The 72,089-nt window shown below is 37.4% G+C and overlaps 1 long non-coding RNA gene across 3 annotated transcripts; it reads right to left on the bottom strand.

The window, feature by feature from the left end:
• Positions 1-15,210: 15,210 nt before the first annotated feature.
• LOC147913485 (uncharacterized) lies at positions 15,211-70,581 on the bottom strand. 3 transcript variants are annotated; one of them, XR_015548758.1, is made up of 6 exons: positions 70,408-70,581; positions 63,214-63,319; positions 61,347-61,421; positions 49,890-49,985; positions 39,943-40,066; positions 30,747-36,171 (listed from the first exon to the last, which is right to left on the bottom strand). It is a non-coding gene; the product is annotated as an uncharacterized LOC147913485 (long non-coding RNA). The 3 variants fall into 3 exon arrangements; XR_015548759.1 differs by lacking the exons at positions 30,747-36,171; positions 39,943-40,066 and adding an exon at positions 15,211-15,982; XR_015548757.1 differs by lacking the exon at positions 30,747-36,171 and having other exon boundaries at positions 38,929-40,066.
• Positions 70,582-72,089: the final 1,508 nt, after the last annotated feature.

Here is a 72,089-nt window from a genome sequence, read left to right as displayed (position 1 = left end):
AACCAATTTAATATTGAAATTATACCAAATATCTTTTCTAACCACAATGGAATGAAACTAGAAATCAATAGCAGAAGGAAAATAGGAAATTCATAAATAAGTGAAAATTAAACAACATACTCTTAAACAACCAAGGGGGTCAAAGAATAAATCACAAGGAAAATTAGAAGACATCTTGAAACAAATAAAATAAAAAACACAACATACCAAAATTTATGGGTTGCAGCTAAAACAGTACTAAGAGGCAAGTCTATAGTGATAAACACCTGCATTGAAAAAGAATAAAGATCCCAAAGAAACGACCTAATTTTATACATTAAGGAATTAGAAAAGAAAAACAAACTAAGCCCAAGTTAGCAGAAGGAAGGAACTAATAAAAAATAGAGCAGAAATAAATGACCTACAGAATAGAAAAACAGTAGAAAAAATCAACAAAAACTAAGAGTTGTTTTTTTGAAAAGATCAACACAGTTGACAAACTCTTAGCTAGATTAACTAAGAAAAAAAAGAGGAGACTCAGAAAATAAAAATTACAAATGAAAGAAGAAACTTTACAACTGATGCCACAGGAATAAAAAGGATTATAATTCACTGGAGAAACCACCTGGTCCTGGACTTTTGTTTTGGGGGAAGTTTTTGATTACTGTTTCAATCTGTTTACTTGTGATTGGCCTATTCAGATTCTCTACTTCTTCTCGATTCAGTTTTGGAAGGTCGTATGATTCTAAGAATTTATCCATTTCTTCTAGGTTATCCAATTTGTTGGTGTATAGCTTTTCATAGTATTCTCTTACAATCTTTCATATTTCTGTGGTATTTGTTGTAATTTCTCCTCTTTCATTTCTGATGTCGTTCATTTGAGCCTTCCCTCTTTTTTTCTTAGTGACTCTGGCTAAGGATTTGTCAATTTTCTTTATCTTTTCAAAGAACCAGCTCTTAGTTTCATTATTCCTTTCTCTTGTCTTTTTAGTCTCTATTTCATTTATTTCTGCTTTGATTTTTATTATTTCCTTCCTTCTATTGACTTTGGACTTCATTTATTCTTCTTTTTCTAGTTCTTTTAGGTATAGTGTTAGATTGTTTATTTGAGATTTTTCTTGTTTCTTGAGGTAGGCCTGTATTGCTATATAATTCCCTCTTAGTACTGCTTTTGCTGCATCCCACAAGTTTTGGTATCTGGTTTTTCCTTTTCACTTGTCACCAGATATTTTTTGATTTCTCCTTTGATTTCTTCATTGATCAAATAGTTTTTCAGTAGCATGTTGCTTAGTCTCCACATATTTATGACTTTTCCAGCTGTATTCTTGTAGTTGATTTCTAGTTTCATAGCACTGTGGTCAGAAAAGATGCTTGATATGATTTCAATCTTCTTAAATTTATTGAGGCTTGTTTTGTTTCCCAACATATGGTCTATCTTTGAGAATGTTCCATGAGCACTTGAGAAGAATGTGTATTCCACTGCTTTTGAATGGATGGAAGCTAGACTTTTGGTGGTGAACATGATGCAGTCTATACAGAAGTCAAAATATAATTATGTATAAGGTTACAAACCAATGAAACCTCAATAAAATAAATTTTTTAGAAAGGATTATAAAAGACTACTATGAACAATTTTACACCAACAAATTAGTTAACCTAGAAGAAATGGATAAATCCTAGAAAAATACAACCTACCCAAACGAAAACATAAAGAAATACAAAATCTGAATAGATCTGTAACTAGTACAGAGATTGAATCAGTAGTCAAAAACCTCCCAATAAAGAAAAGCCCAGGACCAGATGACTTCACTGGAGAAATCTACCAAACATTTAAAGAAGAATTAACACATGTCCTTCTCAAATTCTTCTCATAAATGAAGAGGAGGGAACACTTTCAAATTCATTATATGAGACCAGCATTACCCTGAAACCAAAACCAGACAAAAATATCACAAGAAAAGAAAACTACAGACCAATATTCCTGATGAATATTGATGCAAAAATCCTCAAAAAAAAAAAAAAAAACACTAGCAAACTGAATTCAACAGCACATTAAAAGGCTTATACATCATAACCAAGTGGGATTTATTCCTGGAATGCAAGGATATTTCAATATACAAAAATCAATCAATGTAATACACCAAATTAACAAAATGAAGGACCACATGTCATCTCAACTGATGCAGAAAAAGCACTTGACAAAATTTAGCATCCTTTCATGATAAAAAAAAAAAACAACTCAACAAACTAGGAATTGAAGGAAATTATCTCAACACAATAGAGGCTATATAGGAAAAGCCGACAGATAACATCATATTCAACAATGAAACACTGAAACCTTTTCCTCTAAGATCAGGAACAAAGCAAGGATACCCACTCTTGCCACTTCTATTAAACATAGTATTCAAAGTCCTAGCCAGAGCAATTTGGTAAGAAAAAGAAATAAAAGGCATGCAAATCAGAAGGGATGAAGTAAAATTATGTTTGTTTGCAGATGGCATGATCTTCTTGTGTAAAACCCTAAAGATTCCACAAAAAACTGTTAGAACTAATAAATAAATTCAGTCAAGTTGCAGATACAAAGTCAATACACAAAAATCCATTGAGTTTCTATACATTAATAATGAATACTATGAAAAGAAAATTAAGAAAACAACCTCATTTACAATAGCACCAAAAAGAATAAAATATTTAGGAATAAGCTTAACTAAGGAGGTGAAAAACTTGAACACTGAAAACTATAGAATGTTGCTAAAAGAAATTAAAGATATAAAAATAAGTGGAAAAACATCTCGTGTTCATGGATTAGAAGACTTAATATTGTTAAAATCTCCATACTACCCAAAGCAAAGATTCAATGCAATCCTCATCAAAATCCCAATGGCAATTTTTTCAGAAACATAAAAAATGCCTAAAATTCATATGGAATTTTAAAGATTTTAAATAGCCAAAAAAAAATCTTGAGAAGAGTAAACAAAGCTGGAGGCCTCACACTCCCTGATTTCAAAAGATATTACAAAGCTACAGTAATCAGAACAGTATGGTACTGGCATAAAGACACACATATAGATCATTGGAACAGAATAGAGAACCCAGAATAAGCCTTCCCATAGATGGTGAAAGGATCTTCAACAAGGGGTCCAAGACCACACAATGAGGAAAGGATAATCTCTTCCACAAATGCATTGGGGAAGCTAGATGTCCACAAGCAAAGAATGAAGGTAGAGCTCTACTTTTTACCATACACAAAAATTAACTCAAGATGGATTAAAGACCTAAATGTAAGACCTGCAGCTATATATCCTAGAAGAAAATGCAGGTGAAAAGCTTCATGACATTGGGTTTGGCAATGATTTCTTGATATGACAACAATAGCAGAGATAGTAAAACCAAAAATAGAAAAATGGGACTATATCAAACTTAAAAACTTCTATACAGCAGGAAACAATCAGCAGAGTGAAAAGGCAGCCTACAGAATGGCAGAAAATATTTGCAAACTATATATCTGATAAAGGCTTTATAACTAAAATATATTTCAGAAACTCCTACAACTCAATAGTAAAAATAAATAAATAACCTGATTTAAAACAAGCATTTCTCCAAAGAAGATACACACATGCCATGTTTACACACATGCCAAACAAGCAAATGCAAAGATGCTCAGTATGACTAATCATTATGTTTTTTAATAAAAAAAAAAGAAAGCCTAAAAAAGTATTGACGAGGATGTGAAGAAATTGGAACCCTTATGCACTGATGGTGAGAGTATGAAATGATGTAGCCACTGTGGAAAACAGTAAGGAGGTTCCTCTAAAAATTAAAAATAGAAGTACCATATGATCCTGCAACCTTACTTCTTGGTATTCATCCAAAAGAACTGAAAACAGGATCTTGAAGAGATATTTGCACTCTCATGTTGATTACAGGATTATTCACAATATCCAAGAGTTGGAACAATCTACATGTTAATGGATGAATTAATGGATAAAGAAAATGTGGTATATACATACAATGGAACATTATTCAGCCTTAAAAAGAAAGAAATCCTGTCATATGCTACAGCATGGATGAATCGTAAGGATATTATGCTGAGTGAAACGAGCCAGTCACAAAAAGGCAAATACTACATGACTCCACTTACATGATATATCTTAAGTAGTTAAACTCTTAGAAACAGAGAGTAGAATGGTGGTTGCTAGAAGTGGAAAAAGAGTTGTTTAATGGGTACAGAGTTTCAGTTTTGCAAGATGAAAAAGTTCTAGTGATCCGTTGCACAACAGTATGCACTGTACTGTGCAGTTAAAAATGGCTAACATGGTAAATTTTATGTTACATGTTTTTAACCCACAATAAAAGAAATCAAAATTTCAAAAAGTAATTTTAGTCCTAGTAATATTAAATATAATGTCTACAAAGTTATTTAGAAAGCATCATTTTTTGGTGAGGTCAGTCCTTTGATTTCAGTTAAAATAGAAAAGCAGACTGATAGAGTAGAAAGAAATAAAAGATTTGGAATGAGTTAAAATCTCTAGAAAGTAAGCATAGTTTTGCCATTTATAAGTTCTAGGACACGGCCAAATTATATTGTCACTCCAAGTTGATTTTCTTATTTGTATTAAGAAAATAATGTTACCTACCACATAGCATGCTATAAAGATTAAATGAGATAATGTTCCTGAATTATCTAGCCGAGTTCCTGAACATGGTAGATAATGAAATTTCTCATTCCCTTCCCTTTTCCTTTCAATTCACTAAATATTGATTGGGAGTCCACTGATGCATAATACTGGGAAACCATTCCAAAAATAAAGGTGAAGGATTTTTTACTTACATAAATTATTTAAGAAAATATTAATTTTAACATAAAAAGTAATGATTATTGTTATTACAATGTGCCAAGCACTTTATATGCATTATTGACAACAAATATGAGGAGGGCACTATTATTATTCCCACTTTACCAATGAGGAACCTAAGGTTTAGAGAATCTAAGTAAGCTATCCAGTGCTCCAGCGAGTAAGAATGGTGCCTGACACCAACTCCAGATCTGATTCTAAATTCAAGCTCCCAGCTGTACTATACTGTACAGTACATGGAGGTTGAGCTCAAATGTGCACACAGGCTTGCACAGAAATAAAGAGCAATCAAAATGTGAACAGTCTTGATCTGCGTGTGAGGACGAGGGAAGAGGGAGACAGCTGGCAAAGTTTCCTCCCTTCTTTTATACTTCTAAATTTCCACCTCTTTCCAGACCCCAAGTAAAATGAATTTTATAGTTTCCTCAGTTTCTCTCTCAGTTTTATTATCTTGGTAAGTAAGGCTTTCTAAAATGCTTTACAAATGGGAAACAGCATAAACTCAGACAATCAATACTAGTTCTAATGGAGTAGGGAGCATGAGCTCGCCTTGAGAAATGGGTTAAGTTTGAATAGACTGAGAAAATAGGAGAAGGCTCAGAGGTAGGAGTTAACAGGACTGTTTTTGTGAACAATAGTAAGATGAGATGTTCTAGAGCAGAAGTTTTGCTTTGAAAAGATTAAGCTGAAACATGCATGGAGCTCAGTGTAGAACTTCAGACCATCCATGATCCAGATCACTGGTTATCAAATCACCTTGAAGAAGAGGAAATATTGCTTAAGACTCTGGGAACACTCCCAGGTGGCGCCTGGTAGACCCATTAAGTAACTGCTAAATTGTTTGACTCGTGTGCAAGGTCGAGTTGAATCAGAAATGTTGACAAGTGTGATTTCCAGCAGGACTGACAGAACAGAAGAGGATTTTTGCCCTTCTCAGCTGAATCAGACTCTTTTGTTCACAGTTTTGTTTCATCTAGAAGTGTAGGGTGAGGCAGAGGTAGTATCTTTTTAAGCATGCTCATTGTGTCTCTCAGTAGAAATGAGACATTGTGCCTTCAGATCTAATCTTTTATATTGATCTTGCTCTTTACATACACACACACAAATGCACACACACACACACACACAGATTTTTTTTATTATTATTAACGGACAGGAGTGGAGAGAAAAATAAAAATAAGGAAAATACTTATAGGCTGGTTCCATCCATTACATAAAAGTTATTTGTTGCTAGTTGGTTTATATCTTGCCCTAGGTCTTTGCTTGAACTTGAGTCTTCCCAAAAGTTTATTGTACACTGCCATATTGTAGTTGAGAAAGCAATATTTAGTTTGTACTGTGTTTGAAACACAGTAAGAAGTCTGTTATTCTTTTCATCTTTCAGTAGAAATATGTAATTAATACCCCCAAAAAACCTGTTACATTTATATGGATATAGATATAAATATTTTTAAGTTGAAAATGGAAAATGGATTTTGATCTGTGCTGTTTAAGTGTGCAAGAAGTAACGATATAGAGTCATTTTTTTGATCTTTGAAATCATATATGATATGAATCTGTTCTTGGTAACCTATAGATTTCAACCAAGTAGTTGCTTTTGTGTGTGTGTGTGTGTGTGAGGAAGGTCAGCCCTGAGCTAACATCCATGCCAATCCTCCTCTTTTTGCTGAGGAAGACCAGCTCTGAGCTAACATCTATTGTCAATCTTCCTCCTTTTTTTCCCTTTTTCTCCCCAAAGCCCCAGTAGATAGCTGTATGTCATAGTTGCACATCCTTCTAGTTGCTGTATATGGGACGGTGCCTCAGCATGGCCGGAGAAGCGGTGCATCAGCGTGCGCCCGGGGTCCGAACCCGGGCTGCCAGTAGTGGAGCGTGCATTTAACCACTAAGCCAGGGGGCCGGTCCCCAAAGTAGTTGCTTTTTTTAAATTTAAAAGTATGCTGGAAGTAAAAAATGGTGATATTAGCTACAGTCTAGTTGGAAATGTGATGTATATCCTTAATTACTGTTAAACACAACTGAAATCTTATGTATCACAATAAACATCTTTGAAAATTCTTGATTAAAATATTCACCTTGAAAGCTATAATATATTTAACCATATTTTCACTTCCTATTTTTACTTATACAATATAATTCTTAATACTGATATATATCAAGATACTAAATGTCACTAACATTTTTTTATTTCACTGGGTCTTAATCCATAACTTTATGAGATACCTTATAAGTGAAACCACTTTATTTTAATGTCAAGTTGGTAGTTCATTAGCCAGCCACCACCCCCAACACACAAACCACACACACACACATACACACACACACACACACACACACATCGCCTTGGATGGCATCTTTCATTAAATTTTTCTGTAATAGTGTCATAACATTCTAGTATATGTAGAATTGTTCATTAAAGAAAAAGATGACAATTTCTTAAGATTCCTAAAATTTCAGTTAAAGAAATGGATTTCTCGCAATTTAATTCTAATATATTGTAAAGTATTATCAATATTTCCATAAAATGAATTATTCATTTTTTGTAGAACTTAACCAATACGTTTATCTGTAAGTAGAATTTAGATACACAAGATTCATTTAGCCTCTATACTTACTTACAACATCAGCTTGTCTTATTTCTCATACTATTAATAATACAGAAATTTTAATAGTAGCATGTTTTTCTGTTATCTAAAATAAATAAATTTAAAACATATAGAACTTAAGGAATTTCTTTTCCAATGATTCTAATATACCCCCTTCTATTTAAAAGAGACATACAATTTAACATTTAAAAAGTATTTTTAATATAAGATGAAAATCTGGGTATAGTCTGAGAGTTAAAGCCTGATAAAATTAATTTCACTGTCTGTCTTTCGAATGATTCCTATCCCAATTCAAGAAATATCAATAGATTTGCAATCTTAATCATAAAATCACTTCATTCAAAGCAAATATGTATTCTGTAACCTATTTATATATACTCAACACTATCAAAAGCCACATAAAATATACTTTCACTCTTAGATGTAAAAGTGGCTGACAGAAACATAAATTATACTCAAGATAAATAGTGGTGCTCACATACAGGAATTTTGCTTCGAGAATGGCGGAAGAGTAAGGTTCTTAACAGACTCACACTCCTGCATATAACAACTATAAATTCTAGACCAAAAAAGGAAACAACAAAACAAAACCAACAAGCTGAAAGCTCTGGAGTGGGAGCAAAGACACGCGGGCCTTTGCGGGAGAGCTAAAATCGGGAAGTAGATTCCAGCATGGTTTGAATTTCTCACCGTTGTAGATCTGGCCCAAGAGCAGGCCACAGTCATGCAAAGAGCCAAGAAGAGTGACCCATTTCCAAGTAGTAAGCAGCCAACGGACGCCAGTTTCAAGATGTAACAGATGCTAGAATCATCAGAAAAGGACGTATAAATCATAATTACATTGAATAAGAAGAGGAAAATGCTCTCATATTGAAAACCAAGATAGAAAATCTCAGCATAAATATGGAAAATATTTTTAAAACCCAAATAGAAATTTTAGAATTGAAAAATAAAATACCTTAAATTAAAAATTTTCTAGATATCCATAAGGATAATGGAGAAGACAGAAAAAACAATCAGTGCATTTGAGAGATAGATCAATAGATATCCAGTCTAAAGAAGAGAGGGGAAAAAAAAGATAAAAAAAACACATAAAAAGATTTTCAAGAACTTGAGGGGAAAAACAATTAAAAGAATTAATTAATGTGTAGTTGAGGTCCCAGAGGCAAGGAGAGGGAGAATGAAGTAGAAAAATTATATGAAGAAATCATGATGGATAATCTCCTGAGTTTGGTAAAGGACATAAATTTACAAATCCTCAAAGCTCAGCAGATACCAGGAAATATGAATATAAAGAAAATTATGGCTAGTAACATTATACTCAAACTCCTGAAAACAAAGATAGAAAGAAAGTCTTGGAAGCAACCAGAGTAAACATTTTACACATAGGGAAATAATGATTCAAATACTATGGATTTCTTATTGGAAACTATGAAGGCCAAAGACAGTGGGGGGGAAAAGTTTTTTAAGGGCTAAAAATAAAAAAATTTTAAAAATCCAGTTAACCCACCATTCTAGTTCCAGTGAAAACATTCTTCAAGTACAGAAGCAAAAAATAAAAAATTTACATAAAAGGATTTGTTGCCAGCAAACCTACACTACTAGAAATGCCAAGGAAGTTTTCTGAAGGGAAATGTTTTTCAAGAAGAAATGAACAGCGCTGGAAATGATAAATATCTGGATAAAATAAAAGGATATTTTTTCTTCTTAATTTTTAAAAAATACATATAACCGGGCCGGCCCTGTGGCTTAGCGGTTGAGTGCGGGCGCTCTGCTGCTGGCGGCCTGGGGTTCAGATCCCGGTCGTGCACCCACGCACCGCTTCTCCGGCCATGCTGAGGCCGCATCCCACATACAGCAACTAGAGGGATGTGCAGCTATGACATACAACTATCTACTGGGGCTTTGGGGGAAAATAAATAAAAATTAAAAAAAAAAATACATATACCATTTGAGGCAAAAATTATAACATTGCATTTTGAGATTTACAATACAGAGGTAACATGTATAACAATTATAACTACTCAATCCTTGGTTGATGGATGAACGCATTTTAAAAATGCCAAGACGGTAGGCCTAAATTCACATCAATAACTATATTAACGGTCTAAACAGTCTGATTAAAAAGTGAATATTTTCATAATAGATATGAAAGCAATACCCAACTATATTCTGTTTACAAGAGATGTACTTTAAATATAAAACAAAGATAGTTGAAAGCAAATAGAGAAAAAAGATCTATCATGAGCATAAAAAGGCTGGAAATATGATATTAATATCAGATAAAATAGGCTCCATGACAAAGATTACTACCTGAGGTCAAGGACATTTCATCATGATAAAAAAAGATCAATTCATCAGAAATACATATCAATCATCAAAGTATACAATAATAAGAGAGCGTCAGATTACATGAAACAAAGACTGACATAAATAAAGAAGGAAATAGTTCTACAATCTTTGTAGGAGATTTTAACACTTCTTTCAGCACTTACTAGACTGACTAGACAAAAATAGCAGTTACGACACAGATGATCTGAACAATACTGTCAATGACCTTGATATCATTGATATTTATAGATTATTATACACAACAACTATAGAACATACACATCTCATTCACAAAGATACACCGTGTGATGGAAAATACAAGTCTCATTATATTTAAATAGACTGAATGCATGCAGAGTATGTGCTATGACTGTAACAGAATTAAATGACTCAGTCATCACTGGGCAAAAGATTGGAGAAGACATTTTGCAAGAGAAGATGATTGACCAATTGGCACATGAAAAGATTCTCAACATCATTAGCATTAAGGAAATGCAGTTTAAATCCACAAGGAGATAATACCATGCACTTATTCGGATGGCTAAAATTAACAGGCTGACAATACGGCGTGCTGGAGAGCACGTACAGCAACTAGAACGCTGCTGCTGAGGATGTAAAATGGTACAATCACTTTGGAAAATTGTTTCACAGTTTCTTAAAATATTAAAAATACATCTACTGTACTACCTAACCATTCTACCTTTAGGTATTTAATCCAAAATAATGAAAACACAGTCTTGTACATGAATGTTCATAGCTGCTTTATTCACAGTAGCCAAAAACTGGAAACAATTTAAATGTCCATCAATCAGTCAATGGATACACAAGATGTGGTGTCCATACAACAGTAAAAGGAGAGACTGCTAATACAGTCAACAGCATGGATGAATCTCAGGATCACTGTGCTGTGCGTATGGAGCCAGGCACAAGAAAGTACACATTGAATGATTCCATTTATATAAAATTCTAAGAAATGCAAACTAATCTATAGTGACAAAAACAGAGATAGGTGGTTGCCTGGGCCCAGGACAGAGGGAATAAGGATGCAAAGGGGCCGAGGAGGCACGGGGCAGTGATGGGAAAGCTCCGTGTCTTGATCGCGCTGTGGTTTTCAGGTGTATATGTCTGTCTAAATGTATCCAGTTATATATACTTTAAGGGAATACAGCTTATTGTACAGAGATTACACTTCAATAAAATTGATTCTTTTAAAAAAATACACTTTTCACCAAAATTAGTCAACTCTTTGAAAGACATCATCAACAAAAAGACAAACAGAACACATCAAAAATTTAAGTTGAATAAAGAAAAACTCATTTTCTTCTGATAAATAGTGTTTATTGGAAATGTGATAAGAGTTAAAGTGTTGATTTTAGGAATGTTACGTGGATTACTTCATTTGTAGGAATAAATACTTTTCAAAAAATATTTCTCCAATTTATTCATTGGTACCTAAAATTAAAATCTGCAACTAACTCTTTTTTTTTTTTTAATTTTATTTATTTTTCCCCCAAAGCCCCAGTAGATAGTTGTATGTCATAGCTGCACTTCCTTCTAGTTGCTGTATGTGGGACGTGGCCTCAGCGTGGCTGGAGAAGCCGTGCGTCCGTGCGCGCCCGGGATCCGAACCCGGGCAGCCAGAAGCGGAGCACACGCACTCAACGGCTTAGCCACGGGCCGGCCCTGCAACTAACTCTTAAAATGGTTCAGCCAAAAACGTGTGTGTGCGCATATTTATATATACATGCCTTGACGAGTATCTCCGCATATGTGTGGGGAGAGAGAGACTGACAGAGAGAGAAAGCAAATGTATCAAAATGTTAACAATCGGTAAACGTAGGTTAGCTTGTATGGGTTCTAATTTTACTATTCTTTCAATGTTCCTCTAGTTTTGAAATTTTCAAAGTAAACAATTGAAGTAATAATCAGAGACTTATCAAATTTACTTTAACGAGTCTGCCCAGTGGAATTTTAATAAGCCAGGGAAAGGCACACTGTGGCTTGAGTGCATATCTTGTAAAGTACTGGAGTAGAAGCGTGAAACGACAAAATGCATTGAGGATGAGGAAGACACTGTGAGACAAAGACTATGGGCTTCATGGACTGTCAGAAAAATCCACCTAGTGTGGCCGCCAGTGGCGCAGCGGTTAGGTGCGCACACTCCGCTTTGGTAGCCAGGGGTTCGCAGGCCCGGATCCTGGGTGCACATCTATGCACTGCTTGTCCCATATAAAGTAAAGGAAGATGGGTCTGATGTTAGCCCAGGGCCAATCTTCCTCAGCAAAAAGAGGAGGATTGGCATCGATTTTTAGCTCAGGGCTAATCTTCCTCACCAAAAAAAAAAAAAAAAGAAAGAAAAAGAAAATCTACCTAGTCTCACAAATTTCATATCAGGAACTCTGATTATTTAATTATTTTAGGAGTATAAAATAATTAATGGCGATGAGCATAGGCTTTGTCATCTATTCCTTCTTGATCCCTTACTATTTAACTTTAAAACTCAGTGTCCTTGTGTAAAATGGGAGAATAAAGTACTAACCTCAAGCACGTTGTAAAGATTAAATGAAATAATGAGCCTGAAGTGTTTAGCACAGCTCTTAGTGCTAAAGAGAATAAGCACTCAAGGAATGTTAGCATCTATAATTACTATTATTTTAGAAGGAACTGAAGGGGATATATTCATAAAATTGTGAATGACTAAATTTATAATACAAAAAACATGTATATTTTCCCTCCTACCACCTGCCATTCCCTAATTATAACAGAAGACTATTTCATTTTTAAATTTTGGGTTGTTTCAAGAAGACTTTGACGTTTCTAAAACACAAAAGATCTAATTTTATCAGTTTAAGTCTAGAGAACATCTTTTTTTCCTCCAATTTAGGACAAGTTTCCTGACTGAAGATTAGGAGGTGAAAAAAAATCTCATATATCTAGGTTTGAGATGCTACAAGGAAAATGTTAGAAGGTCCTTTAAAAACAAGGTTGTCCTGTCTGATGATCCAGACCACAGCAAAATAGATTGTTTTCTTGTTTCCTTTAAGTGAGCCCATGTTTGATCATTTGACATTTAGTATTTGATTATTTAATAACTGGAAACCTACTTCGCTCAGTAATTGCTGGTCTGCTGAGTCTGACAAGTGAAATTCTGATGTGAAAATGAGATTAATAATTTAACTGTGATTTAGACGTGAGAGCCTTTGAACTCAGAACACAAGTCTTACAACAGGGATCTCTGCTGAAAATAGAATTTGGATTTCACTGAAGTAATACAAATATTTCAAATTTTAATTAAAATATTGTATAAATTTTTTCCTGGTATCAAATTCTCAAAAGACAACTATAACAAAGGTGCTCTTAGGATTTCAATGGGAAGTTTGGAATCCTGTGTTATGCACATGTGGTTCTTACCTTATATGTACCTTATATCCTGAACTGCCCAGCACAGACCCAGATAAAGAATATAGTCACAGATAACACCTATGCACTGTGCTCCTTTTAAAAAGTTGGTGTCAGGGGTCGCCTGGTGGCATAGTGGTTAAGTTCGGCACGCCCTGCTCTGGCGGCCCAGGGTTCGCATGTTCAGATCCTGGGCACAGACCTATACCACTCATCAAACCATGCTGTGGCAGTGACCCACACACAAAATAGAGAAAGATCAGCACAGATGTTAGCTCAGGGCCAATCTTCCTCAAGCAAAAAGAGGAAGACTGGCAACAGATGTTAGCTCAGGGCCAATCTTCCTCACCAAAAAAAAAAAAAAGTTGGTGTCATCTAATCGATAATCCAAAATCTGCCTTTTGTTGCTGAAGAGTTTGCTTGCTCTTTGTGGCATCTCAAGGAAGCAAAAATAATTCAAGATGATATTCAATACACTAACACACACAGATAAAATTTACTCCTATTTTTAAATATATGCTTTAAAACTTAACCTCAAAAATATATCTGAGGGAATATAATTGCTTAAACCTTTGCAGTTTTCATAAAACTTGATATCTACTTGTATCTATTACGGGTCCTCTTAGCAATCCATTAAGGAACAAAGGACAGGTAATTTTAGAGACTGCAATTTTCGAGAGGTTAATAAATATTTGGGAGACACAAGACAAATCTTCCTTACGGAAGGATTCCATATAATATGTGTAGATAGCTCCCCCTCCAGGAGGTGAAGCTTAGCTCCCAGTCCCTTCCTTTGGTTGTGGGCTGGACTTCGACTTGAGTATTGAAAGGGAAAAACAGTCACTTTACAGTGGAGAAAGCTGGCTAAACTCCCTTAACTAAGTGGTCAAGACTGACATCACCAGTAACGTCCCGTGGATGTCGTGTGCCCTCTGATACGATGGGATGAGAAGGGCACTTCTCATTATTCAAGATTATTCCAAAATGAAGTTTAATTTTTTAAGAAAGTACTTAACATCTCGATGCCAATGCTAGGACTAAAGTGAGTTCCTGCTGAAGGCGTCCCCACTCCACCCAAATCAATGATTTCTTAACGTCCAGGAAAAAAATCTGTGCAGATATACAAAAAAGAATGCTTACAGTGCTGCATATTTTAATTTGCATTCAGTTTATTAAAATTACAATTTAATTCTTCTCAAAGAGAAATTTCATCTAATAAATGCACATATAAATCTAGTATTTTTGTTAAAATAAAAAACATGCAGAGGCCAGCCTGGTGGTGTGGTGGTTCAGTTTGCACACTTCACTTTGGGGGCCCAGGGTTCATGGGTATGGATCCCAGGGGCAGACCTACACCACTCATCAAGCCATGCTGTGGCGGTGTCCCACATACAAAAGAGAGGAAGATGGGCATGGATGTTAGCTCAGGGACAATCTTCCTCACCAAACAAACAAACAAAAAAAAGACAGAAAAAAAAAACATGCAGTTCTCCCTTGTCCTTTGATCAATGCTCAATTAACTTATAAGTCTGACAGATTAATTTCCCCTAAACATTTGGCACCATTTACAAACCTGATTAATTCAATTTCCTTAGACATTTTAAGTTACAATTACAAATTTTAACACATCCAAATCTCTCAAACACCTAACAAGAACAACTTACAAATCTAATAAACAAGTCTCTTAAACACTTAACCAATATTTATAAACCTAAAATGTTTAAATTTCTAGAGTATTAAAGTATCAAATATTTAATCAAATATTGTATATAGTTTCTCTTTTCTTAGTTTTCAATTTAAAATCGTAAGTACAGAATGTGCATCTCAATTGTTTCATCCTAAAATCAAAATTCTAACGTCAAATAAATAATCCTGAAAAATCCAAACTAAAAACCGTAAGTTTAATGTCAATCACATTTCTTAAACATTTAAGTTAAATGACAAATCTAACATGATTCTCTAACGTCAAATTATCTTCGACATTTACAAACAATGAACAAAGCACACACAAGTTATCATGAGAATTATAAAACCTATTCCTGAACTTAACATAAATGTATTATGTCTTGCTTCCACATTTTCTCTATACAAATATATAAACGTTCCCGTTGTTGTGAATGACTTGGGGAGATACTTGGTGACCTCAGGGGGAAGAATGCCAGTGAGGCCAGGTGTAGGGTGTTGGGAAGCAAAGCCACCAGCATCTGGGAATCCGGGTTCATCTTTCAGGATGATGTAGCCAGCATCTTTTTTATAAGGCTCCTTTCTTATAAAAACGGAACATTCCAAGCACTCTCCTTTTCTTACAAAAGCTTACACAACTTTTAATTATCTGAATAGAATTGAAATTTGGTATCCTTACACACATTGCAAGTAATCCACTTACTACCTGGTTGGTTTCTGGACCCTCTTTAAGTTTTACTTTCTTATCGGTCAGACTCATCATCACTTAAGGTCATTTTATGGATACATTGCTGCTTCTCAATATATGTCACCCATTTAGCTCTTCATGGAGGAATGCCCATGAAATTACCTATTCCAGTCTCCAATTAGTCATTATGCCATATTTCTCAAATTCTTTGTTCTGTTCATTAAGACATTTTGGGGAATTTTTCAACTCATTTACCAACTCCACAATTACCATGATTTGTAATTAATCTCTCTGTCTACTGTACAGTGCCAGTTGGGGGCGGGCGGAGGGGAACACAGACCATTTAAGTTAAGTGCACATTCCTGTTGAACTGCCAACTCAACACATATTTTCACTCTCCCATGCAATATCTTCTCTTCCTCTCCAGATCTTGTACAAACCTAAAGGGGAAGAATCGTTAAATTCACATGAGTGTTTCAACCCCGTCTGTGATGTCAGCATCCTTGTTTGCTGTCAGAGCCCATCAATAGCTCTGTGACTTCAATTCTGATGACTGGGGATGAGTCATCTCACTGATAAAATTTTATTTGCCTTAGATGATAAGCCAAGGATTTGTAATCTGGGGGATGTTGTTATGCTACTTGAAAGGCATTGACAAAAAGTATTGAAAATATAAAAGGAAATATACTGCAAAATAGCCAAAGTTAGTTTAATTCTGTTATTGGCATTTTCCCTAGAAGATTTAAGTGCCTAGATATCTTTCATTTAACATTTCTATTTCCAGTGATCATTAGGATTTTCCATTTTAAGATCCAGATGCACTGTAATGTTTCGTTGCTTTATGATTACCACAAAGGTGGCAGGAAAGACGTGGTGGAGAAAACTTGAGCTACAAATTCACAGACCTGAGTTCAAATTCCAGCTCTTTTTACTTAACTTTTCTGATCATCAGCTTTCTCATCTTGAACAAGGGAGTAAAATCTGGCTTGAAATGAGATGACATCTGTAACGCCACCCAGTCCAGCTGTGGCACACAGTAGGTGTTCCAGAAATATTAGTATTTTTTTATGGTATTGCTTTTCAACTTAGATTCACTTATGGTATTAATTATATATTTGAATACATAATTTTTGAATATGCAACATTTGAATATGCAACATTTTTAAATAAAGGAAAATTATACTATTGTGCACTGTTTTTTAGCTTTCTTTTATTCTCATTTATACTGCAAGGAACAGCAGTTAGTTTGCATCTGGATCTCTAAGGCAGAGTTGCAAATATTTTTGTGATGGAGATACTATAACAATTGTTTAATAAGGAATGGTATGCTACCATCACTAGTCAGCATAATCTTTGTCCAAGATTTTGGGAATAATTGATTAAATCTCTAAAAAGGAGAGGACTCTAAAAAAAAAAAAAAAGACAGGGTTATCATTGCCTTTATTGCAGAACTGTTAGAGATGATCAGATTCTAGGTATTTGACATCTGAAAAAGCCTCTTCCAATTTACAGATTTCACTAAAGAGGAAGCCAGAAATAAGAGATATGGCACAATTCTCAGTTTGTATGGCAAATTAGTGACTGACCTCAGATCTCCTGCCTCCCATTTGGCTGGCTGTGCATTAAGCCATGCAGCCTTGATAAGATGCTTTCCTCATCCATAGTTTCCTCAACCGGAATTTTTCTGAGCAATGGTTAACTAGTCATTCGTCTAACTCCAGTTCTGATTAAACCCAGATTTTGTCTTTCCAATGTCCATTTACTGAAATAGATGACTCAAGCCCCAAATGTAATTTCAGATTTAACTTTATTGGTTTGGTAGTGAGAACATTTAACTCTGACTTATTCAAAAGGATTGTGAAACAGAGACACAAATGCAAAGTGCTAACTGACTGAGTTGAAATAGCCATCTTATTTCCTCATTTTTCTTAACAAAATGTTTCAGGAGGCGTTCTTTTGCTATGAGCAGTGAATGGTACGTAGGCACCATTTGGTCTGAATATCGTGGCACCAGCTCTGCGCTACAGTGACCACATAAATCAGTCTACTGTCCTGTCCGAGCTCCCTTCTCAGACTGCCCCCACAGCCCACCTGAGGGGCTGAGGGACTTCAGGACGTCAGGGCCCTGGACCTGGGACCCAGCATAACTAGCCAACCAGATTCCTTCTTCTCTGTATGTGAATCGGGAACACAAAATTATAGTTAGAATGTATGTGACCTGGGAGGGTGAGGAGGCATAAGGGCTAGGATAGCAATATTTATATTCATGTAGAGAAGAGGAAGACGGTCAATGGAGAGAAAACAAAGCAGATGTGCTGACAGAAACAGTATCAAGAAGCCATGCTGTTCTGAGAGAGACGTGAAGAGCTGGCTTGTGTCCTGTGGCTCTTCAGCTGCTGGTTCTCCTATATATTCTGACTTGCATTTCTTCCCTGAATGCCACGCGATTTTCCTTGATGTCCCCAACATATTTCTTTTATTGTTCCAATTCATTCTCTTTTATGCTTACTCTTTTAGGCTTAAGTGGGTTTTTGTTTTTTGAAATTAAATGATTGCTGGAACAAGCAATAACTTGCTATTTATCGCTTTGGAAAAGTTATCCTCTCTCACCCTTAATTTCCAAGCCTACTTCAATGAAAAATAGCAGGTTTTTGTGTAAATATGTTATGGTGATTTCACTATAAATTATTAAATTTCTATAATATACACACTTGACTGAAATGTAATTTTGATGAATAAAGTTTGCATTCAAACAACACAGCGTTTAAAACCTTGTTACCCAAAGTGCAGTTCAGGCGCCAGCAGCAGCAGCACCACTTGGAGCTTCTTAAACATGGAGACTCTCAGGCTCCACCGAATCCAAGTGCACAGCGTAACAAGACCTTCAGGCGGTTCGCACACGCCTGCAAGTTTGAAAACACTGTTTTGGAGACTATCCAAAGTACTGACTGTGAGCACGTGTGTGTGCACACACTCGTGTATAATATATGTGTAATCACATGGTATAGTAACCAATAATTCTGCCAAGGACTTGATCCATCCTGATTTACTTTAATTAATCATTGATTATTGGCCTATTAACTATTTATAAGGAAATAGAATTCTGATAAAAGAGTTGTAAAATTTTTTGAAGTAGTTTAGTTTTTTACTTGGATGTATAGATACATAGTTTTATTGACATCTTGCTTCCACCATTAATGGCTTATGAATACCTTTTGCAGCCTGGCTATTTTCTAAATCATTATGAACTTGGGACTAAAGTTACATTGCCTAAATAATAATCTAATTTTCAGTTGATCAATGTCAATAATAAGAAGGTTTTATGGCATAGGGCTAAACATTAAAAACATTTTCAGTCTTGGAATTGCATATTTGAATAAATTTATCTAAATCTCTTTTGTGTAACTTAAAATCTTCAGTATGAGTCATTAAATGAGCAAGAATAAACTGAGTAGGTTAACTAAATTTATCTAAAAACCATCATTAGTACTTGGTAGGCAAAGCCAAACATCCAGGAGCATTGCTGAACTTGGAAATTCTTGACCATATTAAGTTAAATATGATTGATTATAAATATCGAAGAATGTTCTACAGTGTAGATTAAAAGTATTTGTAATACAGTTGATACATTTTCTTAATTGGTAAGAGACAATTAGGCAAAAATATAAAAGGTTTTGATCCAGATGCTCTGTTATTTCTAGTCCAAGAACCGTGCACCTGCGGAGTGGGTGATGTATACATGGGCATTAGTAAAGTTTTTTACCTGGAAGTCACGTATTTGTAACCCCCAACCTATCAAGCATAATTAAAAGAAATAATACAATCTCCGAACAGTCAAAATTGTTGGTACCAAACCTAAGCATTAATTCTAGTACATGCATGTGTCTGTTCACATTCTTCGTCATTTCCCAAAAAAGATTCCAGATACAGTAATGTCCTCAATTCACAATGCATAAATTTGAGCAATTCATTAATTCCTTTGAAGAAAAAAAAATCCTCATAGAATCCTAATACATCCTTAGACTCCAGAGTTTCGCAGATTCTTATCTGAGAAACACCACCCAATTGACTCATCTTTTTGACACTTCACTCCAATACCAGATTAGAAGACTGCTGGATTCAGATGCAGTGTCGACAGCAGCAAGCTAAAACATCTGACCACAAGGAGGAAGTTTTTAAGTACAGTGGTCGGACTTTTTAGCCTGTTGGTACAGATTTGTACATGAGTACAAAAATCTGACCCATGCCAATGGCCCTTTAGGGCACCACTGCTCTGCAATGCATGACAGTAACCAGCGCTCTTTCTTGAGACTCATCCTGAGTCACCACAGAAAGTTATGCTTTGCATTCTTCCTCTGAAAAGACAAGGAATATATTCATCCAAAATGATTATGAGCTGTGTCATTAATTTTGTTACAATGTTGCAGTGTAGTTCCTTGAGATTGGTCCTTTGTCTGCACACGTTATCTTATAGGCCTTCCTTGGCCACTTATCCCTGAATCATCTTCCTTAAGTTGTTGAACGTTTCTGAGTTGTTTGCTCTTCAAAAGAAAAAAAGTAAAGAGCAAAGACTCTGGAGCCAGACTACCTGGATGTGAATCTCGTCTCTGCATTTGCCAGCTGGGTGACCTTTACCAAGATACTTAATCTCCTTGTGCCTCAGTTTCCTCAACTGTAAAATGGGGATAAAATAATCACCACCGCATTCGATGAAGTGAGTTAATATACGTCAAGTGCTGAAGACAGTCACTAGCACATTAGAAGGGCTACACAGATGTTTATTACTAACCACCTTTAATGGTTTTTGAAAGGATAGAATAGAATAGTGTGTATAGCACCAGTAGCATAGTGTCTGGCTCATGACTGAGGCCCAGTGAATGGCACTAATACTATTACCACTACTGTAGATCTAAAGTGGTGAATTAGGCATTAGTCCTAAAGGATTAAAGGGAGTTAAACAGTTTCCAAATTCAAAACCTATTTTAAAGATTGTCTACTCAGAAGCAGCCATGGTGAAAAGGGCACAGCCTTGATGTCCCACTGATGTGGGTTTGCTTGTACTAGTTGGATAACACTGACTTCTCTAGAGAGAACAGGAAGTTAAAAATACCTATCCTGTGAGAGTCTTGTGAAAATTAAATGAGATAATATATATGAAATATCAGCAGAGAATAAGTACTCCATCAATGTTATTTCCCAGCCTTTCCCTTCAAAAATTTTGTTTGTTGGGACTGATTTCCCAAGAATACAAAATATCTCTTTGGATTTTACCAAATTAATAGCAAGTTCAGTTTACAGGAGGAAGGAACCTAAGTTCAGCTAAGTGATTCTTAGTCCTCATAGTCTTCAATTAACTATCATCTTTAAATTGCCTGTTATTTGCCTAAGTGGATGAATATATCATACTTGTAGACAAAAAGCTTTTCATTTAGTGAGCATTCATCATTTTAAAAAATTCATTAAAATGAAGTTAAGACTTTGATGAATTTTTGCGTCTTTCTAACAGTTCATAAAATTTGGTCCAGGTAAGAGATGGGTTAATAGCACTGGCACTAAAAAGGAGAGATGGAGGGAGAAAACACCAGCAGGTAGTGTGATGAGTAAGTAATTTGTAGTAGTAATGAATTGAAGCCCTTCCAAAAGATGTATTTACCAGAAGAGTGCTTTAAATGTCACCTATATTGCTAACTTATAAATACTTTAAAAAATAAAATGGGAAAGAGACTGCTGTGAATCATTGGTTTCCTCCACTTTGGGACAATGACATTGCTGGAGAACAGCAGATGGCCTACTGGGCTCCGGATGCTGCTTTCTCCCAGAGCTGCTCAGCTATGACCTCTCTGACTGTTTATCTGTCAGTCTACTTCACCTCAGAGCCTTTAGCTAAAAGGGGCCTTATCTGTTCAATGCCTACGCCACTGGTCACAGCAGCTCCTGGGCATTCTCCTGAAGCGTCGGAAGGGACCCAGAACCTAACCAGACTGCAGGGATGGGGCTTACAGTGCATCTACCATTTTGTCTGATTGCCTAATGTGTACCAGGCACTGTGCTAGACATTACTATATTATATTGCCCAAGATAGAGCATTCTGTGTCTTTATTTAAATTAATTAGCTGAAAGAACACTAAGTGATTTAAATTTAAAAGTAAGTTTACCTAACTTAAATTTTTGGACTCTGTAGACGACATAAAAAATATTCTTGGCATCAAAATTGTAATTTTAAAATCTGATCTGTTCTCCACTGTCTGTTACACATTTATTTTAGAATATTCTGTTGTAGAAATAGTGTGTTCGTCTGAAAGGGATCTTGAGAGTAATTTTGACTTGCTCATGAAATTAACAAGAGTTTTGTCTAAATTAGTTTGTGCTGGTTCATCATATCGGTGGATGTTTACTATGATCATTTTAATTAAGCGAAGGATTCGTGTCGTGCCTTTAGATTTCCAAATGCTTATTTCTACAGCAAATAATACTGAATGCTCTCTAAGGTGAATTTTAATTAAATTTGTTAAGTGCATAGCTCCATTACACAGAGGACTCGTGATTGCAACGCTGCTGAAATTGATGAAGGCTACAAAGGTTTCATCAAATAAGGAACATTTAACAAATTCTCTGAAATTTAATTAAGCTGAAGTTTCAGCTTTTCAAATACCGCATTGTGGTAATTAATATTTTTCCTCAAGCTTGTCCTCAAATCGAGAATAATTTAACTTTTTCTACTATTAAATCAATATAATGTTGTTGATATAGAAATATGAATACTATAGGGATCTATAAGAATGCAAAAGTTCCCTGTAATCCTCCCCTAGAGATGTAACCATTGTGAACCAATCTTTTCACCCCAATACTCAGGTTGATTATTTTTATTAGTTAAATCCCTCAGCTTAGTATGTGAACTATGTGTGGATCATTTTTTATAATTCCCCCATTTTAAATAACTTCAGTTAGCAGACCACATAATCAGTTCAACATTATCAGACAAGAGGGCCTATTCAGTTTTGTTTTAAAGTAAAAACAAAAAGCCATTTTTAATTTCTTAAAGGATACCGCGATCCCATGAAAATAGTTTTTTGAGCTTATTAGCTCATCTCTGTCTTACAAAGATTTTACCTTAACTCAATAGTACCCAGTACGGCATATACAACCCTTTGTGATCTGATGGCACCAATCTTTTCAGCCTCAATTCCTATTCCTTCCCTCTTTCCTGCCTCCCCCAAACACACACATATGGACTCTCACAGACGCAACAAATTTGCTTCACCCATGCTTCGTGTTCGTTCACACCCCTGCACGTGTCACTTCTTCTCTTCCATTCTATTTTCCCACACCACCCTGAAACTGTTATTCATACCTCTTATTGGACATTTCCCTATCTATCCCCAACCAACTTTGTGACGCATATAATTTTATACAACTTGTTTATTATACTTATCTCAGTATGTTATAATGGATGAAATTTATGTCTCTCCAACACCATAAGCCTGGCACAGATTAAGTGCTTAATAATTAGTTGAAGAGTGAGTGTGTGGATGGACAGATCAGTAGACGGATGATGGGTGCCTGGTTGCATGAACGAATAGATGGATGAAAAAATAGATGAAGGTATAACTAGATGCATAGTTGGATGGGTGTAAGCAAGGCAGAATGGAACTCCCAGAGACAAAGGGACCTCATTTAATTTGAAGTAAGATCCAAGATTCTGCTCTCTAAATGAGAGGCAACGTGTAGAAGTATGCATGATAATCAAATATTTAATAATATAAGAAAAAAAGGTCAATATTGATACTGATTTTATACCCTGGAAAAATTTCTTTAAAAGAGGAAAAAAATGATTCTAATTATAGTCATTTATATGAACTGCTTACACTTGTATCTATCACTCAAGAAAAAATGATTATATGCATCATTAAATATGTGTCAGATTGTGTTTTCTATATTAGCATTAAAACAACATGATTGTGTCAGTACTTATAACTTCCATTGTGTTATCACTATATTTTATATTATATTACATTATTATCATCTGTGAATATTACCCATGCCTCATATCCTAAATGGGGCGCCTGGGTTTCTAGAATTAGTAATTACCAATGACTAATCCAGAGACTTCAACATATCAGGAGCTGCATTTATCATACTTTCACTGTTACTCTGCACATGGCAGTGTTGAAATCTGCCCTAAAATACCTAGCAAAAGGAAATTTTCTAATGGCATCTCCTATACTTAAGGCAACAAAACAAAATAACTAAACTAAAAAACATAAAACCAAGCATAAAGAATTTAAGAGAGTGGCCAACACACCCTGCTGCTGACTAACACCTCTCACGCACCAGCTGAGGGGTCGAGCGCTGCAGGCACCCACATAGCAGACATGGTCCTTACCTTCCGGGTGCTCACCGTCTCAAGGAGAATTTAGACCAAATAAGCTGCTTTAAACTCTAACCAGGAAACAAGATGGGCTAAAAATAAAATAAGTGAAAGAGCCCAGATTACAATTCAGTGTGATAGGAGCTCCGACAGGGATGAATGCAAATCCGTTTCAGGTGGCTTCGCTGTGTAGTCCTGGATCGGCGGAATGGTAGAGCTCGGGATTCATCCGAGGTCTTCTAGCCCTAGCCTCTTTTTTATGACGCAGCAAAGGAGGCCCAGAAACATTAGATGGCTTGAGGGCTTGGGCCAGTCACTTGGCCTATATAAGTTTCAGCTTATGTTGTTGTTTTTCCTACAGGCAGGGGAAGAATGGGTAGGAATAAACTGGCATGTCATAAAGCTAAATCGTTAAGTCGTGTCTGAGAAGGTTAACTGTTAGTAAGACCAAGGTAAAATATTATTGCAATATGATTAAGTTCTCTAACATTCTAGTTTCTACTAGAAAAAATTAATTCGATATGGAAGATGAACTCATTTTTTCATTTAAAAATGTGACATCAGTACCTACCACGTGCTAGACTGGCTGATATAACTGTGGAGATATGGTAGCTGACCGCTGCCTTTGTTTCTTGAGGCCTATTTCATTTTATGTGGTTTTTAATGCTTTTGATTTACATAAATATCATATTTTTAATTCATTCTTATGAGTTATAATTATTTGCCCACTGAAATTATTCTTATAAGAAATGTTGCTTATTAATAACTCAGAGAAATTCAAATTATATTTTAAAATAGATGTTTGGGTATTTGAAGGCCTGATTTAGCAGTTATTTCTGAGGCAAAACATTTGTTTACTGTGTATGTTTTCCCTTCCTGAGAAATACTGTCAACCCTTTACAAGGGAACTATTTCCCTTTTTGTTGTAAAATGGTGACAAGATTTTGCTGTGAGAAACAAAACATGGAATATGTATACTTAATGTGCTGCAGGAAGTAAGTGCTGATGTTAAATTTTCTATGACAGAATACTTTTATCTTCTATGTCCCTCTTTTAGCCTCATGAATTTTTCATTTCTCAAAATTAGTATAAATAACACAAGTAAGCATTGCCCTCTGACAATGCTAGCCAAGCCAAATAATGTATTATGAAAACCAAAGTAACAACAAAAGACCCCGAATAGCAAAAGCAATCCTGAGGAAGAAGAACAAAGCTGGAGGCATAACACTCCCTGATTTCAAAATATATTACAAAGCTATAGTAATCAAAACAGCATGGTGCTGGCAGGAAAACGGACACACAGATCAATGGAACAGAATCGAGAGCCCAGAAATAAACCCACACATCTATGGACAGCTAATTTTCAACAAAGGAGCCAAGAATATACAATGGAGAAAGGAAAGTCTTTTCAAAAAATAGTGTTGGGAAAACTGGACAGCCACATACAAAAAAATGAAAGTAGACCATTATCTTACACCATACACAAAAATTAACTCAAAATGTATTAAAGACTTGAATGTAAGACCTGAAACCATAAAACTTCCAGAGAAAATATAGGCAGTACACTCTTTGACATTGGTCTTAGCAATATCTTTTTGAATATCGTGTCTACTTGGGCAAGGGAAACCAAAGAAAAAATAAACAAATGGGACTACATCAGACTAAAAAGCTTCTGCACAGCAAAAGAAACCATCAACAAAACAAAAAGATAACCTAACAATTGAAAGGAGACTTTTGCAAACCGTATATCTGGTAAGGGGTTAATATCCAAAATACATATACAACTCAACAACAAAAAAATGAACAACTCGATCAGACAATGGGGAGAGGATCTGAACAGACATTTTTCCAAAGAAAATATGCAGATGGCCAACAGGCACATGAAAAGATGTTCAACATCACTAATTATCGGGGAAATGCAAATCAAAACTACAATGTGGTATTACCTCACACCCATCAAAACATCTGTTATTAAAAAGACAGGAAATAACAAGTATTGGAAAGGATGTGGAGAAAAAGGAACCCTCGTACACTGCTAGTGAGAATGTATATTGGTGCAGCCACTGTGGAAAACAGTATGGAGATTCCCAAAAAAATTTAAAATAGAAATATCAGATGATCCAGCTATTCCACTTCTGGGTATTTATCCAAAGATCACAGAAACACTAATTCAAAGAGCTCTATGCACCACCATGTTCATTGCAGCATTATTCACGATAGCCAAGGCTTGGAGGCAACCTAAGTGCCCATCAACGGATGAATGAATTAAAAAGATGTGATATGTCTACATATACGATAGAATACTACTCAGCCGTAAAAAAAGACAAAATCTTGCCATTTACGACAACATGGATGGACCTTGAGGGTATTATGCTAAGTGAAATGTCAGATGGAGAATGTCGAATACTGTATGATCTCATTCATAAATAGAAGATAAAAGCAACAACAGCAAACACATAGATGCAGAGATTAGATTGGTGGTTACCAGAGCAGAAGGGGGCGAGGGAAGGTGAAAGGGGTAAAGGGGCACATGTGTATGGTGACAGAAGAAAACTAGACTTTTGGTGGTGAACACAATGCAATCTATACAGAAGCTGAAATATAATGATGTACACCAGAAATTTATATAATGCTATAAAACAATGTGACCTAAGGAAAGAAGGAGAGAAGGTGGGAAGGCAGGAAGTCAGGAAAGAAAGAAAGAGAAATGAAAGAAGGAAGGAAGGAAGGAAGGAAAGAAAGAAGGAAGGGGGAAGTAAGAAAAGTTTATATTCTCAGTCTCAGACACAATGGAGAAAATGCACTATGTATTTTTTTGTTATTGGGGTAACATTGGTTGATAATATTATGTAAATTTCAGGTGTACGTCATTACATTTCATTTTCTGTGTAGACTACATCATGTTCACCACCCAAAGACTAATTACCATCCATCACCGTGCACGTGTGCCCCTTTACCCCTTTCATTCTCCCCCTGCCCCCTTCCCTTCTGGTAACGACCAATCTAGTCTCTATGTCTATGTGTTTGTTTGTTATAATTACTGTAGTCTTTATCTTCCTGAAAAGGTGCTCAACATCACTAATCATCATGGAAATGCAAATAAAAACCACAATGAGATATCATCTCACACTTGTCAGAATGGCTATTATCAAAAAAAGCAACAAATAGCAAGTGTTGGTGAGGATGCGGAGAAAAGGGATCCCTCATAATTCGCTGGTGGGAAGGTAAACTGGTGCAAGCAGTGTGAAAAACACTATGGAGTTTCCTCAAAAAATTAAAAATAGAACCACCATACTAGTGGTAGTTCCACAGAACCGTAGAAGTGGATTCAGCAATACCACTTCTGAGTATTTATCTAAAGAAAATGAAAACACTAATTCAAAAATATATGTGCACCCCTATGTTCATTGCACCGCTATTTACAATAGCCAAGACATGGAAGCAACCTAAGTGTCCATCTGTAGATGGAAGGATAAAGAAGATGTGGTATATATAATGTAATGGAATACTAGTCAGCCATAAAAAAGAATTAAATCTTCCCATTTGCACCAACATGGATGGATCTAGAGGGTATCTTGCTAAGTGAAATAATTCAGACGGAGAAAGAAGAATATTGTATGATTTCACTTATATGTGGAATCTAAACAAAAACAAAAGAAATGAGCAAACAAAACAAAACAGAAACAGGCTCATAGATACAGAGAACAAACTGGTGGTCGCCGGAGGGAGGGGGTGGAGGGAAGGTGAAACAGATGAAGGGGATAAGAGGTACAAACTTCCAGTCATAAAATAAATGTCATGAGGATATAATGTACAGCATAGGGAATACAGTCAATAATATTGTAATAACTCTGTATGATAACAGATGGTTATTACTCTTATCAGGGTGATCATTTTGTAAAGTAAATAAATGTCATATCACTATGTTGTACACCTGAAAGTAGCACAATGTTGTATGTCAACTGTACTTCAATACAAAGAAAAAAGCAAAAAACAGATGGCAGGATGGATTTGGCCTGCAGGTCATAGTTTGCAGAGCCCTGGTCTAAGCCATTGTTTTCTCATCCATTCATTCTTTCATTCGTCACTGTTCAATGATATGTGCTTATCACTGTACTTGGCATTAGGGATCAAAGACATGTTTTCATTTCTCAAGGAACCCAGATTCTCATGGAGGGGGCACACTTAAATGATTATTACCCAACAGAATAAATGCACATTGTAGTGTGCATCAAGTGATACAGTAGTGTAGGGAGAGGTGCAATTGGAGGAATGAGGAGGAGGATGATTACAGTGTGTATCAGTTACTATTACTGTCATCAAAAGCAACAGTAATAGCTAATAAGAGGGTTCAATATGAAAATCAAAATTACTTTGTAAAGGCTAAAGATCTATACAGATGTTAGTAACTATTACTGTCTAGCAATTTTCTCCAGAAATTCAAGAATTATTGAACGTTGGTTCTCTACAAATATAAAAGGAAAAACTGTAAAACAACACTGGCATAACACTATTTGTTATGGTGTATACATACACACACACACATACACACACACACGACATCTTACTATTCTAATGTAGAAATTCAATCACATATCACATGTAGTTTACTGATTAGAGGAATTCCAATTTCGGTTTTACATTCAAATGTATCATCTCTGTCCCAGAAATACAACCATTGAAATAAATTAGGAATGTGATTATCAGCTAATTTGCAACAGTTAGGATACTCATCCTACTAAGTAGTTTTTTGCCAAATGTAAAACAAAATATCCTCCTGAGGTAAGCAGCCAATCTACATATTTTTTGAAGGTAAAACAAAATAATTTTCCTTTAAAGTTAATCAGAATTTCACATGTAAGCCCTGATTCCTAAGCTACTTATTTAAAATACAAGTGATGCTTTTTTCAGAGTCAAAAGCTAAGAATGTGTTCAAGTCCAAGGTGTATAAATATATAAAGAGGATTTCTTTCAAGTGATTTAGAGGGTGTGGGGGTCATCTGGATTGCTTGTTGAAATACTGTTTCCCTGATCCGGCTGAGAGGTTCTGATCCAGTAGGTCAGGAATGAGGCCAAGAAATTCGCATTTTTTTGAAACAAGTAGATTAGGTTATTTTGATACAGCATGCTCAAGGGCAACACTTGGGAAATGGCTTTAAGAGGAAAACAGTTAAGGCTTTTATTTTTCCCTAGTTCTAGTTTGAGAACATTCCAGACACCCTAAGGGAGGCAGAAGCCCATTGGCTCTATCTGCCTGTGTTTAAAGACAACTCTCAAAGGAAGTAGAGTCCACCAGTGGAAACGAGGGCAACACTCTCGGCAGTTCAGGGCCAGAATAAAGAACAGTGCAGACAAAGACAAGCTGAGTGTTACCCTTTGCAGCTTAAAAGTCTAAACAACATGCAAAAACCTCTCATATTTGGCCTTTCCTTGACGGCTGAAGAAAAGGTGCTGTTGATTCAGGCACTCACATCCTAAAGAAGAAACTTCAGGTAAGAAAATGGTGATTTCAAGATACTTAAACACTGTTACACCAGTTTGAAGACAAAAACAAATAAAATAAAACCTCACAATTATTTTCTCTATTCATCCATTACCCAGAGGCCTTTTTGTTCTGGGACTCTTGACAAAAGTTTCAAATATCTCAAATATAACTTTCAAACACCATTATTTTGCTAGCATGTCCAACGTGACACTCTGGGGCAATATGATGTTGGTGCAGCTTGATTTCTGAAAGAGACAAAGGTTTTTGCCTTGATTATGAATTCAATTGCAGAATATGCAGTAGGATGATCATTTCTTACAAGAAAGAGTATTTCTGTGTGTGTGTATGCAGATTTACGTATATATTATACATACTATACATAGACATTATATATTATTAATAGTTTCTGCTATCACATTAATTTCATGAAGGAAGCACTTTTATAAATTCACTTTGCCTTTAACAGTGTTTTTAAGACTCGTGCAAGACATGGCTTCTAGCTTCAGTTTATTCAGTGTGTGTTTTCTTCTAGCCTCCATGCAGTGTTGTTACCCCCCAACGTGGGGCCTTCTGCTCACCTCAAGACATGCCAATAGTCAAGAGGCAAGGTGCTAGGAGAAAAAGGACTTTTTTATTACAGCTTGCTAGCAAGAGGGAAGATGGCTGACTCATGTCTAAAAGAACCATCTTAAGGGGGCATGAAATCTTACAGCAGTTATATAGGCCATTGGGTTATTGGGGAGGGCGTTAGGAATGTTGACCTTCTGGTGTTACAGACTGGGAGTGCCATACCAGATCTTTCAGTCTTCATTGATGATGGCTATTAGCATAGATTCTCTGTTTGGGAGTCATCACATTCCTAAGGAACTCAAAAAAACAAAGTTATCGTCTTATCGCAGCTGGGAGGTACATGCACAAGAAGGGGTCGTCAAATCTACAGAGCAGTTAGATCTCCTGGAGGGTGCGTGTCCAGCTGGGTTAGTTTGTCAGAGGTCATTCAAGGTTAAAATAGAGTTTTTCTTTTCTACAACATGGCTTCCCTCACGTCAACCTCGTCTTGAGCTGGTGTCAGTGTCACAGTGTAAGGTTAGGAGCACAGGCTCTTGGCATTGAGAGCTTGCCAGCCTTCCCACCTGTGTGACCTTGGACAAGCCACTTCACCTCCCTAATTCTCAGTTTCTTTGTAGGGATGACAATGGTACCTATCATACCATTAGCAATAACAACGGTGCATAGGGAGGATTTTAGTACCTATTCACGTGGTTGTGAAGATCACAATAATCCATTAAGTATAATTTCCAAACATTAATAAAAGTAAATGACTCATACAAATATAAAATAAACACATGTCAAAGATTTTATTAAACTCATTAATTAATAAATAAACCAATCAGATGACAAGGCTGATTCAGAGCATTTTGAGGATTTGGGTATTTATAGGCATTTTGAAACACTATTAGTAAAGATTTCTAGGTAAAATTCAAAACTGATTAACATCCTATGAGATAATAATCTGTAACAATTGAGTTTATTTTTCTCATGGATAGAAATTATTTCTATCTGTGTTAGAAAAATTTACAAGTTAACATGTAATTTGATTAAGTCTGGACTTTTCATCAACAGCCAACAGTGAATTTAACAAAGCACATTCTCTAGATTGTTAAATAATTTGGAGTGGGCCTGCTAGATATTAAAAGCATGCCCCTTTGCCTTGTTTACACGTCTTAACTTTTCTTAATACCTTTCAACATACAAGGAAGCTATAAAAGTTAGTTACTAATATTTTTATCACTATTATGTAGTTTGTAGCCCAAAATGTGTTGTTCACCTCAGTTCATCACTTTACTGTATCATAATGCTTGTCCACTGTATTGGCAAATTCCTCTCCCATATATAAGAGGATGGCGAGTTCTTTAGGCTGCACCGAGGCCACGCACTGCTCTTACCGCTCGCAGGAACCAGAAGGATAACTATGGATTTACAGCATATATTGTTTGAGTGATTGATTTTTTATTCATCAACTGTTGATTGAATGTCAGACTCTAAAGATACTGCACTGAATAGGACATAGTTCCTTCTTTCATGGAACTGTATCTAATAGTTATTTATATGTAATATTTATCGAAAACTCATTTCTACTTCAAATGTCAATACACGTGCCATAAGCATTGATTAGAAGAACCACCCACGGCAAAGCATTTTTGTTAAGTGATATGAATTTTTACCCAGGAACTTCTTTACACAACCTAACTTATCTGGAGCAAGTCCATCAGAGTCCCCTAAATCAAGGTATAGGTGGCAATTAATGTCAGCGCTCTCGGTGGGAGCTTTCCAGTTCTGCACATTCATTTTTTAAACATCCGAAATATTTTTCTGTATTTTAAAGTAACCAACAGTCACTGAGATGTCACTAAATACACATTAAACAGATCTTCTCAAATCTATTTTGCTGCCATTAATTTCAAGATATTTATTTTTTCAGTAAAGGATTTTTTCCATAAAGTGAACAAGACAAATCATGAGAAATTAATATCTTTATGATGATAAACAAAATTATAATAAAATGAGCTAATGAATAATAAAATTGTATCATTATACTTATCATTTATGTTATGACCAAAAATATTCCTATTTTTCTGAAAATATGTCTATGTGCATATGCTAATGGTCTCATCAATATTCTTCATACACTTCAGTAAGTACATACACATTAGTATTTTTCATTATTTAAAAACACACAGGCATAGAGGAATTTACACCATGAATGGATTTTACTTAATGCCCTGGTTCTGAGGAAAGCTGTTTTAACTTTTCTCCCAAAATGTACATACAAAGACATGTACAGTTTTATACATAATTTCAAAGGGCTTACAGATCCTCTAGGATTGTTCTCTAGTCACAAATATACTGCAGAAAACTTGTGTCTACACTAAACATTTAAATGCCTAGGAAGAATTTGTTTTTTTATGCTCTGCCAAATTATTTTCAAAATAAAAAATTCATTTCCAAATCAAATATTAAGACTCAATTTATTTTGTAAATAAGAGTAAAGGTTAAGTTTGCTTGAATTAGGGGAATACAACTGTATATGTCATACTAAAGACTATTTTTGAGTTAAAAATTTTAAACAAGGAATAGTGGTTAGTCATTTCATTGAGTTCATTTCATTTACACTTTTATTGCAAATATTAATTATTGGTTTTAACTGAGGATATCAGTAATTTACAAAGTATTTACAAATTATGCACACCTTTGATTAAATAGCAAAATCTCCATCATTATTTTTACAAGCAATTTATTTAATTAATTAATTAATTTATTTATTTATTTTTGTGAGGAAGATCAGCCCCAAGCTAACATCCATGCCAGTCCTCCTCTTTTTTTTGCTGAGGAAGACTGGCCCTGGGCTAACATCCGTGCCCATCTTCCTCCACTTTATATAGGACGCCGCCACAGCATGGCTTGCCAAGCGGTGCATCGGTGCGCGCCGGGGATCCGAATCTGTGAACCCCAGGCTGCCGCAGCGGAGCACATGCACTTAACTGCTTGCGTCACCGGGCCGGCCCCATTTTTACAAACAATTTAAATAAATGATTCTCTTTCCAAAGGAGGACCTATATATTATCTCCATGAGAATAATGGTGTGTCTTGCACGAGTGGTTGGTTTCTCTGAAGCAGTTACACGCTTGGTCACTAGAAGGCAGGTGTGCAAACCCAGATGCAGCACTTCTCAGTCCACTCACACCAGTGGAAGGGCAGATGGAATCCAGAGATCCCTCAGGAATCGGGACAACACAGGAGAGGGATTGTGAGGGTGGCCGTGTGCGTGCCGTCTCATGAATGCCACACTGTGCAGGATTTGGATTTTCGCTTATTAAGAAAGATGACAATTTCTTTAGGCACATCTAACATATCACTTATGCTTCATTTGACAATTTCTGTGCTGGATTTCAGATTCTGCATATTACATACATATAGACTGTTACTTATCCTCAAATGATAATAAATGAAAATGAATATCCTTTTAGAAATTAGTGGATAATTCTCATGAAATCACCCAGCCAAAATATCAGAATTTGGAGACAAAAATGAACTTTGTTTTTGCAATAGGCAGAAGGAGGTGTTGGCGAGGCTGTAAAGGAAGCCGTCTGCGGTTGCTGCTGGGTTTGCCATATTGTACTGCCTGGTTGGGTGGCGAGTCTTTTCAAAGGGAGAGGCAGAAGCAAAGAGAGCATCAGGACAGAGCTTACTGACTACTTGTTGTTGTTGTTGCATGCTGACTTTACACAAATAAAAAGCATTACTTTTCCACCTTTGAAATAGTATCCCATCTGTAAATGGTTTTCTGTTGATGACAGCACTTGAAAAATCCAGAAGAGAAAAAGAGAAAGTGTTTTTTGTTGTTGTTGTTGCTTGGAAAAGAATGGATTTGATGAAGTTTGGAATAGTTATCTGCACTGCTTGATCCAGACAGTTGAATTAAAGTATTAATATTTTCACAGGACAAGAGATGATCCTTTCTAGAAAAACTACATGCTCAAAATATTTTGTATTTAGTTCTTAGAATGTCTATTTTTATAATAAAACCAAAATGAAGAATTATTTAATTTACCATTTTCAAGGGGTAGATATGAATTTTGTGGTTGATTCAAGTCCTTTGGTCTCTGATTTTGCTCTTTTTCTGCTATTCTCTACCTAGTGTCTAGTTTACTGCTGATCAGCCCGTCCTCCATGTTGAGGTGTCAAAAAAAGGAGAAAGAATCCACACAAATTAATTCTCAGCTCACAGCGATGTTAAGACGCTCATTGAGAACAAAGGTTTAATATACTCTTTAAAGTAAAATTTCAGATTATCTGTAGATTTGAATTTTCCATTTCCCATTGTTACAGATAATTAAGAGTTGTATTTATACTTAAACTGAATTTGTTATAAAACTTCTTTTAAAGTAATGAAAAGAGCCTGAAAACATTCTTATCTTTCCCTAGGTGTGAGACTAATATTTTTAATGCTTAACTAATTGAACTTGAATGACACTCCCAGCTCATGTTATGTCAGAAAGTACAAGTTCCCCACTCTGTCAGTTATTTTACAAAGTAGGTTTTTGAAAATTCTCATGCACAAACTAAAGAATGTAGAGATATATGATAACCTACCAGATTTCTGAAGGGATGGACAGGATTTATAAAAGGATCTTAAAGTAACATAAATAATATAAAACACATCACACATAAGGGAAGGGACAGTGCAGTTACCCTCCCCATTCCCAGATGGCATTACAGACATCTTCACACCTTCTGGTCCAGATCTACATAGAGTAGACTTAGTGGCTAGACGTTTAAATGCTCGCCTCTCTCTGACCTTGACCTCGGTGATGGAGAGCCTGTGCAGGGGACCACAGAAGCTCACTAAGTTATGTTAGGAGAAGGATACAGATCCCGGGCACTTGTGGGCCCTTTTGGCTGGGTTGTACTGAGGCTGAAGATGGTATAACAACTGGAAGCCAGCTTTTCCTGTATCTCCTCATCCTTTCCCAAGTAAGAAGTTTCTCTTACGGTAGTGATGTATTTTTTGACACCAACTTGCAATATGAAAGAAATTGTAGGTAAAGGTGAGTGTTTATTTTGAAGATTGTTGAAATTAGGCTTCATTACTTTCCAATTTATTTATTTAATAAACGGGCTAAAACATGATTAATTTTTCTTAGGTTTTTTTTTTTTTTTTTAACAGGGCTTTGAAATTTCTCAACTTTGAAATTTCAATTGCAGAATGTTATTTTCATGCAAATGAGAGAAGCACACACACCAGAGTATTCATCTAGGTTTTTAAATCTTGGTGTTCAGAATTATATGAAAATAGTGTTTGCATAAAAATTATATTAGTTTATGACATAGAATACACAATTGTAGCATATTTTGACCAAAAAAATCTAGGAAAAGAAAACTTTTTAAGTAGGTAAGGGCAATAGAAATAAAGATAATAATACCTCCCACTATCCATTAATTATTTATGGACCTTCAAACACATTCTAGGTGCTGTGGTACCGTCATCCATTCAAGGAATTTACATGATAGTGGTAAGATGAACAGTACACAGTACCAATATGACAAGAGACGTGTCAAAGTGCAGCGGAAATGCTAAGCTGGGAAAAACTGAAGTCTTGAGATGAGGCGAAGGTTGACAAAGCTTTACAGAGAAATTTATCAGAGAATATTAGGCGTTTATTGAACATACAAGCAGAGAAAGGCAATCTAATTGGAGAGACTAGCCATGTAGGGCACAGAGGCGTGAAACACCATGAACTGGATGAGGAAGCCAAGCAGCAAAAAGGAGGAGTGTCAGAGCTGAGTTTGTAAAAATACACAAGGGAAGAAAAGAGAAGGCTAAGAAATCTGTATTTTTGTTTGTAACCTAGGGGAGAGTTATTGATATATATTAAAGCAAGAAAACAGCATGAAAAGAGATAGTTTCCAGCTATTCTGGAATGAGGATTTGCAGAAGCATGGAAATAAACAGGTTCCCTGAGACAGAACAGAGTCTCGTTCAGGTTCCCTTATTCTGGTTGAGAAATAAGAAAATCCTTGCTACCCAAAAGAGATCAGTCCAGGGGTTGGCCCAGCGGCATAGTAGTTACATTCGTGCTCCACTTTGGTGACCCAGGGTTCTCAGGTTCGGATCCCAGGCATGGACGTATGCACCACTTATCAAGCCATGCTATGGCAGGCGTCCCACATATAAAGTAGAGGAAGATGACCATGGCTGTTAGCTCAGTGATAATCTTCCTCACCAAAAAAAAAAAAAAAAAAAAAGAGAGAGAGAGAATGAGATCAGTCCAAGAGGGCTAAGAAAGCATGTGGGGTTTCTCCAGGTGTGTTCTGGGTAACATATGATGGTGACTATAAGGGGTAGGAGAATTCAAGAAGAGAACTAATGTCTGGTGAGCATCCAACACATGTCAGGAAATACCTTTTAGTACACATGATCTTATTTAGTTTTCACAACAACCCTATAAGGTGTGAGTTATTACCTCAAAGACAAATATGGTTGAATTAAGTTCCAGAGAGGTGAACTTGCCCAGGATGATACTGGTAAAGGCAGAGACAGGATCTGAAACCCTCCCTGTCTGGTATCACAACTTACACTCTTTTTGTAGACTCTCCTACCTCAAGTAGCATCTCTGTGGTTGAGTGTTTAGTAAGAAGATGACCAACCATTCCCAAATTCTACCGCTTTTCAAGGAGAAGTCTTTGGGACATGATTCTGAGCTGCCCCTCTCTGGTTTTATGGGGAAGGGGTAGTGCAGTCAGAAGGCAGCCAATACACCTTTGTGAGGCTAGGATGGGTTCATCTCTCAAGGAGGTCACAGTGCTGGAGAAAAGGGAATAGATGCCGGAGATGTTCTGGATGCAGAACTGAGAGGATACGGGGACCCATTTGATATATGAAATGAAGGGGAGACGGGCATTCAGGAATGACTCTTCGGGCTTGGGAGACTGGATAAAAGAAGATACCATCAACAACATATAGAATACGGGCAAAGGTACAAGCTCCATGATTAGGGGATTGAATTTGGCCTGAAAACAATGAGACATACATTAGTAATTATTCAAATAAATTCAGGAGAGAGAAACCAGAGATTTTACAACAGCATATTTCATACATTTCCTGTTAATTAATTTACTGCAGGCCCTGGCAAATTAACACTATAGTGGACTATAAAATTCATTATCAGTCACGTCAAGACAACTCTGAGGATTATTATTTAGGATCATTTAAATATATCAATTAGAACTTTAAGACACTGTTTTTCTTGTGAGAGATATGCAAATCACACTGGAAAGTTAATTTATTATGGCTAGTGTCTGAAAAGTTGTTAGGGCAAATAAGACATGAAGAGAAGGAAAACAGATTTATTACCACGACATATTTTTATGTGCTTTGGCTACTGCACAATTTGAAATGATTTGGCATAGTAATGCTTCTTATGATCACTATCATCAAGTCCGAACATCATTTTTAACTATGAGAGGAAAGAAAAAATATGTTCCTAAGTATAGAAATTCAGGAGGTAGGGCAAGATGGTTGGAGAGATGGATAGTTCAAACAAAATAAAATGACTTTCCCTTGCCTTGTTTTTTGAGAGCTTTCATTCTTATAGAATTATCTTGAGTTGAAAATACATAGAATTATTTCATTGAATCAATATGACATTTTTGGCTCTCTGTATTCAAAAGAAACGCAAAGAATGTATTTCATAAGCAAAGAATATGTTTACAAAAGCACACCTCGCACACTTATGGTCATGTGCAGCTGTCAATCTGACTCCCAGCAATCCCAAACCTGTTTCTGCTGAGGGATTCATACTATGGCTATGAACTCAATCATTCATGAGTATTACTGAGTGTCCACAATGTGCCGGGCAGCATTCTAGGTATGGTCCTGAGAATAAAAATGGAAAAGTTCTTCCCTAACAGGGGAGAGAGACAATAAATAGATACACAGATAAGCATAAATATAATTTCCAGGGTGGCTTTGTGCTATGAAGAGTGATAAGGAAAAAGGCCTGTTTTACATAGATTAGCCTGAAATAGTGGCCAGGATCCAATCATGCAGCATTTTACAGGCTTGATAAGGGATATATGTTAGAGCAGAACCAGTAGAACCTGCTGATGGCTTGGATGGGTGTGAGAGGGAAAAAGAGGGGTCTAGAAGGACACCCATATTTTTGGCCTAAGCAACTAGGGATTTAGTGGTACTATAAGAAAAATAGGGGAGATGTGGGGAGGAACAAGTGTAGACAGAATACGGAGAAGTTGATTTGGGAAATGTTTATTTTGAGATGTAGATCAGACACGCAAAGGAAGATGTGGCAGAGCCAGCTGATGTTTAAGTCTAGGGGTCACGGGAATTCAGGTGGAGCTAAGAATCCGGAGAACTTCTGCACATGTACTGTTTTTAAGCTATGGGAACAGTTGAGACAACCCGAATGTGGATAGAGAAGGGAAGATGGCTGGAGAGAGGCTCCGGGAGCCTCCCGACATCTAGAGGCCTTGACGAGGAGGGTGAGCCGCAGAGCAGACTGCGCACCGGCAGGAGGGTCCTCAGTCAGAGCACCTCTGCTCTCCACAGGACTTCTCTCTAACTCAAACTGGCAACCCACTACAGTCTATCAACTGTGGATATTCTCTATCATAGCGAGAACCAATGCACTGGGGAAATAAAAACGCTTTGAAAGGAATACTAGGGAGAACTGGGACCACTGGGATTTCTAAATGTAATAAATAGAATTACAAATTAACATAAAGTAAAAAGGACATACGTGTACGGTGACAGATGGCAATTAGTCTTTGGATAGTGAACATGATGTAATCTACACAGAAATGGAAATATAATGATGTACACCTGAAATTTATATAATGTTATAAAACAATGTTACCTCAATTAAAAAAATTTTTTCACAGACAGTAATATTATGGCAATCCATTTAACAAAAATTAGTTCATTTATTAAACAGATACTTTTAGCTTTGTAGCTTACATGATATAGTATACATTCTGTCTCAAAAATATTAAAATCCATATGTGTGGCAAGGCAATTATATTATGGTTGAATACAACCATACTCTTCTAAATAATAATGTCCATTTCTATAAAACTTGAAATTTTATAAAACATTCTTTGATTAACTCAGGCAACTGTATAAGGCTTGGAAGGTACTATTATCATCATTTTGCTAACAAGTACTCTGGGATTCAGAGGTTAATTGATTGGAATAATGTCATCCAGCTAGGAGCTGGCAGATATGTGACCCGAACGAGGATCTTATGACTCCTAATCCAATGCTTTTCCCACATCACCATTTATTGTGCAGTTCAATTTCTTATTTGCCCTCAGAATCAGAGGCCTGTGTGTGGGTTGTGCAGGTCGTGTATCGCATGGGTAAACCATGAGTGGTCCCCTCACACTGGGAAGTAAGCAGCCTGAGCAACACCAGCAGTGGCTGTGATTAAAATAATACCTTACTTTGGCTATTACTTCAAATAGTCTGAAACATGGAGAGAGAAGAGCTAAAACCAATTTGTCATTCCATCAAGGATAATTATCATCCTTTCAAACAATAAAAAAGAAAAACTGGATTTTCCAAATGATGATGACTATTACTAAGATTCTTTGTTAAATCTAAAATTCTGCAGGTTTTCTTTCTAATATAGTATTTTATGTCTATTTTTCATTTTCTAGAAGCATTTCTTTTAATTCACTTTATTCTTAATTCACGTTCACTCACTCAAATGTTCCCTAAGCAACATTCTAAGTTTCTACCCTGTCTTCTTCCAGCAGGTTCTTGGGCCCGTCCTTCCTTCCACCTTTAAACACTACTGGCCGTTAGTGAACCAATTAATCAATGGTGGTGGCCTTTCAGTACCCATACTGACTTTCATCCCCTCAGTGTCACTTCTGCTCTTAGTTCCTGATTTACCACACTGTTTTTTTCATTTTATTCCTAATTCTCAATTTATTTTCCTTTATCATTTAAATCTGAGAATGCTCACCATATTATGATAGACTGAATGACTGGTTTTTATCACCTCTCCCACTCCTCATGCTCCTGCTCTTGTGAGAAGTCAGTGAAAGTCTCACAGCCCAATAATCTCTCTCTCTCTTCATAGCCTCTCCCTAAAAATAAAAAGAATGAAACGAATTATTTCTTTTCTTTTCCTTTTTCTTTTTTTTTATTGCTCTAACATTGGTTTATAACATCGTATAAATTTCAGGTGTACATCATTATAGTTCTATTTCTGCATAGATTACATCATGTTCACCACTCAAAGACTAATTACAATCCATCCCCACACACAGATGCCTAATCATCCCTTTCACCCTCCTCCCTCCCCTCCTCCCCTCTGATAACCACCAAGCCAATCGCTGTCTCTATATGTTTGTTGTTTTCATCTTCTACTTATGAGTGAGATCATATGGTATTTGACCTTCTCCTTCTGACTTATTTTGCTTAGCATAATACCCTCAATGTCCATCCATGTTGTCACAAATGGCTGGATTTCATTGTTTCTTATGGCTGAGTAGTATTCCATTGTGTATATATACCACAGCTTCTTTGTCCATTTGTCCCTTGATGGGCACCTAGGTTGCTTCCAAGTCTTGGCTATTGTGAATAATGCTGCAGCGAACACAGGGGTGCATGTATCTTTACACGTGCGTGTCTTCACATTCTTTGGATAAACACCCAGCAGTGGAATAGATGGATTGTATGGTAGTTCTGTTCTTAATTTTTTGAGGAATCTCCATACTGTTTTCCATAGAGGCTGCACCAGTTTGCACTCCCACCAGCAGTGTATGAGAGTTCCCTTCTCTCCACATCCTCTCCAACTTGTTGTTTCCTGTCATGTTAATTATAGCCATTCTGACAGGAGTGAGGTGATATCTCATTGAAGTTTTGATTTGCACTTCCCTGATAGTTAATGATGTTGAACATCTTTTCATGTGCCTGTTGGCCATCTGTATATCTTCTTTGGAGAAATGTCTATTCAAGTCTTTTGCCCATTTTTTAATTGGGTTGTTAGTGTTTTTGTTGTTGAGTTGTATGAGTTCTTTATATATTTTGGAGATTAACCCCTTATCAGATATATGGTTTACAAATATCTTCTCCCAATTGTTAGGTTGTCTTTTCGTTTTGTTGATGGTTTCCTTTGCTGTGCAGAAGCTTTTTAGTTTGATGTAGTCCCATTTGTTTATTTTTTCTATTGTTTCTCTTGCCCGGTCAGATGTGGTGTTTGAAAAGATGTTGCTAAGACCGATGTCGAAGAGCGTACTGCCTATGTTTTCTTCTAGAACTTTCACAGTTTCAGGTCTTACATTCAAGTCTTTAATCCATTTGGAGTTAATTTTTGTGTATGGTGTAAGGTAAGGATCTACTTTCATTTTTTTGCATATGGCTGTCCAGTTTTCCCAACACTATTTGTTGAAGAGACTTTCTTTTCCCCATTGTATGTGCTTGGCTCCTTTGTCAAAAAACAGCTGTCCATAGATGTGTGGGTTTATTTCTGGGCTCTCAATTCTCTTCCATTGATCTGTGTGTCTGTTTTTGTGCCAGTACCATGCTGTTTTGGTTACTATAGACTTGTAGTATATTCTGAAATCAGGGAGTATGATACCTCCAGTATTGTAGTTTTTTTCTCAGGATTCCTTTGGCTATACAGGGTCTTTTGTTGTTCCATATAGATTTTAGGATTCTTTGTTCTATTTCTGTGAAAAATGTTGTTGGAACTTTGATAGGGATTGAATTGAATCTATAGATTGCTTTAGGAAGTATGGACATTTTTTTTGCGTGTGTGAGGAAGATCAGCCCTGAGCTAACATCCATGCTAATCCTCCTCTTTTTGCTGAGGAAGACCAGCTCTGGGCTAACATCTATTGCCAATCCTCCTCCTTTTTTTTAATTCCCCAAAGCCCCAGTAGATAGTTGTATGTCATAGTTGCACATCCTTCTAGTTGCTGTATGTAGGACGCAGCCTCAGCATGGCCGGACAAGCAGTGCATCAGTCTGCGCCCGGGATCTGAACCCGGGCAGCCAGTAGCAGAGCACGTGCACTTAACCACTAAGGCACGGGGCCGGCCCTGGACATTTTAACTATGTTAATTCTTCCAATCCAGGAGCGCTGAATGTCTTTCCCTTTCTTTGTGTCTTCAATTTCTTTCAACAATGTTTTGTAGTTTTAAGTGTACAGATCTTTCGCCTCTTTGGTTAAGTTCATTTCTAGGTATTTTATTCTTTTTGTTGCAATTGTAAATGGGATTGTTTTCTTAATTTCTCCTTCTGCTACTTTGTTGTTAGTATATAGAAATGCAACTGATTTTTGTTTGCTGATTTTGTATCCCGCAACATTACTGTATTGATTTTCTGTTTGAATGATCTATCCGTTGGTGTAAGTGGAGTGTTAAAGTCCCCTACTATTATTGTGTTACTGTCTATTTCTCCTTTTATGTCTGTTAATAATTGCTTTATATATTTAGGTGCTCCTATGTTGGGTGCATAGATATTTACAAGTGTTATATCCTCTTGTTGGATTGTTCCCTTGATCATGATGTAGTGCCCTTCTTTGTCTCTTGTTACGGTTTTTGTTTTAAAGTCTATTTCATCTGATATAAGTATTGCTACCCCTGCTTTCTTTTCATTGTCATTTGCATGGAGTATCTTTTTCCATCCCTTCACTTTCAGTCTGTGAGTGTCTTTAGGTCTGAAGTGTGTCTCTTGTATGCAGCATATATATAGGTCTTGTTTTTTTATCCAATCAGCCACCCTAAGCCTTTTGTTTGGAGCATTTAGTCCATTGACATTTAGAGTAGCTATTGATAAGTATGTACTTACTCCCATTTTTTTACTTTTTTTCTGGGTGGTTTAATAGTTCTTCTCTGTTCCTTTCTTCTTCTCTTGCTCTCTTCCCCTGTGGTTTGATGGCTTTCTTTAGTATTATGTTTGGGTTCCTTTCTCTTAGTTTTTTGTGTATTTATTATAGGTTTCTGGTGATTACCATGAGCTTCATATACAATAACCTAGATATATAGTAATCTATATTAAGTTGATGGTCTCTTTAGTTTGACTTGTTTCTAAAAGCTCTACTCTTTTACTCCCCTCCTCCCACATTTTATATTTTTGATATCACATCTAACCTCTTTTTTGTGTGTTTGTATCTGTTACTCTCTTATCATGGAAATAGGTAATCTTTTCCTATTTGTGGTCTTCTCTTTCCCCCTTAAATGAGTCCCTTAAGCATTTATTGTAGGACTGGTTTCTCAGTAATAAACTCCTTTAATTTGTGCTTGTCTGGGAAACTCTTTCTCTCTCCTTCCAATCTGAATGATAACCTTGCCAGGTAGAGTATCCTTGGCTGTAGGTTTTTTTCCTTTTAGCACTTTAAATATATCATGCCACCCTCTTCTAGCCTGTAAGGTTTCTGCTGAGAAGTTAGCTGATAGCCTTATGAGGTTTCCTTTGTATGTAACTTGTTGTCACTCTCTTGCAGCTTTTAGGATTCTCTTTTTATCTTTAATTCTGGACATTTTAGTTATAATGTGTCTTGGTGTGGGCCTCTTTGGGTTTCGTGCTCTCTGTGTTTCCTGTACCTGGATGTCTGTTTCCTTCCTTAGTTTAGGAAAGTTTTCAGCTATTATTTCTTCAAATAGATTCTCTCTCCCTTTGTCTCTCTCTTTTCCTTCTGGGACACCTATAATATGGATATTAGTGTGCTTGATGTTGTCCCAGAGGTCCCTTAGACTGTCCTCACTCTTTTTAATTCTTTTTTCTTTTATCTGTTCAGCTTGAGTGATTTCCTCTAGTCTTTCGTTCAACTCACTGATCTGTTCTTCTGTATCCTCTACTCTGCTTTTGAGTCTCTAGTAAATTTTTCATTTCCAGTATTGTATTCTTCATTTCTGATTGATTCTTTTTTCTCTTTTCCATTTCTTTGTTGATGTTTTCACTGAGTTCATCTATTCTTCTCCCAAGGTCAGTGAGCATCCTTATGACTCTTTGTTTGAACTCTTTGCCAGGTAGATTGCTCATTTCTCTTTCATTTGATTCTTTTTCTGTGGTTTTGTCCTGTTCCCTTACTTGGAATGTATTCCTTTGCCTCCTCATTTTGCCTCTATCTCAGTGCTTGTATCTAGGTATTAGGTAGGTCAGCTATGTCTCCTGATCTTGGAGAAGTGATCTTATGTAAGTGATGCCTTATGAGGCCCTGGTGTGTGGCTCCCTCTCATCACCAGTTCCAACTGTTCCAGGAGTGACCCCTATGTGGGCTACATGTGTCCTTCTGTTGTGGTGGGGTTGCTCTTACTGTAGGTACCCAGGGAGACTGAGCTGTACCCTGCCTGGCTGGTTGTAATGCTCAGCTGTGTGTAGTTGTTGTGGACACTCCAGTCTCTTTATTGGGTGTGGGGAGCCCCAGTACAGCTGGCTGCTAGGACTAACAGCATATTCCTGTTACAGTTTTTTTGTTAAGTGAGTAAGCCCCTAGTGTTGCTGGTTGTTAGGCTCAAGAGCTTACAATTGCTATAAGCCTCCAACCTAGAAGGCTCTTGTCAGCCCTCTCTGAGGATTGCAGCTGGGTAGGGCTGGCCCCAGACATGGGAACACCTAATTGTTTCAGGCTTTGGAAGGTGGGGCCAATCCCCTATGTGGCTGTTTGAAAAGCACAAGTCTTCTGCAGCTGACAAGCCCCACTGCCCACAGGGCAACACACACCATCAACACAGTCCTGCACCAGCACATGCCCTGACTCCCTGAAGTGTACCCAATTGCCCCATGGCAGAGGCCCCACACCCTCCCCCATACACCACACACCCCACCAGCTCCTCCTGCATGCCCTGCCCTGCAGAGGTGGATCCACTCGCCAGGCTGCAGAGAAGCCAGGCACCTAGCCTATGCAGGCCCACAAGCTGCCTAAGGGCTTGTTGTTGGGTGGGGCCAGTACTTAGGGTGGGCTGCTTGCCCTGGCTAAGCTGGATTAAATACGTGATATAGTGGGTGGGGCAGGCCCTGGGCTAGCAGGCCAGGGGGAGAACTCCAATGGCCTCTGCTAGCATCTGTGTCAGCACACATACACCAGGTGACAACAATGGCTGCCGCCAATGTCTCAGTCCCTGGAGAGGTCTTACCTCTCAGTGAGATGCACCTAGAACCTATCAGGTGAGTCTCTTTTCACCAAAGGACTGTGTATCTTTCTTTCTGGTGGTTTTAGGTTGCTTTCCAAAACAGGCGAATTTGTGCATGGGCCCTTTAAGAGCCAGCTTTAATTTCTTTATGTCCCAGCTTTTCGGGGGGTATTCACCATTGTTGTTAGTAGCTGGCAAAGTCAGATATTATGTCTCAGTTGTGCTGGGTCAAAAAATGTGTATAGCGGCAATGCTCCCCAGCTCAGTTCCCCTGCTCTTCCAGGAAAGGCTGCGTACCTTTGGAGTGCTCCTGGGTGGCCGTGAAGCGCTGTGGGTTGTGAGGGTGGTGTTTTTTTCTCTCCAGAAGGGAATTTCTGTCTCTTCCACCTTAGTCAGGACTGTTGTTTGTTGCAGCATTCCTTTTATCCAGTTTTCAGTTCTCACTCAGGGGTAATTTTTCCAAGAGTAGCTGTAAGTCTGCTGTGTCCATGGGAGGAGGTGGGTTCAGAGTCCGCCTATGCTGCCATCTTGACTACCTCCTCCAAATTATTTCGTTTCTATTCTCCTCAAATTGTTCCAGCCATAATATACCCTGGCTCTGCTGTATTGATGCAACTGGAGCCCTCCCCCACCATAGCCATTTTTTAAAGTGAAACAACAGATTTACAAGTCAAAGGAAAAAAAAGGCTTTTTTGTGTGTGTGTGAAGACAAACTTTAATAGCTGTGTTATGAAATGCACACTAAATAAGGATATTTGGCTAGTTCTTTTTGTTGCTAACATTAATCAATATCTACCAGATATTTGATTAAAGAATTAATTAGAGAACAGGAAGTAAATCGACTAATGACACTTGGGACGGTGGTTTCATTGACCTGCTCCTTATGACACTATCTACTCTACCCAGGGGGCAGAACTAGTGTTATCAGTAAATGAAAGGCCATCGGAAATATTTTGGGATTTGAGGGGTTATGGGAAGACTTTATTTCTAGCAGGTGTGGGACATCAAATTGCTAGCATTTTAATCTAGAGTAAGCTAATGGCATACTGCATTCCGTGCTTTGTGGGATTAAGGTTAGAAAAGCATAAGATCACTGGCTGTGTGGGCTGGGGTCAATTTCTAATGGAAAAAAGGGACCGATAACATTGGTCTTTCCTATTTCATAGAGTTGATAAGAGGGTCAAAGGAGATAATGTACTTGGAAGTACTTGGGACAATATAAAGATTACATAAATGTAACACTATGAGTTCCTGGAATTCTTTACAGTGGCTTTCAATAAAAGAATATAATGCAGAAAATGTGGATATTAAAATCCAAAATAATATTTTTCATAGAATTTAACTTAAATAATCTCTGTGCAGCAAAAGCATATGTCATTCATTATTTAATATCTTTAGGCAGGAATAAAATGTTGAAAAGCACTATTGACGTGAAATGCCAAATATTACCAACAGATTGGTTTACGCATTGGCAATCCTATTATTTCTTGTTTAAATCAGTTAGTTAGGAAATCAATGGACATTACCTTCAATTGAAAAATGATTGTTTATTTGACATGTTCCGGAATGCTTATGCTGACTTTTGGTTTAGTCATATTTAGTATTCCTTAAGATAAATTTAAAATTTGATTTACCTGAGTTGATAGTCAAATGGTTATGAAAAACTTTACAAAACATAAGTGGGGTAATTAATACTACTGGTGGTTGCACCGTAAATCTTAGCCACTTTATTTTAGGCTCATTCCTTTCCCTTTAAGATAGAAAACTAGTAATATTAATAACATTTATGAGATTGATTTTAACCAAATGTACCAATACTAACTCTCAAATTTATTACTTAGAATTTACCTTTTGAATGTAAAAAATTTAAAAATCTGATCAAGCATTTTATGAAGTATTATTAAGTAAATATTCTAAAACAACATTAGTATATTTCCAAATATCTAATTGCATCTTTGATGGTATGTGACCATCAAACCATCTTACTACACATTTCTCAACATCTTGGAGATGCTGGCAGTAAGCAACACATCCTGCTCTCTGCACATGAGCATATATCATGTTGAAATGGTTCATAATTCTAGGAAACTAGTGTCATTGAAATCTTTACTTAAGCCTATTTCTTTCACTTTTGTCTATCAGATTTTAGGATTTAGACTTGCTCATTATTACTACTTTTCAAAGTTGGGTTAAAGTACTTCTATTGCCCAAAAGGAAATTCAGATATCACATAGAAACATCAAAAAGCAGAATATTAAAGTTAAAAATTGAAATTACATATAAGTATAATATCTTTGAAAACTTGCTCCATGAGTTTAAGTGTTAAACTGCTCACATTCAATATTTAATTTTTCCTCATTTTACTAAGCTCTGTATTTGTCAATAGTAAGCATGAATTTTGGTTGAAATACTGATTAATATTGAATCTCATTTTGGGAAGCATAAAATACAAAAACATTTTGCTTCATATTAGCTAATGGTCTACTATCTTATCACATACATTAAAATTTTATAATTTTATATATTGGCATGATGGAGATACTGGTAAATTATAAAGTTTTTTCATTAATAAATAATTCCTATTTCCCAATTTTATTTCTTTATATAACTTGGCCAAATCCCAGCATGAATATAAATGTGCAAAACAAAAGCAGAAGATATTATGAAAAGGAATAGCATTATAAGATGATGTCAAAGAAAAAAAAACCAAGAGAAAAAAATAAGGAAGAATCCAGTTATCATGAGATAATTTACTATAATTCTCCTAGCATTCTTCCATGAATTTAGAAGATCCAAATTAACAAACTAGATGAAAAATAAAAATGCCCTATAAAAATAAGCCAAAAGATAAAACAATGGACACAAACATATAAAAATATTCAAGAGTTAAGAAAAAATCTTATCTTCTTATGTCAGCTGAGTTAGCAACTAAAATACTTATTTCTGTATCAGGTTGTGGAGAAATGAACACAACCATACAAATTCACAGGGACAATTGGTAAAATTCTTTTAAAAAGAACCTTGGCAGTAAGCAACACATCCCCAAAATGTTCATATCATTTGACTAGTAATCCTATTCCTGGATATTTATCATGCAGAAATAATTTAAATGAAATAATATGCACATGAGACAATTCATTGAACTGTTTATAACAGTGAAAAACTGGAAGAAAACTATCTCTGTTGTTCTACATGTACCAGGAAGTGGAAGCATATTTTGTCTGTTTCCCGGAATTTCAGGCCAAAGCTGAAGACAGAAGGCAACAAGAACCCAATATGTAAGTTTATAAATCTACTGAAAAGGTTCTAGTTATTGAGGTTAGTCAAATTCCTGCAGAGCTCATGGAGAGGATTCCAAAGTTACCCTGTGCTATAGACTGAATGTTCGTGTCCCCCACAAATTCATTATGTCGAAAGCTAATCCCCAACGTGATGATATTTGGAGGGGGGTCTTGGGGAGGCGATTAGATCATGAAGGTGGAGCCCTCATGAATGGGATTAGTGCACTTATAAAAGACGCCCCAGAAAGATCCCTCCTCCCTTCCACCCTGTGAGGACACAGCTAGCAGACGGCTGTCTATGAACCAGGAAGTGGCTCTCACCAGACAAGTAAGCTGCCAACACTTTGATCTCAGACTTCCCAGCCTCCAGAACTGTGTGAAATAAATTTCCACTATTCACAAGCCACCCAGTCTATGGCATTTTTGTTATTGCAGTCTGAACTGACTAAGATACCTCATTATACCCTCCTCTCACACCTGGGTCTAGATTGAAGCAAGTGAGGTTCCTAGTGTGCAAAATTTAAGGAGGTCTTTGCACAGTCCTGAGAGTAAATGCCTCCTTAATTATTGTGCTCTAGGCTTCTTTCCTACTGGATATTGGTTTAACCTCTAGACTTGATGTATGTCTGTGGATACATAAACAAGGGAAACCATCATTAGACAGAGGCAGAGACAGGAGGGCGGGGAACGGGAGGCTGAAAGAGGGGTAGCAGTGGAGGAGCCTACAAGCCCACTATTTGGCATGACAGGGTTGCAGATCTCCTGTGGATCAAGTGGAAGCCTCAGATGACATTTAGGTCTGAGCCACTGTCTTCCACCATGACCCCTGCTCCCCAGATCCTTTTGCTTCTGGAATTGCCTCACTCCCTGAGCAGCCTTCATGGTGGGGTACTGGCAAGACAGCTCAAATACAGATATCTTCTAGATCTTCCCTTGACACATGGGAAATATGCAGCCTTGCTATGCTCAGCAGTGGGTTTGACTCTTTACTGTCACCCTTCCATCAGCCCCATCGCCCTGTACATGGATTATTTTTAAAGTTTCTATCACAAACTCTCAGGTCGCTCTTATGTATGTATGTATTAGTACAGCTCTTTATAGATTCTCTGATTCATTCAGATGGCTGCTTTACATCTTAGCCGAGGTCTCTCTGTTGAGAGCTCTTCAAACATGAAGCAAATAAACATATGCAAAATTCCCAGAATTACAGCACATTTGTATAATTCTTTACAGCAACCAAAAATAAATCACAAGAACTCTTTTTCCTTCCTGATAATGGTGTTTCTTTGGGATCCTACAAAAGTAGAATGCCATTTCTGAAGGTTATCAGACAGTTTCCACAGAGTCTGTACTTGTCAATTCCATCTCTGACAAGGAATATCTTTCCACTAACTCTTGTGTATCTGACAGAGCTGTGCTTTATATAGCACGGCTTCATCAGCAACATGAGCAATAGTACTGAGGCGGCATCTGCAAAATCAACGAATGATGAAAAACTTGACATATGTTTAAAACACCTCAGTAATCTTACCCTTTGTCTTCTTTACCTTTGTAGATGTAAACCTCCTTTCTTCACTTGGAGTAAAGGCATCTGAAAGATTGCTGGAAGCAAAGGTCAAGTCATCTTCCAGCTGTGGTCTCATCTGCAAAATTTAACAGTTTGCAGGATGCCGAAAGCATCGCTTAGTTCATATACAGAACAATAATGACAGGCCAGAGCTCTCAGCAATTCAATGAGTGTAGCATTCCCAACTGGTAGTTTCAAGGACTTGTAAATCATATTTTGCTAGCTAAAATGCATACCACTCTGTGTAGGAATTTTGCAATGGGGATGGTAAGAACCATTGCCTGACTTTTCTTATTGCATATCAGTTATTTTATCACTTCTAATCCTGTTTATAAACATTAAGAAAATCATTATCACTATCATAAATGCCTCTTTACTGACGATTTGTGTATAATGGTAAATTATGTACTACATAGAAATGCACGTCTCATCTTTTGGGAACTTAAAATCTAAGAGAACAATAATGATGTAGACTAAGATGATTCAAAAAGCTATGTTGAATGAAGTTAATACCTCCCCCTTGATAGCATTCAATTGTGGGGCTACCAATTCAGCAAAGCTGATACTTTTTCTACACATTGGCAATGCAAGAATTAGTAAGGATAAGAAATCCGGTAGCATTTAATTTCATTTGTGTGTGTGTTTGAGCCTGCATGCAGGTGTGTGTCTATTTGGAAGTTTAGAAAAACTATGGACTCATAACATTCAAATTCAAAATATACATAATATATTTATAAAATATTGATGTAATTCATTTCCTTATTTTGATACCAACAAGAATTGTGAGATTTTAAAGAGGCCAAGAATTATTATACCTCTTCTGCAGCTCAATGAACAAAGACATAAAGATGTTTAGAGACTAGACCAAGATGACACTACTAATAAGAGGCCCAGAGAGTATTAGTTCATTTAACTTTCATTTGCTTATTAAATATGCTTTTGTTGATATTTTTAAACCTTATTTTAGTCAGTAGTCACTGGGTAAACAATGATTAAAGACATGTTCCTTGCCCTTCAGAAGCTCATGGTACAGTAAGGGTGGGGGATATATTTTTATACATAAACTACATATAAATGTAATAAGTTCAACTATAAATATATACAAATAAGAGTTGCGAGAGGCCAGTAAATTGAATAACAACTTCTAGAGAGACTCTAGGAGGATTTTGTTGAGGATGTGATTGCTAAGTGGTTTTCAGCTGAGAGATCCAGAATGGTGAGTTAATCTGGTTTAGAGATGAAGTTGAAAATATAGATGGAGGCCAGACTGTGAAGCATCTTTACACCAGGTTAAAGGTGCTTGATCTTTTGTGTGTGTGTGTGTGTGTGTGTGTGTGTGAGGAAGATTAGCCCTGAGCTAACATCCATTGCTAATCCTCCTCTTTTTGCTGAGGAAGATTGGCCCTGGGCTAACATCTGTGCCCATCTTCCTCTACCTTATATGGGATACTGCCACAGCATGGCTTGACAAGCAATGCATCGGTCCGCATCTGGGATCCAAACCTGCAAACCCCAGGCTGCTGCAGCAAGCATGTGAACTTAATAGCTACACCACCAGGCTGGCCCTAAAGGTGCTTGATTTTATCACGCTTCTGACCTTTGCTTTCACCAAACTCCATTGACCCCCAAGTCCCACCAAAACAGAATCAAACAAATTAATGAATTATGTAAAATATAAAAAGAATAGTTAAAAAGAAAAATCAGGAGAGTTTTGCTGTACTAACTAAAGAGAGTTTTAAGAAGTAGTTTCTGAAGACAAAAGTGTTAAAGATAACTATAACCACAAAAATTTGCTTACAGATACACAATATAAAAAGAAGCAAATTCTGACATCAATAACATAAAGTAGAGGGAGAGAAAGTGTACAGTTTTTGTATGTGATTGAAGTTAGGTTATTATCAGCTTACAACAGACTGTTATAATTACAAGAAGTTTTATGCAAGCCTCATAGTAACCACAAAGAAAAAACCTACAGTAGACACAAAAATGATAAAGAGAAAAGAATCAAAGTATATCACTACAAAAAAACTCCATCAAAACCCAAAGGAAGACAGCAAGAGAGGAACAAAAGAATTACAAAACAGGCAGAAAACAATTAACAAAATGGCAATAGTAAGTCCTTCTCTATCAATAATAAAAGTAAATTGATTAAACTCCTCAATCTAAAGACACAGAGTGGCTGAATGGATAAAAAAAAATTTGAACTATATGCTATCTATAAGAGACTCACTTTATATTTAAAGATACACAGAGGGTGAAAGTGAAAAGATGGAAAAAGATAATCCATGAAAATGATAACCAAAGGAGAGCAGGGTGGCTATACTTAAATCTGACAAAAAAGATTTTAAGTTGAAAACTGTCTCTAGAGGCAAAAGAGACATTACATTATGATAAAAGGGCCAGTTCACCTGGAAGCTATAACAATTATAAATATATATGCATCCAACGTTGGAGCACGTAATATATAAAGCAAATATGGACAGATTTGAAGGGAGAAATAGTCAATGATACAATAATAGTTTGTTGTTGTTAGTGCAGTCAAGTCAATTCCAACTCCTAGCAACCCTGTGTACAGCAGAGCAAGAGTCTGTCCGATCTTTTTGCACCATCTTCTTGCCTTTTGGCACCATATCAGACAATGCTCTGCTGCTATTTATAGGATTTTCACGGCCAATTTTTTTGGAAGTGGGTGGCCAGGTCCTTCTTTCTAGTCTGTCTTAGTCTGGAAGCTCTGCTAAAACCTCTCGACCGTGGGTGACCCTGTTGGTATCTGAAATCCCAGTGGCATTGCTTTCAGCATCACAGCAACACGCAGCCACCACAGAATGACAACTGACAGGTGGGTGGTGTAGTCCCCTGACTGGGAAACAAACCTGGGCCATGGCAGTGAGAGCGCCAAATCTTAACCACTGGACCACTACGGTTGGCTATAATAATAGTAGGAGACTTCAATACACCACTTTTCATAATGGATAGATCATCTAGACAGAAAATCAATAAAGAAACAGCAGACTTGAACAACATTATAGAACAAATGGACCTAATAGACATATATAGAACGTTCCACTCAACAGCAGCAGAATACACATTCTCCTCAAGCACTCATGAACATTCTCCAGGATAGATCATGTACAGGTCACAAAACAAGTCTCACCAAATTTAAGAATATAGAAATCAATCAAACTATCTTTTGCAACCAGAATGGTATAAAACTAGAATAACAAAAGGAAAATGAGAAAACTCACAAATACATGGAAATTAAACAACACACTCTTGAACAATCATTGGGTCAAAGAAGAAATCAAAAGGAAAATTAGAAAATATCTGAGAGGAATATAAAAACACAACATACCAAAACCAATAGAATAAAGCAAAAGCAGTAGTAAGAGGGAATTTTATAGTGATAAATGCCTCCATTAAAAAATAAGAAAGATCTCAAATAAACAACCTAACTTTATACCTTAAGGAACTAAAAAAAAGAACAAACTAAGCCCAAAGTTAGCAGAAGAAGGAAATAATAAAGATTAGAGCAGAAATAAATGAAATAGAGAATAGAAACTCAATAGAAAAAAAATCAATGAAATTAGGAGTTGGTTTTTTTGAAAAGATCAACAAGATTAACAAAACTTTAGCTAGACTAACCAAGAAAAGAGAGAGAAGACCCAAATGAATAAAATCAGAAATGAAAAAAAATACATTATAACTGATGCCACAGGAAAAATAAGATCATAAGAAACTACTATGTATAATTATACACCAACAAATTGGAAAGCTAGAAGAAATGGATAAATTCCTAGCAGCATACAACTGACCGAGACTGAATCAAGAAGAAAAAGAAAGCAAGAACAGACCAATAACAAATAAGGAGATTGAAGTGGAAATAAAAAAATCTATTAAAAAAAAAAAGCCCAGGACCAGATTGCTTCACAGGTGAATTCTACCAAACATTTAAAGAATTAATACCAATCCCTCTTAAACTCTTCCAAAAATAGAAGAAGAGGAAACACTTGCAAACATTTTATGAGGCTAGCAACCCTGATAGCAAAGCCCGACGAAGAGGCCATAAGAAAAGAAAAATATAGGCCAATATTCCAGACGAATATGAATGTAAAAGTCTTCAATAAAATATTAGCAACCCCAATTCAACAGCACATTAAAAGGATTATACACCATGACCAAGTGGGTTTTATCCCTGGGATGCAAGAATGGCTCAACATAGGCAAGTCCACTAGTGTCATACACTACACTAACAGAATGAAGGGTAAAAGTCACAGTCATCTCAACAGATGCAGAAAGAGCATTTCACAAAATAGACACACTTTCCTGATAAAAATTCTCAACAAATTAGGTATAGAAGGAACTTACCTCAACACAATAAAGGCCATATATGAAAAGCCCACAGCTAACATCATACTCAATGGGGAAAAATTGAAAGCTTTTCCTCAAAGATCTGGCCCATTCTTGCCATTTCTATTCAACACAGTACTGGGAGTCCTAGCCAGACCAATCAGGCAAGAAAGGCATCTAAATCAGAAAGGAGGAAGTAAAATTATCAGTTTGCAGATGACATGATCTTATATGTAGAAAACCCTAAAGACTCCAAAAAAAAGAAAAAAACTGTTAGAACTGGAAAATGAATTCAGTAAAGTTGCAGAATACAAAATTAACATACAAAAATCAGGTGTCCTTCTATACACCAACAATGTACTATCTGGAAAGGAAATCAAGAAAACAATCCCACTGACAATAGTATCAAAAAGAATAAAATACTTAGGAATAAATTTAACCACCAAGGTGAAAGACCTATACTCTGGAAAACTATAAAACACTGATAAAGAAAATTAAAGCAGATACAAATAACTGGAAAGACATCTTGTGTTCATGGACTGGAAGACTTAATATTGTTAAAATGTCCATACTACCCAAATCAATCTAGAGTCAATGCAATTCCTATCAAAATCCCAATGGCATTTTTTACAGAAATAGAAAAAACAATCCTAAAATTCCTATGGAACCACACAAGACCCTAAATAGCCAAAGCAATTTTGAGCAAAAAGAACAAAACTGGAGGCATTACACTTCCTGATTTCAAAATATATTGCAAAGCTACTGTAATTAAAACAGCATGGTACTGGCATAAAAACAAACACACAGACCAATGGGACAGAATAGAGACCCCAGAAATAAATCCCACATATATACTGTCAACTGATCTTTGACAAGGGTGCCAAGAATACACAACGGGGAAAGGATAGTCTCTTCAATAAACGGTGATGGGAAAACTGGATATCTACAAGCAAAGAATGAAACCGAACCCTTATCTTACCCCATACACAAAAATTAACTAAAAATGGATTATAGATTAAACATAATCTTATAAACATAAGACCTGAAACTGCAAAACTCCTAGAAGTAAACATAGCAGAAAAGCTTCTTGTCTTTGGGCTTGGCAATGTGATCTTGGATATGACACCAAAATCACAGGTAACAAAAGAAAAAATAGACAAATGGGACTACATCAAACTAAAAAGCTTCTGCACAGCAAAGGAAACACTCAACAGAATAAAAAGACAACCTATGGAATGGGAGAAAATATTTGCAAGCCATATATTTGAAAAAAGGTTAATATCCAAAATATAGGGAACTCCTACAGCTGAATCTCAAAAAAACCCCAAATAACTTGATTTAAAAATGGAATTGAATAGAAGGGTGATGTCAGCATCATAGCAGAGCAAGCTCTCCCCTTAGACTTTCCCCCCCAAGATACAATGAAAAGGACATTCACATACCAACAGAGGACATTCACACAACACAATAGATTTCTGAGAGACCCACACAGCCATACATCTGAAGGTGGAAGTGCTGGACCTCCCAGGGGAAGTAGAAGGAGATAAGGGGATCTCCTCTCCCTTCCCAACATCAGTGACCCTGGGCTCTGGACCGTGGGTGGTTCTGAGAGGAGAGGGGGCAGGGGTGGCCCTTTCACTCTCCAAGTTCCTTCACAGCCCATGGGAAAGCCCCACAGGGAGGTGACTAACCTATTGCAAGGGTGTCCTCATCAAGCTAGCACTCCAGGAGAGCAGATAGTGAGGGCAGAATGAGAACTCCCCTGGGATCATGCAGGTGAAAGAAAGCGCCCCTCCCCTGCCCAGTGCTCCAGCTCAGCAGGTTGGCCAGAGCACCCACACATGTGAGAGAAAAGCAGCAGCTGAGTGAGGGGTGAGCGAGGGAGCCATGGATCGTGGCAGACCCCCACTCTGGCAGCTGGTGGAAGCTGTGACCAGATCTCTATCACAATGTGGAGGCACAAATCCATGCTGTCAATCCGTATGAAAAAATATATTAAATCTCCAGACCAGAAGGAAAATGAAAAGCACCCAGAAATCAATCCTGAAGGCACAGAAATTTATAATCTAAATGACAGAGAATTCAAAATAACGATCATAAAAACACTCAATGAGTTACAAGAAAATACAGATAGTTCAATGAAATCAGGAACTTCTTCACAAAAGAGATTGAAATTATAAAGAAAAACCAATCAGAAATGTTGGAGATGAAAAACACAATAGATGAGATAAAGAAAAATCCGGACTCCCTGAATAACAGAGCTGATATTATGGAACAGCAAATCAGTGGCCTGGAGGACAGAAATATAGAAATGCTTCAGATGGAGGAGGAGAGAGAACTAAGACTAAAAAGAAATGAAGAAATTCTCTGAGAAATATCCGACTCAATTAGGAAATGCAACATAAGGATTATAGGTATTCCAGATGGAGAATAGAAGGAGAATGGAGCAGAGAGCTTGTTCAAAGAAATAATAGCTGAGAACTTCCCAAACCTGGGGAAGGAGCTGGAAATACAAGTGAAAGAAGCTAATAGAACTCCTAACTCTATCAATATAAAGAGGCATAAAGTAGTAAAGCTGGCAAAAGTCAATGACAAAGGAAAAATAGTAAGGGCAGCAAGGCAGAAGAAAATAACTTACAAAGGAACTCCTATCAGGCTTTCAGTGGATTTCTCAGCAGAAACCTAACAGGCTAGGAGAGAGTGGAATGATATATTCAAAATTCTGAAAGACAAAAACTTTCAGGCAAGAATACTCTATCCAGCAAAAATATCCTTCAGATATGATGGAGAAATAAAAACTTTCCCAGATAAACAAATGCTAAGGGAGTTCATCGCCACAAGAACCACCCCCCCACAAGAAACGCTCAAGAAAGTCCTCACACTTGAAAAAAAAGGGGAGGTTACAAAGCTTTGAGCAAGGAGATAAGTAGGCAGACAAAACTGGGAAATTGCAGCTCTCTTTCAGAACAGGTTAGCAAACCCTTAATTATAACATTAAAAGAAAGAGAAGGAAAACACCAAAAATAAATATAATCTCCTCAATTTTAACCACAAACTAACAGCACTAGATGAAATAAGTTGTGACAAAAATAACTTAGAAGGGGAAGAGGTAAGGGATGGAATTGGCTTAGTTAATAAGCAAATAGTGGATTTAAACAAAAACTAAGTGAGAATCTAAGAAGTATGAAGTGAGAAGCCTTTCTGAACTAGGAGAAGAAATAAGTTAATGAATTATCTGAAATCAGAATCGTATACTAGTACCTAGTCTCTGGCTGATTGGTAAAAAAGATTATTTGGGGGAAAACAAGAGTAAGTTTTAATATTCTAAATTTATAAGAATGGATAGATGATCTATCTCAGATTGATAAAGAATTCAATGTATACACTTCTGGCCAAGTGCTTCTTAAAAATTAATAACTCCTGTGCAAAGTTTCTATCTATCCGTTTTCACAGGATATGTAAACTGGGTCAAAAGCCACAATTCGAGGAATTTCTTTGTAAGATTGCATACAGTTCATCACCCACTTGAGTTCATATTGAAATAATTTATAAACCAATAAAGAAGGAAACAACTGAGCTATTGTTAGAAACTGGTAAGATCTGACATCTTACTGGCCAAAATTTCAGGAGTTTCTCCTTAAAATAGTGTAAATCAGTTTGATGAAAGGCATAGAGGATGGGAATATAACAATTTTCGATCTTACCTTCTTAATAAAGCTGAATATCTGGCAGTAAGTAAAGGCAATGCTGGCCACCTCAATCTGCCACACTCTAACTGAGTGAGCAAAGGAATGGCAGTAAAGAGTCTGGGCAGGAATGGACGCTATTGTTCCCAGGGCGGCTGTCTGCTTGGGGCCCTGGGAGGCATGCTAACATCCAGAAGTGTGTGGTCTGGCTAAGTATGCAACTGGGCACTGCTGAAGTTTATTGTGGCAAGGACAGTAACATCAAAGGTGTGAATGATGACATTTTGATGAAAGAAGTTTCTTTTGGGACCCTTCATTCCCTCCATTTCATCAGACTACAGGATCTTGGAAGTGATAAGGAATTCAAACAACGGTCTATACCAATTTCTAACAGAATCCATATCAACTCCATTTGCCTATAATTCCAAATTGAATAAACATGCATTTTTCTCCAAAAGAATAAATTACCAATCAATGCCAAAATAGAAGAGAAGTGACAAAATAGAAAGGAAAGAACAAGAAAACACTGAAAATTTTTCAGTCCAGGTAAAATGGAACCTGATATTTATAGTAGTTAATTTAAACAATAAGGTGAGCTCATCTATTAAAATGGAAAAATATCCAGATTGAGTATCCAGATCAGGTAAGAACAAAACCTAGTAATGTTTTGCTTCTAAGAAAAATCCAAATATAAAATGACTCAGGCCAACAAACTTTAGGCAAACCTAAAAAAGTAAGGATAATACATCTAATATCAGGCAAGATGAATTCAATGAAGAAAAATAAATTTCATGTAGGAAAACCCCCCAGATAAGTATATATCTTTAAGTGGCCCAGAATCAAGCACCACAATATACAAATAACCATAAGTTGGATATCCAATGGGAAACAGACAAACACAATTTTAGAGGGAGACTTTAATGGATCTCTATAAATCAATAATACATCAGTCACATAAAATAACATAATATGGAAGTGACGAATATAATGTTGAATTTTAGTGTTATACACAGCACATGAGTCACTGTTTTTCAAGTGTGCAGTTGAATTTTACACAAATTAAACATATGCAAACCGAACAGAAAACCTTATTTAAGCATCTCAAATAGAAATCATGCTGGTCACATTTTCTGGTCTCAATATAATATTAAAAATAAACATCAACTGAAGATATTTAAACACAAAAACTCAAAACCTTGTCATTTATAACAGCTTCTTCAAAATAATTTTTGAATTACAGAGGAACATTAGAATTCAATGGTACATTATTTGGTTTGTACTATTAAGAATGCTATATAGTAATTCTAATGGAATACCGTCATAAATACAATTACATACTATTGTTTTGCTTAAAATATGAAACAAGTAAGATTTTTAGATTCAGAATATACTATTGTTTATTTTAGATAGCCAAGAGAATGAACTAAAAATCTATTCATATTAACAAGACCTTAGCAAATTAAATAGATTAAAGATAAATGAATAAAAATAAGTGACTTTTCTATGAACTAGCCATAGCCACAAGGAGATGTAATAAGAAATAATTATCATCCATATTAATATTCCATAACATGAAATACCTTGGAAAAATCCAAATAAGAAATGTGTGGAACGCATAAGAAGTCAATTATAAAACTTTACGGGCCAGCCTGGTGGCACAGCGGTTAAGTGTGCATGTTCTGCTTTGGCGGCCTGGGGTTCGCAGGTTAGGATCCCAGCCATGCACCAACTCATCGTTTGTCAAGCCATGCTGTAGCAGCGTCCCATATAAAGTAGAGGAAGATGGGCACAAATGTTAGCCCAGGGCCAATCTTCCTCAGCAAAAAAGAGGAGGATTGGCATCGAATGTTAGCTCAGGGCTAGTCTTTCTCACAAAAAAAAAAAAAAAACTTTATTGACAAACATGCAACAAGTCCTAAATAAACTGAAAGGTATATTCCTCCATGGGAAATCCAGTTAGCCCTTTCACATTAATTTTTACTCAAAATGCTGTAATAAAAATCTTAACTTTTTTTGATATCTCATGAAATTACCCATGCTCATTGAGGGGTAACAAATGGAAAAGAATAAGCAAAATTTTGGACAAGAGTTATAAAAAACCCTTGCCCTACAGTTGCTAAAATATTATAAAATTGTCAATCACTAAAAGTAGTGCAGGTCTGCTGCAACAGTTAAGAGAGGGGGAGCAATTAAACAGAACTGATCACTGTCAACAGAAGCACCTAGTAGATGATAAATTTAATATTTCATACCAGTGGGGATGGAATGACTTTTCAAGACATGGTACTAGGACAATAGGCTAAGTCTTTAGAAAAAAGATCAAGATGGTAACTTGTCACACATGACGTATAAAAATGAATTACAGCTTGATCAAAGAATTAAATATAAAATAAGACCATTAAAATTGAAAAATATGAACAAATATCCAGCTGATCTTGGGATGGAAAGTTGTAAACTTACTTCTGGTTTCATGAAACCGAAACCAAGCCAAAGTAAAAAAATTGATATGCTGAATCACACAAAATTTAAACTTATGTGCCATGAATAATTACCAGGGAACAAGTTCAAAGACATTAACAAAGGGAAATATTTGCAATACATGACAGACACACCTTTGAAAAACCATAAATATGTCTATAGTAATAGGAGCAAAAAGTAATGACAATTCAAAAAGGAGAAATTCAAATAATCATAAAAACATTAAAAATTATATTCAGCCTTATAGGTAATCAAATGAAAAATATACCAGTATCAACAAGAATTGAGATGTATAATTTTGGCTATCAGTTCAGCAAAAATTTCTTAAAAACTAAGATATAATACTCAATTCTTGTGATAATATTGTGATAGAATCATGGAGATTTTTATTTTATTCTTTAAATAGTTTTATATATTCATGTTTTCAAAATGAAGAAAATGTTATTAGAATAAAATCACATTTTTGTATATTGGAAGCATCTGTAAAGTGAGTAATAAGAAATAAAATACTTTTTAGTTTTAAGTGTACATTTTGCAATTCATTTCTATTTAAACCTAACAATGAAAATGGTAAAATGCATCTTAAAAACTGTAGAAGAGGCTGCAGTTTTTTCTCAAATACTTTAGGGTCAAAGGACAACATATCCTATAGTTGGAAGATGACTGGACCGAGTTGAATGTGGATTTGTGCCCCTCAGTTATTCCATTTATGAGCCCCCAGCTATAGGAAACCGTGTAATCTCCAGGAATCACTTCCCTCTTCTGTAAAGTAGGGAAAAATATTCCTGTCTGGATGTGAAGATAAAATGTAATAATACGTTGGAATGCAACTGTAAAAACTATCAAACAGTTCATTTTCAAGCCATTATGATTGTGCTCATGGAATTACGTATAGTTCTAATTTTTTAAATTATTTTTCTACTTACCCAATTAGTTTGTTTCCAGGGCAGAAGCATTCCTTCTACTTTTCATTTAGTGAGGTCCAATACCACTTCAGTATGCTATAGATAATCATAAAGTTATTCATTCAGACAGCACTTACTTCCCTACTGTTTCACTATGAATTCTACATATTCATATCTTACATCAAATAACATGTTTTTCTGAGAAAACAAATGTTCCAACAAGTGATACTGGTTTTAATGTAACCTTCTTCAGCCACTGTAGAATTATGGTCTATTTACTATTTTACAATAGCGTGGTGTATTTATGTACTTTTTTAAAAAGTGTGACAATTTTGACAGATTTTCTCCACTTGGGTCCTGTGGCAGCAATGACGTTTCATGAAAGGTTCACCTGTTTTCAGTGAGAGGGTATTCTGGGAGGAGAAGCATAGAAAGGAAACTTGCATGGATTTGAGCTACATCTTGGTAAACTTCTTTAAGACAAAAGTGAAGTTTGTCAGGATTTTAACCCATTCATTTGAAAGCCCTTTTCAAGATTATGACTAGGAAGGATAGAATATTAGTTCCTCTCTTCTGATATGTTCTTGGACTAATGATGGCTGATTTAACCTAGTCAGAGAAGAGGGGAAAGAAAGATCCACACAGGAATTTGAGAGAAAATGCTTCTTTGAGCATTTGAAATACAGCTCCTGTTCTCAAAACAGAAAGGCTCCAAATCATGCAATCTAGACTTTAGTTATGAAAGTTAAAAACAGAGAGCTCCGTTGCTTTTATTTCAACTAGAATTACAAAGATTGAAGGGTCCTTGCTTTGTCAAGCACAGCTGCCAAGATCCCAAAGAAGAGCTAGAAGATGCCTTGAATTATTAGTGCTGTGCTGCAGTGGCCACACTGGATAATATGCAGACAAAATGTTGAAATGACCACTTTCCAAATCTGAAACTCATTATTTCAAATGTTACTTAACAAGAATGTATGAAAATATGTGACTAACCTATTCATTATTACTTGTACCACATAATTAAGCCACTCTTACTTGTAAGCATGAGCCAAATTAGTCTTTTCCTGAAATTATTGTAGCTATTAATGCAGTAGGTAGGAATCTTGTTTGCTATGGTAATTAGAAAACAAAATCATACTTTATCTACTTTTCAAAATATCATAACTGCCTCAGAAAGCAAAATATTATAAGACTAAATCATAATTATAAAATTAGGGCTTTTGATGGCTGGGTATCTGCAGATAACCCTGACTGTTTTAATGTATGTACTGGTTTCTACTTAATATAAAACATGTATCTTAAAGAAGATTTTATTCCATTAATTCTTACTATGAGTGTGTTAATACACTGATATATACTAATTACAAGGTGGGGAAATAACACAGAAAGAGAAGAAAATTCAAGTTGAACTGGAGCCAAAGATCTCTGTAGCTTGGATAAGGTTGAAAGTTAAACATTTGCACAAGATGAATGAGTATCAATAACTCTTGATTTACTTGAGATATTTTTGTTCAATATTAGTTGACATTGTTTTGAAATAGATGAAAGATTGATATAAGGAAAATGTAACCACACATTGTCCATTTCAAAAAAGAATAGAAATGACTACAGCAATGTCAATTTATTATTGTATAAAAAATGAAGGTAGTTGAACACAAAAGTGGGTTATTGAGTGAAGTTATATAATTTTCTTCTCTTGAGGTTTTATTATATGAGAAAAATAGCCATTTGTCTTGGAGATTGTAGGTATAGAAGAATCTGTTAGGAAGCTTCTCTGAGGTTTTTTTTGGCCTTTTAATTTTATGAAAGAGTGAAATGCCATAGACAGAGCCACCGCTGAACAACGAAAGAGAAGTTTTTGAAATGATGTGTAGAAAATCACTCTCACCCAAACACTTGTGAAATGCCCGGTGCCACGGCCTGTTCAGAGGCAGCATGAGGGCAGAGAAGATTCCCTTTGATGCTCTTTGTGCCAAGCACTGTGTTCATTCAGTCTGTGGAAACAGAGACGAGAAAGACTCAATTCCTGCCTCCAAGGACTCACTGGTCTAATTGGTGAGAAGACATATGTAGATAAAATATAAACAGCCTGGTGAGTGCAGCATGGAAGCTTGCAAACAGTTTGTAACTGGTGTATGGGGCGGGGATGAGGGGTGGTTCTGGTTAAGGAAGGGATCTGGAAAGGAAAACAAAACAAAAAAAATCTGCATTTTGTCAAATGACTGAGAATTTCCCTGGTGGAAGAAAGGACACTCAAAGCCAAGTGAAGACCAGAGAGGAAAACCACATGTGTCAGAGAAGTGTGAGTACTCCCCATGGCTGAAGCAGACCTGGCAGAGGGGCAAGGTGGAGTGGCAGCGAGTGAGTTTGAGCAGAAGTCCAGATGAAGGAGGGCTGGAAGAGTGAGCCGCACGGCTTGGCTTGCTCCCAGAAGTAAATGGGGAGCCACCAAAAGACATCAAGCATGGGACAGAACAGATCTCTAAAATTAATTTGGTGACAGTATGGGAAAAATGACCTATGGGAAAAACGGCTAGATCCAGGGAGATGGGATTGAAGGTATTTAAGAGTCCTGGTGAGACATATTGAGTTAAAGTAAGTTAACGGATGATCAGGAAAGTAGATTCAAGAGACCCATTGGGGGTAGACTAACTGAATTTGGCTGGGTATGGAGAAAAATTTAAAAAGGGAATTTGGGAGTTTCTCTGATGGGATATGGAATATAAGAGGCTTAAGCATTTAAGGGAGAAAGAAAACGAGTTTAATTACCAACCTGTTGACTGGGACTGGGGCTTATTTATCTGTCCATATGGCGACCTCCAGGGTCTGTAGCTTAGTGGGGAAGTTTGGGCTGGATATGCAGAACAGAAGGAATTTTCCCAAATCAGTCCCACTGGTGCTACTTGACATGACTTGACTTGTACTAGGTCATGGCATTAAATAACACTGGAGCACATAGTGAGGAATTTATTCCCTCTTTGATTTTTTTCCCTTTGGATTAACCACTTGAGAGAGCTTCAGTTCGGTGAAAATTGGTTTTAAACGTTTGCTATCTCCCTTATAAGCCAAGGGAAAGTCAGCCTCAGGCTCAAGGCTCTTAGCTGGAAAGAAATATCTGATTGAAATTTCATAACATCACTATTTTTTTGGCTATCTTCCTTTTTTTATCATTGTCTTTTATTTGTGGCAGTAAGACTGATTTTCCATTAACAACAGTGTTAAGAATTTTATTTTTATTTATTTATATTTTTAAATGTGATTCAACTTGAGAAATTACATAAAGAAGAAATAATGTGGTGTGAAGATATGGAAAAAATCATGAAGGTAGTATGTGTTGAGACTTGGATACAGCAAAAGCAGACCATTAATGGGTATTGTTAGAACTGAGATTCATCTTCACATTTGGAATACCCAGGATCCATCATCTCACTTGGAGGTAACTGAAACCACAGTAGCTAATGAAATTACTTTATAAGAACGTTTAGGAAGGATTCTTAATTCCCATGGATGGGCTTCAGGGAGTCTGTTAATTGAAAAAATTATCGTAAATATTTGTACCAATGTGCTTTTTTTTTCCCTGAGGAGAGATAACATAAGTGTTTGTTTTTGTTTTTAGACTCGTAAAGGGATCTTTGATCGTAAAAGAATAAGAAAAATGGAAGTGAATGGAGAAGAGAGCTAAAGATGGACAACGGAAGAGGAACACCAAATGAATGGAGAAGTAAAATTCAAAGACACAGGTCGTGGACTAAGAGAGCGCTGTCACTGCCAGTCTTCAAGAGGGAGAAAGGAACCTTGAGTCTAAGGGAAGAGAGAAAAGGCAAGAGTGGTTATGCTTATGCCTTCAAATGCTCCTATGTAATTCAGCGAGCTAAGCTTTCAATGATCAGTAGCTTCTGATTTAATAACATGGGGACCGTTGGCAGAGCAGTTTCATGGGATGGTGAGGGTAGAAGCCAGACTGTGGTGGGAGAGGAGTTAATGGGAAGGGAGAAGATGGTGAGGAAAGATAAAAATTAGTTTTTTTCTAGAAGCTGGCTGAGAAAAAGAGTGAATAGGAGACTAGATATAGGGGTGTTCGGGATCATGAGAGGCTTTTCTGTTGGCTTGTTTTAGATATGGGGGTGGTATGATCTTAATACACTTAAATGATGGAGTCATTAGATAAAGAAGACAACGTTTTGCAAGTGATGAAAAGAATAGTTTCTGAAGCAAAGTTCAGATTGGAATGGGATGGTTGTGGGATCCAGAGCAGCGAGGGAGGTCAGCTTGACTGTAAGACTGGAGGGAAGGAGAGCAGCTGAGCACATAAATATGCAGGAGTTAGAAGTGGTGAGGGAGCTTCATTCCAGGGGGTCTCTGAGTTCCCCATAAAGAAGAATCATCTCGAGAGTCAGGGGGCTGGGGCAGAGAGTGAGTTTTGAAAAGAGTGGCAAGCTGTGCTCCAGCTGCTGAGGAGAACTACAGAGGATGCCAACCAATAGTGAGAAAAGATGTGACGGGAAGTTGAGGGTCTAAATGACATTAGAACTAAGACTTTACAGCTGCCTCAATTGGAATACTTCCTACAAATGTCCCAGGCAGCACTTAACTCTGGGAATGTAGGAAGCTGACCAGAGGACCATCCAGATGTGGGGGTCTGTAGGAGCAAGCACTGCCTCTGTTCCCAGTCACGCTCGTTTCCTCCCTCACTAGTACTCGGAACTCCATCCCCTACCACTTACTAAAGAATTGTGCTCCCCTAGATGTCTTTTTTTTTAATCAACTTTTCCTTCTGTCTGCTTCATTCTCATTGATCTAATTCCAACATTAATAGCTCTGATTTTAAAAACAAATCTCCATGGCCTGCTCCAGCTACTTTTAATCCTTGTCTTGAACACTTCTTGGAAGAGTTTTTTATATAGAGCATTACTTCCTCACCTCCCATTCTTTCTTTCCTCTCATTATTTTAAATTACAATTTTTTTCAGATTTATGTATAAAATTTTATTTAGTATTTTGAATAGCTAATCTATGTGCACATAACTCAAAGGAATTAAGTATATACAAGACTTAATCTCCCTCCCTTTATTGTACCCTACCACTCAGTTTCCTTCCCTGCAGGCAACCACTATTATCCATTTTTTTGGTATATACTTGCATATGTAGGCTCATTTTTCTTTGTTCTTTAATAAATGATAACATACCATGCACATTGCATTGCAACTTTTTATGCTTAATATACTTTGAAGATCTTTTCATATTAGTACATAGAAAGCTGCCTTAATAATTTTAACAGCTGGATAGTATTTCACTGAATGGATATAATAGTTTATTTGGCTTTTTTCTGTTTAAAGGTATTTATTATTTTCAATTGTTTACTTGTATAAAAAGCTGCAGGGAGTAACTCAGAACATGCACTATTTTACCTAAGTGCAAATATATCTGTAAAACAAATTTCTAGGATTGGAATCACTAGGTTGCCAGTCTTTGTTCAATCCTTATCGGTCAATCTTTTATCACTACCATTTCAACTGAAATAGCCCTTCCCAAGGTCAAATAAAATTCCAAGGTAATTCTTTGTCCTTATATATAAGAGTTATATAATTTAACTCTTCCACAGCATTGGACATTGCTGATCATCACTTCCTCCTTCTTAACATACTTTCTTCTTTTGGCTTCCATGACATTACACCTTCCGGATTTCCCCCGATTTCACTGACTGCTCCTTCTCAGTTTCCTTTTCTGGCTCTTACCCTTCTTGAGGTCCATATGTTGGACTGTCATAGTGCTTTTTTTTCAGTCTGATCCTTTAAATACATTCTCCCCTTAAATCATTTCATAAAGTCCCACTGTTCAGATACCATTTAGACACTGATGACTCACACATTATCTCCAACTCTGACTTTTCCCGAGTTCTGTCCCAACTACCCTTGTGATGCCTGCACCTGAATATCAGAGGCTGCTCAAAACTTAACTGCTTCTCCTTAGTCTTCCATATCAGTTGGTGACAACTGCATCCTTCCAGTTGCTCTGGTCAGAAATCTAGGCATGAGCCTTGATTCCTTTCCTTCTGTCAGCAACCACTTCTGATCCATCAGCAAGTCCTGTCACCTTCAACTCCAAGTACACCCAGAACCTGGCCCCTTCTCCCCATCTCCGCTGTTGTCACTCTGGTGAAAGACGAGCTGCCTAATAGCTTCTTTGTTTCCTTCTTGTCTTTCAACATATCACGGCGACAATAGCAAGAGGATCCTGGTAAAACAGTTTCCCACCAGAAACACTTTAATGGCTTCCCATTGTATGTAGAAGAAGGTAGAAACTCCACACCAGGAGTTAAAAGGCCACTTACTACTTCTGAGAGAAGGAAATATGACCAAGGAATTGGAGAAATTGTCAGATCAATACAGCTCCCCCTTTAATACTATGTGCACTCACTGATATAATTTTTGCTTATTTATGTTATTCCTGGGCTCTTCAGAGCCCATCTCTCTTTGTACCTTTGTACCTTTTCAAGTGGAAGCAATAATTTCTGTTACAGATGCCAATTCCCAGTTTCCCTACTGCACTTCAAGGGTTCTTCACTATTAGAGCAGAAATTAGTATTTCTTGCCCATCTAATTTAAGGCTGAGGGGATAGAAAAGCAGAGTTTCCCACTGTGGGTGCGGGAGCTGTGGTTCTATATCGGATCCCTACAGATGCTTGCCTGGGGGGGCTCAGGACTCCATCACCTAAGGATTATTAGTGCTTTCAGTTAATAGTAATCAGGAAGCAACACACCACATCTTGTTTACTCTGTCCCAAACAGCATCCTTCCCACGTCGTAAATCAACATTGAAAAAAAGAGAATCCTGCCATGGCCTTTCAAATATTACCATATCCATGTTGTTTTACATTAGCCATGTATTACTAATATACTAGAAAGTGCCCTTCAAAAATCTTTGAAATGATTTCAATTTTAGTTAATCAAATTCAAAAGGGACTACATTTACTAGATAAGAAAATTCAAACTGTCACTCTTCTCCTTCTCCATTAAGAATTAAGTTATAATTCTACAAGTCTTTGAAAAGAGATATGTACTGAATTTTAAATTAAAAAATTGAAGAAAGGTGTGTTGTATTTTTATTAGCAGCTTCATCGTAGTCTATAAGAACATTATGCCTACGAACTTTATAAAACTTAAGTAATACATTTATTTATTTAAAACAATGAAAAAGCTGCCTTTACAAATGTGCTATTGCTCAATTCCAGTCATTTATAAAATTTGCCTAATGAGTTAAAGTTGCAAAAGTTGCATTATTCTTTAAATCTTCATTCCAAGAGAGATCTTTCCGTACTGTTGAAAGGGAACAATCTGTTGATATATGTTAAGGATATAACTTAAGCTCTGAAGCTCTGTAATGAGCCTCAGTGGCTGAGGCTTGACAAATGATTCATACTGACCAAAGGGGGTGTGGGAAAATATACCAAAATTTCTTGGACAAAATAAGCAAAATAAGTTATTTTTCATATCTGGGAACTCCTAAGCTAATATCAGGCAAGTATAACATTCGCTCTAGAAACATGTGAGTTTAAGGAACAATCCACCCAAAGCATAGAACACCACTTCTGATTAGAAGTAGTGAATAACTACTTTCATTATTATGACTCACAGGTTCGAATAGGGTGGAGGGGAGCGAGAGCTCCACTTTCCTTGGAGGAGACACACAAGTGACGATTGAACTTGCTTAGCGGTTCAGCGAGGGAGAAAGGGAAGGAGGAGGTACAGCGCTCGCAGGCCCATAGGGACGGCAGTCTTCCTCAGCTCGCTCTGGCTGTCGACACTCCCCTCCATCAGTGAAAGCCCTGAGACCAGTCGGCCTCCCCCCACAGACAGACAGACACATGGGGCAACTGAATCTAATTGCAGATTTGTACGGAAACGGAACCAAAGTGAACCCATTTCGAATTTGTTTTATTTTCCTGGCTTTTGGTATAGCACACCCACTAAAATTTCATCAAACTGTGATAATTACATACATATTCCAGAAAAATTGAGGGGAGGGGCGGGTGACCCTCCCTGCTTATGTCATCCTAAATGTTCACTCAACAAATCAGCTTAACTATATTACAACCGTCAAGGTGCCCGGGAAGTACTTCACATGCAGAAAACGAAGTCTTCTCAAGGCTCCTTCCAAAGTGCGTCGTGGCAGCGCACCTTCTGTTCCCACCCAGTGCCCTATCAGGGGCCGCCTCCTTCATGCAAATAGGAATAACCAAACCCAAACGCAGCATAGGAGGCACGGCAAATGCTAATCTCCGTACGTATTCTCTCCCCTCACCGCCTCCATTTGATTCCTTCACTTCCTGGGGACAGAGATGCGGCTCTCCCAGCCCCTTTGGGGACAGGAACCCCGGGGACGAACCCTCCCGGATCCCCTTTCTCCTTTGCTCCACCGCCCCCCTGAAGGGGAAGGCGCGTCCCTCGGTGGGGCAGACCCGCGGGGCCCGGGCCGGCGCGCGCGCGGGGAAGCTCCCTCCCGCCCTTGCACTCCGTGGTTCGGGCCGCGGGAAGTCAAGTGAGAAACCGCAACCTTCTGGCCGATCGACGCCTCCGCCCGCCCCTCTTTTGTCTTAATTTCCCCAGAATCCTCCCCAGATCCCACCGAGGGATGGGTTGGAAGACTCTCCTGTCCTTCCGCTGCTGGATTCCGGCCGGGCTCGTCTCTCTCCAGCCCGGCGGCCCCTCAAGGCAGGAGCTCGCGGAGCCTGCGCCCTAAGTGGGCGTCGCGGGCTGGGACCGCCACCCCTCGCCCCTGGGCCCGGGCGGGCCCCTCCCTCCCAGCCCGGACCTCCCAGCCCGGACCACCGCTCCGCCCAGGACCACGCCTGCTCCCCGCAACTTCGCGCCGGGGGGCACAGGCTGCGGGCGAAGCGGGAAAGGGCGATTCTTGAATTCCAGCGCTGCTCGTTCGCCCCAGAGACGCGTGGGGAAGGAATGAGGCCGCAGCCCGCAGGGCGTCCCGGCGCCCCGCCGCGGCGGGCGCTGCCCCGGGCCCCCCGCGCCTTCCCCGCCCCGGCCGGGGGCGCCGCCCTGCCGGCCGGGCGCGGGCCGCACACTCACCGCGGGCGCTGTCCGGCGCGGGAAGGGCGGCGCCCCGGGCCGGGGGCGCGGGCAGGGGGCCGGCGGAGAGCGGCGCGCCCGGCTGCTCTGGGGCCGCGGAGCTGGCTGCGCGCTGCGGCGCTGGGGTGCGCGCCGGCGGGTCCCGAGCGCCGGCGGACAGACGCCCGGGCTCTCACCCCTAATACTCCTCCCTCCTTGCCTTCATCGCTTCCTTCCTCCCACACCCCTTTCTGGGCTGGCTTCTCTCACTTTCCCCTCCCGCCCTCTCCTCAGCCGTCCCCTCCCTCCCCTCCCTCCCCTCCCACTGATGCGCGGAGAAGGGCGGGGGAGGGAAAAGTGCCCTCTCTCTAACTTGAGTGATACCTTGGAGATTATCTGTTCATGGAATCTGGAAATGACGTGGACAACCTTTCGGAAAGCATCTAAAGTAAAACGACTTTAGTCTCCTTTTCCGTTTTATCTTTGCATCTCCTTCTGAGTGACTCTTGTTATCTGGTTAGGTGGCCAGGGATAAGGTGAGGTCAGATCAGGAAAGTGAAGAAAGTGAAGGTGAGGTCAGATCAGTTAGAGGCAGCAGTAAGTGGGATTGAGAACCAGCCACTAAGTGGGCCCGGAGATCTGTTTACCCACAATTGCACAAAGCAGCAGTGTCCTGAGAAAGAATTGAGGTTGGGGGTGAGAGGAGAGGAGAGGTAGGCAGTGTTGTGGGTCCAGAGTTTATTCAAGTCGTTATTCTAAGGCGTCCATAGTGGTTTACTCTCCAGATGACTTAGAATATATCTCTAGTGTTTTGACCTGGATTTGACCTTGAGAAAATACTTGGCCTTTCCTGTTTATGGCTTAAATCTTTTTTCCAGATTAATGTTTCATAGCCCAGTAGACAGAGTCCCGTCAGCTGTGGTCTACCAGGAACTTCCCAAACCTGCTTTGACTGACCCTCAAAACTGGAGTGCTTCCTAAAGGTGAAAGTTTCCCAGCAGGTCTCCAAAGCTGGGAAGAGTGGGACAGAGTTTTTGAACAGAGCACCTTCCCCACAGTCCACGGGTTGATCCTCCCAGGACTGTTTCACCCTGGGCCTGACTGTTCTAGATCCTTTTTCCCAGAATGAGCTCTCATCACTGAACATCCTTTCTGCTCTCCCACCTCCCAGTAGTTTCTGCCGTCCAGAGATGATCGCATATAAATCTTCCTGATGGACTAAATCTGTGTTTTCCAGCCCATCTTTCTTCTGTGGGTGATGTCATCCTTGTTCTCTGGCATCATATATTTAAATGAGATACTGTATATAAAACACTAAACATAATGTTTGGCACTTAGTCCTCAAGAAATGCTAGCTGAATTATTATGAGTAATGACTTCAGATTATCATTAGCATTTATTTCATGTTTTCATTCTCCCACATAATTCTTAAACCTTGGTTCCCTGAGCCGTGATTTGCACAGTTCCAGGCCTTGTCCCTTATGAATATGTGACTATGTGGTTATGGCTTCTCATTTAGCAAAGCATAGTGAAAATAATCCCAGAGGAAGTCAAGATGTATAACTTTCCTAATAAAACAGTCATTTCCCTAGAAGATATGGTATTCACCACCTTGATTTTACACTTGTACCCAGAGTGATTTGTAACAAATCTTGTAGATGACAGCCATGGAGAGAGTCCCAGGTTATATCACCTCACTAAGC

This window comes from Ceratotherium simum, chromosome 27 (assembly GCF_057802395.1).
Source record: "Ceratotherium simum simum isolate JZ-2026a chromosome 27, ASM5780239v1, whole genome shotgun sequence".
NCBI classification, from domain to species: domain Eukaryota; kingdom Metazoa; phylum Chordata; class Mammalia; order Perissodactyla; family Rhinocerotidae; genus Ceratotherium; species Ceratotherium simum.
This window is presented reverse-complemented; position numbering and strand designations above follow the sequence as displayed.